At 38.7% G+C, this 72,089-nt stretch overlaps 4 protein-coding genes across 4 annotated transcripts; 3 read left to right on the top strand and 1 right to left on the bottom strand.

Moving 5' to 3' along the window:
* The first annotated feature begins 21,612 nt into the window (after positions 1-21,612).
* LOC107772253 (uncharacterized) lies at positions 21,613-24,883 on the top strand. Its single transcript, XM_016591751.2, has 5 exons — positions 21,613-22,149; positions 22,245-22,335; positions 23,102-23,228; positions 23,315-23,385; positions 24,225-24,883. Exons 1-5 carry the CDS (start codon positions 21,738-21,740, stop codon positions 24,670-24,672), a joined length of 1,149 nt encoding a protein of 382 aa, XP_016447237.1. The 5' UTR covers positions 21,613-21,737; the 3' UTR covers positions 24,673-24,883.
* A 130-nt stretch (positions 24,884-25,013) lies between these two features.
* LOC107772263 (uncharacterized) lies at positions 25,014-26,372 on the bottom strand. The gene has a single exon (XM_016591761.2). It carries the CDS (start codon positions 26,241-26,243, stop codon positions 25,191-25,193), a length of 1,053 nt encoding a protein of 350 aa, XP_016447247.1. The 5' UTR covers positions 26,244-26,372; the 3' UTR covers positions 25,014-25,190.
* Positions 26,373-29,706: 3,334 nt separating this feature from the next.
* Positions 29,707-33,251, top strand: LOC107772245 (single-stranded DNA-binding protein, mitochondrial). Its single transcript, XM_016591741.2, has 6 exons — positions 29,707-29,867; positions 30,045-30,232; positions 31,403-31,611; positions 31,691-31,791; positions 32,555-32,614; positions 32,821-33,251. The coding sequence occupies exons 1-6, from the start codon at positions 29,795-29,797 to the stop codon at positions 32,835-32,837; spliced, it is 648 nt and encodes a 215-aa protein (XP_016447227.1). The 5' UTR covers positions 29,707-29,794; the 3' UTR covers positions 32,838-33,251.
* A 2,987-nt stretch (positions 33,252-36,238) lies between these two features.
* Positions 36,239-36,942, top strand: LOC107772239 (wall-associated receptor kinase-like 20). Its single transcript, XM_016591733.2, has one exon. It carries the CDS (start codon positions 36,281-36,283, stop codon positions 36,899-36,901), a length of 621 nt encoding a protein of 206 aa, XP_016447219.2. The 5' UTR covers positions 36,239-36,280; the 3' UTR covers positions 36,902-36,942.
* Positions 36,943-72,089: the final 35,147 nt, after the last annotated feature.

Raw genomic sequence — 72,089 nt, 5'->3', positions numbered from 1 at the left:
GATAGCCGCATCTTTCCTTAACAGCTTGAATATGGGCTCACACGTGCTTGTTAGTTGGGCAATAAATCGACTGATGTAGTTCAACCTGCCCAACAAACTCATCACGTCTTTCTTCGTTCTCGGGGGAGGTAGATCTCTGATAGATTTTATCTTAGTTGGATCTAGTTCGATACCTCTCCTGCTTACGATGAAGCCCAAAAGTTTGCCCGACGGGACTCCGAAAGCACATTTGGCTGGGTTCAACTTCAAGTCGTACTTCCTTAGTCTCTCGAAGAACTTCCTTAAGTCTTGGATGTGATTATCCTGCGTCCTGGACTTGACTATCACGTCATCCACGTACACCTCTATTTCCTGATGTATCATGTCATGAAAAATGGCAGTCATGGCCCTCATGTAAGTAGCCCCGGCATTCTTCAGACCAAACGGCATGACCCGATAACAGTAGGTGCCCTAAGGCGTGGTGAAGGCAGTTTTCTCGGCGTCCTCTTCATCCATCAATACCTGATGATACCCAGCGTAACAATCTACGAAAGACTGTATCTCGTGTTTGGCACAATTATCAATGAGGATGTGGATGTTGAGCAGTGTGAAATTATCTTTGGGACTTGCTCTATTCAGATCTCGGTAATCTACACATACCCGAGTTTTCCCATCATTTTTCGGTACTGGAACCACATTTGCCAACCACGTCGTATACTGGACTACCCGAATTACTCCCGTTTTCAGTTGTTTGGTGATCTCCTCTTTAATCTTGTCACTGACCTCAGTTTTGAACTTTCGTTGCTTTTGTTGAACTGGAGGACAATCAGGATGAATCGACAATTTATGAACCACTAGATCAACACCTAGTCCCGGCATGTCATCGTATGACCAAGCAAACACGTCTTTAAATTCAAAAAGAAGTTGAATTATTGCATCTCGCATTTTCTTGTCCGTGTGAATGCTTATTTTGGTCTCCCGGATTTCTTCAGGAGTTCCTAAATTAACCGGTTCAGTGTCATTCAGATTTGGCTTAGGTTTATTCTCAAAATGTTCCAACTCTCGGTTTATTTCCCTAAAAGCTTCTTCTTCATCATATTCTGGTTCTGGGTTCATTAATTCACAGTTAAATAGCTCGTTGCGATCTGGGCGCGAAGTCCGCAAGCATGTCATATTTAAAGCCGCATTATTATAACTGAAAGAAAGATAAAAGGAAAAATAACAAAAATCAGAATAAAAGAAAGAATGGGAAAGCAATGATGATTTTTTTTTATTTTCTTCGGGAAGTTGGAAGACAACAATGTTTACAACTTAGGAATTCAAAACAACAATTGAAAGGAAGAAACGTTCAAGTTATGTCCTGGAGATAACTTGTGACACAGGAAAGGTGGCAGGACAGGTCTACCCAGACTTCCGTCTAGTCGGGAATGGCGTGGCCTCCCAGTTTCGAAGTTTGACGTTCGGCCCCACGTACAGCATCTCAGCAGTGCTTGTGCCTTCACCTGGTTGAACCATGTGAGTCTCGTAGAGCATTTCTCTCATTGCCCCACATATCTCCTCGATTTCCTCAGCCGTGAAGACCTCGTCGTCCTCTTTTTCGGTGTATCTTGGCCTGATGAAGGTTTCATATAAATCCGGCAATGGTTGAGGTAACTTCCAACCCTCATTTTTCCTTTTCTTTGCCCACTCTTCATCTCCTGGAGTGGGTTTGAAACCTAGTCCAAAAGGTTTCTTGGTGACTGGCAAGGTGATGGGTTCTGTTATTCCCTGAAGGGTTCGTCCAAGCCCTTTCCCTGGCCTAAATCCGTGACGGATCATCTCTTTGGCCACCATAACCGAAGCGTTAGACAAGAAAGGCTGGGGGCAGGGTATCCCCTCTTCGTGCTGCTCTGCCAGTACAATCTCGAAAGCTTGATAGACCGTATGTTCGCTCCCTTCTCTTGGTTCAAGATATGGGATGGATGGGTCCCGATAAATAGCATGTTCATCTTCTCCATGGACCACGATCTCCCGGTCTTCGTACTCAAACTTCACCATCTGGTGAAGAGTTGAAGGCACAGCTCCTGCCGCATGGATCCAAGGTCTGCTGAGGAGGAAATTGTAGGATGTATCCATGTCGAGCACCTAGAAGGTTACTTCAAACTCGACTGGTCCTATGACCAACAACAGGTCTATTTCCCCCATGGTATCTCTTTTGATGCCGTCGAAAGCCCTTACGCAGACATTGTTGGGTCGGATTCTTCCGGTCCCAATTTCCATTCTTTGTAGCGTAGAGAGCGTGCAAATGTCAACACCTGATCCCCCATCCAACATTACCCGCTTGACATAGTAGTCCTCGCATTTAACTATTAGATGCAAGGCCTTGTTGTGTGCCGCTCCTTCCGGGGGTAAATCATTCTTGCTGAAAGAGATTTGGTTGACGGCGAAGAATCTTTCTGTCATCCGCTCTAGTTGTTCAACCGAGGTTTCAACTGGCACGTATGCTTCATTCAGGGTCTTCAGTAAGATCTTTTGATGCTCGGCCGACCTCATCAACAATGATAGCATGGACACTTGCTCGGGGTACTTGCACAGTTGATCTATCACTTCGTAATCCGGCATTTTCATTTGTTGGAAGAACACTTCCGCTTCTTCAACGTTTACAGGCTTCTTTGGTGGGAAGCGCCTTTGTGTGGCGTTGTTCAGCTCTTGGGTATTTGAATACCTTCCAATGAAAGTATTTTCTGGAAGTTCTCCCATGACTTCTTTACCTTTGTACATTACCAAAGTCTTTTGATAATTCCACGTCACTGTGGACGGGTTGGTCATCGGCTTTTGTGGCACGCGTCCGATAACCACTGGCTCATTCAGCCGAGGTGGTTGAATCGTCCCCCGGACCACATAGGCCCATTTTGGCACGTACATAGGTTTTGCCTTTTTGATCCCGAAGTTCTGCGTCTTCTCAGCTCGACCTCGTGGTATGTAAAGAACTCCATCCTTTACCGGTACCACTTTCTTCTCCACCTTCTTTTTAGGTTCACTTTTTATAACATTGGCCTCCTCCCCCTTTTCTGGTTTCTGGTCTGTCTCAGGCCTTTTCCCCGTGTTGACAATGGCGATTATAGCTTTCAAAGCAGGGTCGAACTCTTTGTCTTCGCAAATCATTCCAATCAGCGGCCTATTATTGTGAGCAGGCAATGGATTGTTAGTCACATTTGGGATCTCCTCGTCCCTTAGCACTATTTTCCCTTGCTCTATCAAATTCTCGACCACTCTTTTCAACGACCAGCAGTCATTTGTATCGTGTCCCTCGGCCCCTGAATGATAGGCGCATCTGACTCCAGCCTTGTAAGAAGGTGACGTTGGGTTTTGCCTCGTTTGAGGGATTGGTTGCAAGAAACCCAACTGGACTAGCTTCGGGAACAAAGTAGAGTACGGTTCACCGATGGGCGTAAAAGTCCGCCTTCTAGGTGGCTCCTGAGGGCGGAAGTTATTCTGCGGGGGTTGTGGGTTATAGTGGTTGCGGTAAGGAGGCTGATTTCTAGGAGGTGGAGCTGGGCCTCGGTTGGCTTGTTGCGGCGGATGGGCATAAGGCTGGGCATTCATGACCATATAGGGTTGATGAGCATATGCCAGATTTGAATGGGGGTAGTAGTGTTGTGGGGTTCTTTCCGGAAAACGGGGCCTGGGATGACGATATTCCCTTACTTCCGAGGCTACCATGGTCGTTTCTTCCTTTTTCTTCCCTCTTGCCATTCCCTCGGACCCGCTTTGGACGGCTTGGGAGGTCGCCCTTATGGCTGCTTGACTCAGAATCCTACCTGTTTTCAGACCGTTTTCCACCATCTCTACAGTCTTAATTGCTTCTGCAAACGGCTTTCCCATGGCTGACATCATGTTTTGGAAATAGTCAGACTCTTGGGCCTGGAGAAAAGTAGTGACCATTTCTACCTCATCTATGGGAGGCTTCACCCTTGACGCCTGCTCACGCCACTTAATAGCATATTCTCTGAAGCTTTCTGAAGGTTTCTTCTTCAAATTCGACAGAGAATTTCGATCTGGTGCAATGTCGATGTTATACTGGAATTGTTTCACAAAATCTCTGGCGAGATCATCCCATATATGCCATCGGGACATTTCTTGGTCCATATACCATTCCGAGGCTATCCCTACTAGACCTTCCCCAAAATATGCCATTAGTAGTTCTTCTTTTCCGCCGGCTCCCCGCAATTGGTTGCAATATTTCTTAAGATGTGCAATGGGGTCACCGTGCCCATCGTATTTCTCAAACTTTGGGGTCTTGAAACCCACTGGCAGATGCACGTGAGGGAACATGCATAGGTCGGCGTAAGAGACGCTCTTCTGTCCGCTCAAACCTTGCATATTCTTCAAACTTTGTTCAAGGCTTCTCATTCTTTTGGCCATCTCATTTTGTTCTGCAATTCTGGGGTTCTGATCCTGCCCGGGTGCAAGCTCGCACTGAGACGGTGGAGTATTAGTGTTGGTAGCGAACCTAGTTGGTTCCATTGAGAACGAGGGTGCTTGGAATGTAAAAGAGGATGAGTCAAAGCTTGGCTTGTACGTAGCAGGCTGTGTCGTAATCGGGCAGGGCGGTGCAGTAAAGATGTTCATGCTTGCATCGGTGGCTGACATTCGGGGATGAGGCTCAGAAGGCGATCCAGCAGAGAAGGCTGAGGTGGCTGGGTACCCGAATGGGGTAGCGGGATAATTTATGGGGACATTAGAAGTCCCGCTTGACCTGGAGAATAACTCAGGGAATCCGGGGACGACACTTGGCGGTTCTTTTCCGTTATTCCAGTCGTCCAACATTTCCAACATACGGAGTCGTAGGATTCTATTTTCTTCCGCAGTTGCGGATTCAGGTGTGAGGACGGCTGAGATTGAGCTCTCCTCGGAAACAGGGATTGTTTGCAACGGAATTTCTGAAGACATTTCCACACTTCCTTTTGACCTGGTGAAGTAAGTGTGAGTACTGCTTCCGGTCTTAACAACAGGTAGTTGAACACTTCTCTTTGACCTCGTGAAGTATGAGTGCGAGACCAGACTTTCACCAAACCAACCGTCTTTCCAAAAACCTGGAGGAACTCAACGACACACGAGTGGTTAATTCGAAATAAATAACAGATAGGCAAACTCACGTTGAGCATGATGAACCTATACAGTTAAGTGAATTCTACATGTTTGCGACGAAAGCATGCGTCATTCCGGCATTCTTTTTAGGCTTCCTTTTTATTATCATTTTCTTCTCTTTTTGTTTTTCTTTTATGTTTTTTTTTTGCGGTAAAAAAAATGCGACCGGATCCGATGAGGATTGCCTACGTATCACGACGTCACGTGAATCAGATCATTACGTAGTTCAAAAAACACAAATGAGCGTAAAAGAAGCAACCTTTTTATTGTTGAAATGGTCTATTACAAATTACATTTTGCAAAAGAAAGAGCAAACTTTAAAAATAAACCTAGACTCAAAATAGACTAAAAATCACCCTGATGGGAAAAACAGGCAGAAGATGCTAAGATACAGACTTGACTTATGAGTGCATTATGGTTTTGAAAATTGGTGCCCGCGGGGCATCGTTCGGCCTCGCCGCGGCCCTAGGCGTGAGATCCCCCTCAAGTTGCTCCAGCTCATGCATGGTCTGCTTGACATAACCCATCACTGCCGAGAGGACGGTAACACTGGTCATGTCCTCACATCGTAGGCATCGTCTGGTGATGGCATGGGCAATGGCCTTGATCCTATCTATGGTTTGCTTCTTCTCTATGAGTAGGCGTTTTATCTGATCGCTACATATCTTGAATACCTGAGAATCCTGCATATGCTGATTCTTCAGTCGCCGTACTTCTAACTTCATCTGGGCTAATGAGTCGTACCAGTATCTGCTCTCAATTTTGAAATTCTTGGCCTGATCAGCTGCTTTGATCTCAAGTATAGCCACCTCTTTCTTCATTTTGGCAACAGTTTTCTCGTGGTCGCGTTTCGATTGGTTCAAGTGTCGGCGATGCTTCTCTACTCTTATTCCCCACTGTGCCTTGAGCTTTGCCATAATCTTTCCCGATTCTTCTAAACCATCTCGCCATTCCGCGACTTCTCTTTTTAAACCCTTAATCAACTGTTGGTCTGATCGACTTCTGGGCTGTTCATCAAGAGACAATCTCAATTTTTGGATTTGGGCCTTAAGTTCTTCATTCTCTTGGACCAATTTATTCTTTTCGCTTTGATCCGCTGCGATTTATATGCTTTTATTGAACTTCAGACTGTCAATTTGTAGCTTCAAATCACCGATCTCTGCCCGATACCCCTTTTCTTTTGCTAACCAATTCCATTGCCCTTGGGATGATTCTACAAAGTCTTTGAGATGCGGTCTCTTAGCTGGTCTTTCGCAAGACAGGTCACCTCTGAACCAAGCGTGATACCCTGGGGCAACTTCCCCTTTTGCTATATCCATCACACAAGTGCTTGCCGTCAGATGTTGGCACTCACTCCAGATTTGGCGAACTTCTTCTTCGGGTAAACGACCGTCTGGACTGATCTCAATCACTTGGGTACTCAGATCTTCATCTTTCGGCACCACTTGATATCTCCCAAGTTGCCTCAAAACCCGATATGGTGCGTAGGGTTGGATGCTTTTAAGTCCCATCAACAGAAAGTGGGGCCTGGTTGCTGGCATGTATATGATTTCCTCAACAGGCGACCATCCGAGTGTCCACTGGATTTGGCTAGCAGTGAGAGTTCGGAAAAATGAGGTCCATGATGTGACGCCCTCAGGTAGATTGAATCTTTTGACTCTAGTGTAGAATTCTCCAATACAAGTCTTCTCGGGCGAACCGTAACCCAAGAGCGGAGAGCGGTGGCATAAGTGATCGGTTATCCATATTTGCAACAGTAGGTTATATCCTTCGAAAAAGTCGCCCCTGGCTCGACAAGCAGTGAGAGCCCGGAAAATGTCAGCCATAATCATAGGCGCTAGAGTACTTTTATCTTGGGTGAGCAAAGTACTGACGACCCCAGTTATTTTTAGATCGATGTTGCCGTCCTTCCTTGGGAACACTATAAGACCTAAGAAGGCCGTCATAAAAGCTAACTGCCTGTGTTCGTCCCACTTTTGTCGGTTGCCTTTACTACACAGTTTGAAATCCGGCTTATTGAACCCGCCCTCATGACCGTATCTAGCATACATGAGATGGAGACTGCAGAAACCTTTGGCAAGATCTGGATGGTGAAATGTTCGGGGTATTTTCAGAAAATCCAGAAACCGGTGTACCGTGACGGCCCTAGGTGCAATCAAGTATTTGAATCTTAACGGAGCTTCATCACCCTCAATGTATCCCGCTATTTCCTCCAACGTCGGGGTGAGTTCGAAGTCTGAGAAATGAAATACATTGTGCGCTGAATCCCAATAAGTGACCAATGATCTGATAATATCGCCCAGAGGCTGAATGACTAGTAAATCTGGGAGATTTTTCAGATATTTCCTCACTTTGCCTTGCCCCTCCTTGCCTGAGTCCTTCCACCATAATCGCAACTCAAAAGGGATCTTGGTCATTATTGAAAATGGTTCGTTTTGTATCGTGCTCATCCTGCACATTTATTTAGGGCGATAAACTTTTATTAGACTCAAAGTTAAAATTATCTAGATATTTTTTAGAGACTTCTTTTTTTTTTTGCAAAATCGGGAGGTTGGACCCGATGAGGGTTGCCTACGTATCTCACCCTGTGCGAGAATCAAACCGGCGTAGTTCGGTCCGATCAAAATAGGGGAAACAAAAATAAAGCCCTTTAAAGAAAAGAAGAATAACTGTTTTTTTTTTTGAAATTTTGATATATTATTTTTTTTCATTTTATTATTTATTTTTGAAAAGAGACCAAGGAAATATTTACACATTTTAAACCTCCTCCTTTTTTGAAATTTCGAAAAGAGGTGCTACAAATGAAACAATAAATTTTTTTGATTTTTTATTTATATATTTTTGGATTTTGAAAGTGATTAAAAGGAATAGTCAAACTGAAAGACAAGCTTTTTTTCGTCATTTTTATATATTTTAGAAAATTCCGATTTAGGTTTGACATTACTCGGACATGGTTTTTTTTTTAAAAGAATAAGCAATTATCTCCCTACCCTGCTATTCTCTTTTTTTTGAAAATTTTTCGGAAACCGGTCAACATGCAGATCTGAAGCAAATAGATGCGCAGAACAAACGGGATGCAGCAGGATGGTCTGTTCATTCCAGGTTGCCTGTCCTAGACGGACCCAACCCCTGTGTTGAGTCCCCTATGTCAAATGCAACATGAAGCAGATAAGCGTTCCTACTAGGGATCCGGCATGAGGTCTCGTTATACTAGGTTTATAACCTGGGTAGATGTTCTAGACTGTGTACCCGAGCGGACAACTCGAGTCGAGAAGGGGCAACTTACGGGGAACCAAAAGGCCGTCCGACTTCGTAACTTATCCGTCCTCTTTCTTATTTCGGGTATCGACACTAACAGAATAGGGAGTCTCGACCAACGAGCTTCTCCCCGGAGGTGAAGAAAGAAGGGTTCGACACAGTTTATATACAGTTCAGATAATATCAAAGCAGTAAAAAACAAACATTGCAGCATGTTATGTCAAAACATGTAATAAATATCATATAATAAAGCCAAATATAACAATTATTCTAAGCTCGAATTCTTGAACCCTGAACCGGAGATTCTGGGTTCGCAATCCCCAGCAGAGTCGCCAGAGCTGTCACACCTCCTTTTTGCGCGCCCGCCCCGAAGGATAAAAGCGCGAGGGAGTTTTTCCAATTTAAGTGACAATATATGGGATTATTTATTTAATTCAGAGTCGCCACTTGGGAAAGGTTTGGTTTTTGGTGTCCCAAGTCACCGGTTTATCTTGAATCCCAAATCGAGGAAATTTTCGACTTTTCCAAATGAAGTCTGCGAACCAGAAATTCTAAGTAAGGAATTCTGTTGACTCGAGGGAAGGTGTTAGGCACCCTCGAATCCCGTGGTTCTAGCACGGTCGCTTAAATTGTTATAATGGCTAAATATCTGATTTAAATACATGTTGTGACTTATGTGCTTTTATCAAGTTTAAACCGCTTTTATTATTATCATTTATTTTTATAGAATTGCAACGTCGTGAAAATGCATCTCGAACCACGTCACAATCAATGCACCCGTAGTTTTTAACACATTTTGACTCCGTTGAGACTTGAATTTTGGTCACATAAATGTGCACCCTGAATTTAAGAACATAATTTAATTAAGCCGCGCCTAAAGAGTCTAACGCATTATTATTTTTAGGGAAGGCCATGAAATTCACTAAACGGCCTGTCCTGAATTCTAAATATTTATTATGGTTAGTTATTGAGGGCCCCACAATTTGCATTTCTATTTAGCGAGGCTCGTCTCCATTTTAGAAAGGATATCTTAAAGCGACTACATTTCTAATGCATTTGTCTCTAAAAATAGAAGAAGAAAGATACATGCTAATTCAAGTATATGCTTTGGCCTAATCCGGATCCTTATCAATTAATTATTTACAAAATGAAGAGACGGCATACCTTATGAAAAATGCTTTAATTGGACAAAGAAGTTACATATGAGATTGACTAAATACGACACTTAATCCGAACAACATCCTTAAGTCGGATTTAAATTAACTTGCTTAAATAGGATCAATAGAATTCCTTGTTAAAGGATGTTACCGATGATGTTCAAAACTCGTCCTATAAACTGCCTAAGGAAGTCGAAACTGGGTGATTCAAAACTGTATTATATTTGGCTAGATTTAACAGTCATTCGCCCTTACCTATTCAAAGCATGCTAGAGGAGTGAGTTTAATTTTAACAATTGTATTAAATAGTTGCACATTCCATGAATTGTATTTACATCCTGTATACTACTAAACGAGTCGAATGTCGCAGTTTCAGATCAGCATAAACTTTAATTAAATACAAACTTACTAATGTATTCTCTATTAGACCAACAGACTAAAACTTACACAGCTTAACAACATTTATAAAAAATTGTAAGTGAAGCAACAGATGATTATAATTCCTTCATATCTTTCGATTCAACTTTCCTTGCGACATTAGTTACATCAGACAGGTTCGAAATGTGTACCTGAGGAGATGCTTACAATGAAGAAAGCAGGGGAGCCAATTGAGTAGTAGTATAAACGAAGCAGCAGCAGTAACAGATAAATAGCAGCAGGACAAATCGAACAAAATCCCAGTGCAAAAGGCAACCAGAGCCGATGAAAAAAAATGGCAGAATGACAGCAATGACCAGTAGTATAGAAACAGAAATCCAGACAATCCAATTCCAAGAGAATCAACCAATGCAAACTAAACTAACACACTTAGCTGATACTTGAAGGAAAAGAGAACTGACTGAACAGGTTGAGCAAACTGAGAATTGAACAAAAGCATGAAGAAAACCAGTTTCCGATTTCTGTATTTTTATCCCTCTCACTATCTCTTTTCTTTTCAAAAATCCAATGTCAATTTTCAGTCTTGAAGTCTATTTGGGATATCAAAAAGAATTCTTTTCCAGTTTTCTGTTTTTCAGAACTCAACTCTCAAGAATGTTCCCTCTCAGTTCCCTCTGTTATTATCCAAAAATCCCCTTTAAACTGATGGAATTTCTGCCTTTTATAAACCTAAAATCAGCCCTTTAACAGCCTGTTAGACAATCAGAACACCCCTCCCATGTGCTATCTTCTTTTCAGTTTCCACTTACTATTTAAATAAAAACACAACCCCATGATATTCCCTGGCAGACTTACCTTTTGAGTAAGGTTTATTATTTCTGAACCTAAAGCAGAATATGGGCAGCAGAATGTAATCTGACAGCATATGCTGTCAAACTATTTTAATTCAAAAAGGGCCTTTATGCACATGTTGTGCACAAGTGCACATGCCATCAATTCAGATTGCAATTACAGACCAAACCTTAGATTTCTGAAATCAAATTAACAACTATAAGTAACTAAACTTAGTTCCTAATTGATTCAGGCAATGCTTAACAGAAGTAGGTCAATTGGTTATTGTTCGGACAACTGAAACTAATTGATGACTTATGTCGACTCGACTATACTAATCATAACATGTATCATCGAAACCATGATCAGACATTTAACAGTATCGAACACATGATTCGAATTGTACTGACTAAGCAAAATTGTACTCGAGGAATCAGTTAATCAGTCAAATTTGAAGTTCAACCAATTGCACAGCACATGCACATCTACACATTATCAATGAATAGAAGAAAAACCCGATCAAACAACAAGGGTTCAGGCAAAGTGGACAGGACACAGTTGGTAAAAATTCAAAACACGAATTAAACAAGACATTTGGCCAACGAACAGACCTTTAATCAGCTCATGGATTAAAATAAAGAAAAAGGAAAACAAAAACTCACCTTAAATCCCGAAAAATCAAAAGTCTTAGATTGGATTCGAACAGACCCTTCTTGGGGTTGAAAGGACTTTAATCGAAGTGTTTCTCATAGGTCCATTAGACCCTAATCACTCGGCTCAAACGGACACGGACCAGGCTTGGGGTTTCTAGGGTTCGTGGATGGTAGATTTGGGACTTGGGCTTCCATGGTTAGATTCGGACCAAACCAAGCATGGTTTGGTCACGAGGGAGGTCCGGGGACTATCTGGTATGAAACTGGAGTGCATCGGTGTGGATCGAGTTTTGCTCGAATCTTCAAATGAAGATTCGAGAACCTAAGGGATGATTCGAACTAAACGGTCAACAGATCCATGTTCAGGGGGGTGAGGCGGTCCTATGGTGTTAAGGTGAAGGCCACTGGCATTCATGCTGCCGGGATTAATGGTGAGGAATAAAGAGGCGGCTAGGGTTCCGGGGTTCTGTGAAGAGGACGACCTAAGGCAGGGGGGTTTGGTTTAGGCGCGGGGTGAAGGGGGAAGGGTTTATATACGGGGTAGATAGTTGGGTCTGGGCCGTTAGATCACTCGAGATCAATGGCCTGGATCTAAAGATTAATCCAAATGGTGCCGTTTGGTTTAGTACCGTGGTCGGGTTGGTCCGGGTGTAATGGGTCGGGTTTATGGGCATGTCCTGAGGCCGTAGGATGAGGAATGGATTAACAGCTGGGATTAGAAGGCCTCATACGGCGTCGTTTAAGTAAAGGATTGGCCAGATCTGGGCCGTTCCTTTGAATCTATCAACGGCTCACAGAGATGGTGCATGTACGGTGTCGTTTGTGCGTCTTGCAGAGGGCCTGGTTGGACTGGGTCGTTTGTATTGGTTTTGGGCCTGATTTCATTTGAAATTATGGCCCAAATCCAATGTTTCCCTTCTTACAACTTAAAAATAAAATTCCTAAAAAAAATAAAATCATACCAATATTAATTAATACTCAAAATAACAATTATCACTTGCATTGACATTTAATTATACTAAACACTTAATGACAAAATACAATGAAGGATGTACACATTTTATTATATTTTTTTTTCTTTTAATAAATGGATTATGGTTCACACGACATATAGACATATATTTTTTTTATTTTTGTTTGAATAAAACAATCATGGGAAAATCACAAATAACTAGCAAAAAATGCCACGTAAAAATCCAACAAATGTACAGCAAGACCAATTGCTATTATTTTGTTTCTTTTGGAGTGATTGTTGCGTAAAACAAAAATCACGTGCTCACACCTACTGACAAAGGAAAATGAGAGACTTCAGGCTCAATTACTTGAAGAACAACTGTCTACAAATGTTAGACTGGACCTGGTTCTCAAAACCATTGTTATCTCTTCCTCCAAGCCTCCTGCCTTTAGTGTCCCCTAGGATCCTCCTAGTATCAAGCCATTTTTGCTCCAACATCCTGTGGCTGCTGTTTTACTTTTGTTTGCTTGTTTTTGTGATGGCATGTTGAACTTAACCATTACTGCTCCTGAATGGCTCAGTCCAATGTAAACATTAATAAAATAGCTCCCTTTTCTTTGCCTATAAAATACTGTGTTCCTCTGGCTTCTCTTTTCTGTCACGTTGTGTGCACATATGTGGCATGAGCTAGCTGTATTAGACTTCTTTATGCTTATTACCTGCTTGTTCTCTTCTTCATACTTGTACTTTTTAATGATGCCAAATGGGGGAAGCGCAGGATTAAGGGGGTAATATGAGGGGGAAATATGTTTGTGTAAAGGTGAAGGAACAATCAAGTCTGAGATTGAAGGGGAACTAAAATCACAGAGAGGGATATCTAAGATTAAGGGGGAATTGACATCTCATCTGGTTATTTCTGCTCTAAACAAATACTATCCATGCCTAAGTTTGTCATCATCAAAAAGGGAAAAATTGATGGATTTTCAATGTCTTAGCCTTATGCTTATTATGTTTTGATGATCTAACAAACTTGTCGTGAAGAACATGATAGAGAACCTGGCCCACAGGATACATTTCATGTGAACTGGTCGAAGTCTGAAAATTAGCAAATGGATGAACGATCATAGTGAAGAACACAACAGGGACCTGGTAACCTGGTCTCTTAGGGTTCTCTAACACAAAAAAGTCAGTGATTGTACGCAATCAATATAAAGAGGAACACAATAGAGACCTGCTCTCTTAGGATTCTCTTACAGAAGTACAAGTCAAGTACATAGTTGGAACGTAGCAGAAGAAAGTGACAATCTGGCAATTGTCACAGAAGAGGAACACAACTAGGACCTGGTCTGTTGGTGTGTCCTGACAGAAGTACAAAGTCCACTATCCAGCTGGAACGCAACTGCCCAGAAGTGGCTTTGCAGACAGTACATCAGTCACTTCTCATTGGGAAGAAGCGTACACCAAGAGTTGACATCACTATCCATTGTGCTATCTTTTGTGATAAAACAACCTGGTGCAAGACACACCATCTCTTGTGCATTCAGTGATATTCTCTCAAGAAGAAAAAATATTCATCCGGTATAAAAGTCACTGGTGTGTCAAGAACAAGAAGACAACTCCACTAAGTATTAGTTTCTAAATGAGTTTATGTATATCCATAGTTGAGTTGTAATCTTGTTATTTGTTCGTCATTGTAATTCCTAGTTTGCTTTCTTAGAAGCTTTGCCTTAGGAACAAATCAAATTCGTAAACTTCTGAGTTTATATTGTGATTAGAGATAGTCATAAGTTTAAATCCTTTGTAACTAGGAGAGTTATAGAGTGACTTGTGGTGGTTGCATCACAAGTTAGTTTGAAGTCTTTGCAATAGGGTGTTTGCAAAGTGGCTTGTAATAGGTAGATTACAAGTTAGTAGAGTTAAAACCCTACAAGAGTAGGTCGTAATTTTTTGATCCCCGTTGTGTGGGATTTTTCCACGTAGAAAATCTCTTACCTTCTTTACATTCAGTCTTTACTGCATTCTACGTATCATCTCATAGAGGACCAGGTACTCTATAGTTTGATGGACACATATAAACTAACAATGTTTGTATTCAATACATATTTGATTTAATTCATATTGTTGTATTTAATACGTCTATTCTTTAGTATATAAATGATTTTTTTTGTTTATATGTGCTCAAAACTTATAGGTCTATGTTTAACTGTAGGTGGTACCATCGATTGAATACTTACATACGGTTACTGATGAAGGGAGGAATTACACCGTCTGCCTGTTAGAGAGAAAATGCGTTTGCGGGAGGTTCCAAGTTGATGAATCACCATGCCCACATGCTTGGGCTGTATTGAAGAGTAAGTTTCTAATGCCAGAAGATTATTGCTCTAACTATTACAAACCAAATTCTATTGTAATAACATACGATGTACATGTGTACCCGCTACCGGACTGAAATGAATGGAATATACCAGCACATGTTGCAGAGGAAGTTGTATTACCACCCAAATGGAAAGACCTCCTGGAAGGCCAAATAAGAAGCACGATAAACCTTTCAGTGAATTGCTGCAGCCAAAAAATCAACATTCATGTAGCATATGTGGGCAGCGGGGACATAATAAGCGAACATGTAGAAATGCTCCATGTAGGATTTAGTTAACACTCTGACATGTATTAGTGCTCCAACGATTTGTTATAGATTCCGATAACATTGTGAAGTAATACATTTTGAACCTTTTTGTGAATAGATTCTAGATATAGTTAGTTGTAGTATTGTGTTGAATACATTTGAATACAACCTGTTTAACACATACGTAGACAATTTATTATAGACACTGTCTGACTTGTATATACATATCCAACCACAATACATCTGAATACAGCTACATTTTCAGCTATAATATAAAAATTTCAATACATACATATACAATCTGCTGAATATATAATTATAGCCAATGTATTATTCAGTCTCTGAATTGGATATACAATGCACACGACTGAATCTGATTACATGCTAATATACAATGTTGAATACATATAAAAATACAAATTGTCTTATACATTGTGTTTGCCTTGACTATACAAATCCAACAAAATAAATACAATTACTTATAGATTTGTATAAGTATGAATATAACCTGCTTAAGTAAAATAACTACATCAGGGTGAGTACATACGTATAAACCTGTAACATACAGTTTCTGACTTTGATATACAAGCCAAGTGACTGAATCTTAATACATACTTATACGCGTTGTTGAATACATATGAATATATCTTGTAAGATACATATGAATAGAAACTGTAGATTAAGCGTGAATACTTATGAACAAAATAATGAAACATAGATTGAAAAGTTGCAATGGTCATATATGAACACTATTGATAAAGTGATTAAAACATGGTTTTTTCTAACTGAATACCATCTTCACCAAAAAAACTATTCAAAAAACAGTATTAACATAAAACAACCTTCCAAAACTACATTCACCTAAAGCTACTCTAACACTATCTTCAACATTGAATCTGACTCCGTGATTTGCCTAGCAATCTTTGAGGGTGTTTCATTCTCGCTTATGGCATCAGCGTCTATCTTTCGCATAGCATAGTCCCAGAGGAGAGCACCACATCTTTGACGAAGTAGATTGAAATCAAATGTTGTTTGTGGAATCTCACTAAGAGTGCTCAGAGACTCTGCGTATGCCGTAACATGCACCCCACAATCCCTGAAAAATGTTGACTGAAACAATTAAAAACAATTCATACTATTAGAGTTTTAAAATGATACAAGCATGATGATTGAATACATACATGCTCCCAGCTTTTTGTTGAGGCAGATTTGATATGAAAATAACTTCAAAGGGATCAGTATGTGACTTGTCAGTGTATGCTGAGTAAGTAGACCAATCTATGCCTTGACTATCTCTGTAAAAGCCACTGATTGATAGATACAGAGGTACAAGCTTAGCAAGCTTATCTATCTCAGAAGCTACATAGGCATCATGGCCTACAGATCTGTATGAGTCATATACTTTGATACATCTTTCATTGAATGAGACAACAACCAATATCCAGTGTAGTTTGTCCTTCAAGTTGACTGGTATCAAGACATTGTCAACAGTATGCTAAGGTACATTAGCTAGCAATCTGTATCCCCTTATGTACTCACATACCACATCCTCTTCTTTGGCTACATTTGCATTACTATCTGCATCGGCATACCTGTCGAAGATTTCTGCGATTTTTATCTTGAATATACAATTAACAATTGTATATTTAAAGTTGGTTGTTTGATTGTACTTTTCCTTCTTTCTCAGATAGTAGAATATGACGTCAATATGCTATATACAAATTTAATTACATAGTGTTAGTACATTGAATGAAGTTAAGGAAAAGAAACTGAATATAATAAGTGAGTATTATCTTATCGGGTGATGAAAACAAATGGAAATAACATAATTCCATACATTAAAGGTTAAAAAATAATGGAATACAACTTGGCATCACCTGTTAAAATACATCTGAATACATATATGTATTTAATGCATAATACAGTTCAATACATTTTGTTCACTAAATAAATATAAAGTACTTGAAATATTCAGAAAGTAATCAAGAGACGTATTCAATACAAATCAGAAACTAATCATGAACTATTTCAATACAAAATGCATATTATACAAATAGTTCAATCTGTTTCTGAAACTGAGACAAATTCAGTTAAATACATCTGTTATTTAAAACTACTGAGTAATGTTAAAATACATCTGAATACAGTTAAATACATTTGTTATTCAAAACTAATGAGTCCATTAAATACATCAGATGTAAAAGATACATCTGAGTACAATTGAATACATAAAAATCATGTAAGACAAATTTGTGTGAGAGCTCAATTTGTGAATTATACAATTAGACAAACCAATCCTAAAATAATGAATTATAGTGGATTTGGAAGGGGTAAAACTTACATTGTCATCCCATAGTTTACCGTCAAACGATAGAAGGTAAAACCAATTTTTGAATTGACTTGATCAACTCCAAAATCCAATGGTATATGAAGTGTTGACTTGTTCTTCTTGTAATGGTCTTCCAAATTACTTCTACAGGGATGATATAAAAAAACATTATATCCATTTTGAAAAATATAAATACATAATAGACATACCGGGAAAAAAACTCACTTCTGTTCATGTCTAACGAGAAGACCATCACGAACCCATTTCTCGTATTCCTGAATGATTAATGTAGGATATGGCCCCATTATTGAATCATCCTAAAAGGGGTGTCTTTTTTCAAATATGGGGGTCAACTTTACTGAGGTACCTGTTGTTCATTGAATTCATGAATAGAGACTTTTAATTATAGATACAATGGAGAAATAGATCATAAGTTTATAAAATACTAACATGCAGAGTCGAAGTTAGACTCGTAAGGCGAAGAATACCATCGACTTGGTTGTCGATTCCTATGAGATGGTAATGGGGTTGATTCAACATTTTTTGCACTATGATGTATCACAATTCTAGTTTCTGAAATTTGACTTGGAAGAAACTTGTCATCCAGCTCAAATTGTGATACATAGAAATCTGTAGATATACCCTCTTGGCCTATAGGTGGTATGTTGTACGGCACCTCCGATGTAGTATTCCCCTCCACTCTTGACTCTACACAAAGAGCATTAACAACTGTATTCTGTTAGACGTATACATCAATATTAGTGTATTATAAATGACCTATATACATAAAGTAACTGATGGTATGAATACATCTAAATACAATACATATTTGATCTTGAATTTGTATTTTATTGAGGCTTTATTCAAATGGAGAATTTAAATACATCAGACTACATGTTAAGAATACATCTAAATACATATAAATACAGTTGTTATTTGAGGCAGTATTTAAATGCATCTAACTGCTGTGTAATAACATTACTATATAGAGGAAGCTTAAATATATACAAGTATCATGTTTTAATATATATGAATACATCTAGATATAACATGCGAATAATATATATGAATATATCTAGATACACCATGCGAAGATCACAATAATTATGTAGAAATAAAGTCAGAAAAATACAAATGCATATATGATTAAGATAATTAAAAATACTGAAGTATTCTGTATATACTTGTATTTCACAATGTTACAAATTGTTTTATATATGATTAATCCGAATAAGAGCAAACACGAGATATAAACATATACTAAAGAGGTTAAAAAAATGTTAAACCTCAACATTATCGCCGACAGCTGTAGCAGTCTGTCTGTGACCTTTTGGATTATATTGCAAGTTGACATCATATAACATTTCAATACCATCATCACGTCTCCCTGTGGTTTCCTTTCTCTGGTGTACACTTTCCTTTTGCTGATTGTCTTGAAGATGTTCAGAAAACATCTTAAAGTTATCATTGATCAATGATCTCAGAGACTTGAACTCGCCCACAACCTTAGCAAGACAAAAATAACTAGAAAAGTGCGCCAAAAATATGCGAATGTTAAGCACTAAACTGTAATGTTTAATATGTGCATAATAAACTCACGTATTCTTTGAATGAATTTAGATCTTTCCTCAAAGAAGATACTTCATCATTTTTAGAATCTGCCGGCTGATTGTGATGCAAAACATTTTGTGCAATTTTAGATACACCAACAGGAGGAATCTTGGATTGAGTCTTTGTATTTGAGGGATGAATAATCTGTTCTTTGCGTTTTTTATGGGCGATGATGAAGATGGACCAACACTTGCAACATGTTTCTTCTTAGACTGAAGATCAGGTGTAGGAGAAAAGTCATTCGAATCCTCTGCCGACTTGTCTGAATGAGTAGGAGTAGCATTGTTCTCAACAACAACGCCTACTCGAGGAATTCGAATAATAGCAAGCTCTATATCGCTTGGCTGGATGTCCTTATAAACAATATGAAAAACGAAATACAATCAAAGTTTTACTACCATGGCTGTATGCAATCTGAAATCAAAATGTAATTTGTATTCAAATGAAGGCTGTATGCAACTGTATGCAACAGTAATGATTAGTAAATTATAAACTAGCCACCTAACAAATAGTAAATTACCATGTTTCCCTTGTCATTGAACATGCCGTTCATCAGATAAGCAAAGTTTAGCTGATTTCTGGTGGATCTCCAATTGAGTATTATGGGTACCATGTTATCAACTCGCAGTGCAATTTTAGGATCAACATTTGAACAACACTCATAAAACCAAACTTGCATGGCTAGAGGCATCCCAACTATCCTGTAATACTTTTTCTGAGCATCCATCTTCTTGCTAATAGATTTTATAAGGCTTTCAAATGCTTTTATACCACATGGATAATCAGAATAGCTCCCACTCTCGACCAAGTCAAAATGTAGCCTTGGGATGGTTGTGCTGTTCTTCTCGGATGAAAATATGAAAGTGTGTATCAAATACAACACAACTATCTTGATGGCATCCCCATCGTTGTCATGGCCCTAATTCTTGTCAGCAAAGCATTTCAACAAATCTTTCTTTTTGACAAGATTGGCTCCGCCAAAGTATGTCTCAACAATCCGGTTAGGAACCTTTTTAGTGAACTGAAAATCAGCAGGGTTACCAACACATTTGAGGCCAGTCACAAGCGCAAACTCCCTTATTGAGAAAGATAATGTAGTACCATTGACGTATATTGAAAATACATCGTCAGGACTTCCTTCTAACTGCAGAACCATGAAGCATATGAATAGTTGATGTTGGACTTCACAACGCTTCATTTCAAGGAAACTTTCAAAACAAGTATTACCTAGTTATTTGTACTGCTTTGGAGTAAGAATTTCTTTGAGGTCGGAGACTATGTCTGTGTTAGTATATACACTGATATGCGGTACAAATATAGGTTATTTTTTCACAAACAGCTTAATTTCTGCATTTAACAAGAATAAATACATATAAATACAACTGAATACAACACATATTTCATAGTATAACTGTTATGAATACATATAAATGCAACTGAATACAAACTGCAAAAATAAACTGGAGTAAGAAGTCAGTGATAGAAATATATGTACAAATATAATACATACACATACAATAAATAAAGACATTGCAATTAGAATAAAACAGTGATGGGAACTTTGAAAATCCTTATAAATACAATTATATGCAATATAAAAAGGTCAGTCTAGTAACGTAAAAAACAGTGAAAGAACAATTTGAATACATCTAAATAAATCTAAATGCATTATGCAACATACAATTCAATAAAAGTCAATTTGTATACATCAGAATACATCTATATATATGTATCATTGATTTCTGTAAGTACAAAAATACATTGAATATACTTTTTGAATAAATCTAAATACATCTACATGTATTTATATACATAAAAAATAGAGAAGTCAACATGTTTATACATATAAATACAAATGAATACATCAACAATATAGATGAATACATTAGAAATTACCTTTTCTTCCAGTGTATCCGAGCTTTTACTTGCTTCAACCTCCTTCCCCTTGACAGATGAAGCTTCAGAAATATGTTTTTTTCCTCTTTTCCGCAATGGGAAGTCTTTGAAATTGTCATGACGAGATTTTGTTCTCTTCTCCAATGCCATATTTTTGGCTAAACTTGCATTCAATTCCCCTTGAGTGATTTGCAAGGAGAAAGAGGGCCCATCGAAAGTGAGAATTTTAGTGGGTATATCTCTGGTAATCAACTTGCGAGGTGTTGAATCAGACATTGTGAGAATACGCTTGGATACTGTTGATTAGAGAAAACTTGGTGAGTAGAGATATTGAGAATAAACAAAAATAGCGAAAATCAAAAAATTTAAATACTTACCACACTAATTATAGAAACAACTGACAATAATCGAAAGGAAATTATGGTTTATATCGAGATTGGGGAAGAAGGAAGCGGTGTGGGTGTGAGGTTTCTCTGGTTTTGAGCATGTTTACGGGGAATGGGAAAGGGAATAGAGTGTCTCAAAATAGAGAGAAAGTACATGTATTGAGAAGTTTTTATGAAATACGGTAATTATGAGAGAGAAAAATCTGAAAAGGGAGAGAGAAAAATAAAAAATAGCATGTTTAGTGACTTAAGTGTAGAAGATAACAAAAATTAGAAATTTTGCTATAACTCATAAAAGGTATCTATATAATATAATTTATTTAAATGGTATTTATTTAAAATAAATAAGGTGTTAATCTTTGCTATAAATTTAAAATTTCCATTTTTTCCTCTATATAGCCGACCGCCTCAAAGGCCCAAGAAGCCACATTATTATATTATATATTATAATATTATATATACTCCGCTCCCTTTCGATTTTCTTTTTTCCCTTATTTTGGGGCTTTCTCCCAAAAACCTCTCCACTCTGATTCGATTAGGGTTTGACAGTCATGGCGAATCGCACCGATCCATTGGCAAAGAGCATTAGGGGAACGAACCCTCAGAATCTGGTGGAGAAAATTCTCAGGTCTAAAATATACCAAAACACCTACTGGAAAGAACAATGTTTCGGGTTGACAGCAGAAACCCTAGTCGACAAGGCCATGGAACTCGACCACCTCGGTGGTACATTCGGCGGCAATCGAAAACCCACACCCTTTATATGCCTTGTCATGAAGATGCTCCAAATCCAGCCTGAAAAAGATATAGTTGTGGAGTTCATAAAAAACGAAGATTACAAGTATGTTCGTGCTCTTGGGGCTTTTTATTTGCGGATTACGGGTACGGATATCGATATTTATCGATACCTTGAGCCTCTCTACAATGATTATCGGAAGCTCAGACGTAAATTAGCTGATGGGCGTAAGTTTTTCTTGCCTTTTTTTTGGTTTTGTCGGGTGATTTAAATAAAATTATGATGATTTGAGTCCTAACCTTTTTTTTTTGGGTTGTGGCAGAGTATGCACTGACACACGTGGATGAGTATATTGACGAGCTTCTGACGACAGATTACTCTTGTGATATTGCTTTGCCTCGCATCAAGAAAAGGTTTGTAAAAAAAGTGGACTAATTTACTTAACTCTTTGTTCACCTAAATGGACGACCAAAAAATTATGCACAACATGATTCATTTATTGAATATCCAATTAGCTTGGGCTGATTAGAAAAAATAAAGACTCTACTTTGTAAATAAGTATGTAATTTTTGCTGGTTTAATTAGCCCCTACTTAAGCTTGCGTAGTGATGGATTATGTTACTCCAAACAAGACTTGTGCTAGGAGGGATGCTGGTTGTTATGTTTTTGTTTGTTTATATTTTGTAATGGATATTGTGCTGTCCTTTTCGCCATTTGCTGCTTCCTGATGACATTAGCAGTGATGCGAAAAAGACTTAAGCCATTGAAGCCTATACGTTGGAAGAATTTTGCTCAGTTCATTGAACACAATTACTAGGAGATCTAAGCCAGCTTGTATCAGTTAAGTTGAAAGCTCAATTTGCTTAAGATGATAACGCAGAGGAAAATTATAATGAGCCCAAAACACAGGTCTAGATCACAAAAATATCAATTGGAAAGAGAGAACTTCCTTGATCGTCCAATATTAAAAAACTCTGTAATTGTCTATTTTGTCAGGTGTTTCTCCTGCTATATTTTTGCAGTGTTCGTGATGTTAGATCTCTCTCTTTGCTGTTAATGCCTCCAATTTTTTTTACAGTGCATGTACCTCTAGTTTTCTATTTTAGTTTTCTCTTTTTTTTTCTCTACTCTTTATGTGTGTGTTCTCTTAGTTTCTCATGTATCATGTGTTGCCACCAGATCGCAATTGGAACATAATGGACAGCTGGAACCTCGGAGAAGTGCATTGGAAGATGACTTTGAAGAGGAAGAGGAAAAGGATGAAGATGAACCACTTGCCACTGGATTAGACGATGATCATGAAAAGGTTAATTTTTACTTGCTTAGTTTTACATGGACATCGTTGTTTAAGGCTTGATCCAGTATTCTGATTATTGATCTGTAACAATGCAGGATTACTATCGTGGGGGAAGTCCAACTAGGGAGAGAGATCGGGATAGAAGACGAGATAGTCACAGATACAGGTAGAGCTCAATCATCTGTTGATCTTTTCTCGTTACTGTAAAATCCTTTTGTATTTTTTGGTATGGTCATCTACTTTGTTAATGTATGCTTTGAGGCTTGGACTCTTCATTTGCCTCGACTGACTTTTGTGAAGTGGAGCACATGGATATGGGGTCCTACAACTGCAAATAACTCCTCCTATTAGATGTGGAGTGTGACTGTTTTGAGTTGATACCATTACCCAGTGTTCATTTCAGAGTGTGTGCATCATTATATATGATTTTAATGGTTTTGAAATCATTCAGAAAAACTGTAGCTTGTCAAGCTCCTGTTTTTGTGGGAGTCGGGTTGGGGGCTCTCTGTCGGGGGTGAAGGTGGTGACCCTGACATAAGCCTGGTTAAGTGAAATTTTGTTCACTACTTCATAGTGTGTTGATTGGAAGCTGATTGTTGAAGTACCCAGAGATACTCTGGAACTGTTACTCAAAGCACACACTTCACATATTACATCCATTATGGCATTTTAGGCCTTTTGGTGATCAGCACAGCTTCCTATATAAAAAAATATTGTGATCTTGCCAGGTTTCTCTGCACTGACAGTGTGCAGTTGAGAAGTATGATAGATCATACATTTCTGCTGTCCAACTGTTTCAATTGGTAATAGGGTAATTAGTTTGGCTACACTTTGTGATTTTAGATTTCTGCAGTTGTAGTGTTATCATATTACTTCTCAGTGGCGAAACTATGATTAGAACATTACCTTTAGCTTTACGATACGAGCCACTATGCCTTTTCCTTTGTTGGGCTTGGTCTCTTTTTGTTTTCTGATTTGAGCTTCTATGCGTCTTTTTTTTTCCAGGGATCGTGACTATGATAGAGATCGAGATTATGATAGAGACTATGAAAGAGATCGTGATTATGACAGGGAACGTGGAAGACGTGACAGGGATAGAGACAGGGACCGGGACCGTCATCGCCTCAGAGACGATAAGGACTATGGTCGAGAGAGGGATCGGGAAAGGGACAGGGAGGCCAGAGAACGTGATAGACGTGACCGTGAGCGCGGTCGACACAGGAGTTATTCTAGGAGCAGAAGTAGAAGCAGAGACCGTAAAGACCGTGATGATGATCGTCGTAAAAGGCATGCTCGCAGCAGTGCTAGTCCTGCTCGTGATGAACCCAAGAAGAAGAAGGAGAAGAAGGAGAAGAAAGAAAAGAAAGATGATGGAACAGATCATCCAGATCCAGAGATAGCAGAAGCCAACAGGCTTAGGGCATCGCTTGGGTTAAAGCCTTTGAAGCTATGACCATGTACATCTGCGGTTGTAGTTCTCAATATGTTTTGCTTATGTGTGGTCTTTTGGCCTTGTAGCACCTTTACTTTTTCTCTTTTGCTCCTTTTTGGTGTACTAATCTACTATTGGAAGCTGCAGCTGCAGCTTTGTCCCGTAGTTCCTCTAGTATTATTAGCTGATGCTACAAAGTCCCAACAAATTAATATCATTTGAGTTCTGTTAATGATCTGAGAACTGCATATTTACGGTTCACTCCTACATTCATGATAACTTGAGGAAGAAGATTTGAATGGTCTGCTTGCCCAGGTCCAAGGATGCCGATTTATGGGTTAACTGCTACAGTCTCAAAAAGCATGCACATGAATATCAAAGAAGCGGGTAGACAATTACAATAAGGTCTTAACTTCACAAATGTACAGTGTACAAAGTTGCTGTTCAGCCGAAATTCTTACTGATAGATGAAAGAGTTTACCCTACCTAAAAATCTAAAATGTGCAGAAATGAGCCTCACAAAATCAACTTTAACATGCTTATAACTCTTGATATGGAAGAACTTCTGGTAACAGAATGCCATTCTGATCGTAATGAAGGCTGCCGGATGCACTGAGCGGTCGACATTTGTCTCCCATGAGTATCCTTTTCTTGCATAATTCCAGTTCAACTTTCTCTTGTTCGTCCCCATCTTCATGTTTGCATTCTCTCCCCTGTTTCATCATTCTTTTGTGTATGGATTTCATGCTTCTAATGATGCAGTAACCAGTAGGCCTCCTGATTGATGCCCAGCTAATGGTTTTCGACATTTTCCCCGTCTCGGCATTTTTAACAGCAACGTAGTCAGCACCTTCAAAGTCTGTTCCAGTATCTGCTTTGTTGGTCTTCCCATTGTTGAAGCGAAATCTAACCCTCGTCCTGAACCTGAACTTGAGCCCTGAAAGATTTCGGAACAAAATCCGCGGTTGCTTTCTTGTGCCAGTTGACGTTTCTGAGGTTGCTTCATCTTTCTTCTTCATTTGCTTTCCCTTTGTATCTATGATTCTCATTATCTTCTTGAATGAACATGATCTACTCAACGTTAATCCCTCTACTGAATCTTCCAACAAAGACTTAAACTTGCTGCCTTTTTTCCTGGAGACAATAAGCGCATCTCGTTCTTCTTCTGTGCAGTCATTCAAAGCGTCAGCATTATCGTTTATGTCATTTTTGGAGTTTTGAAGTGGTTTCTTGTTGCGGGAACCATTACTGAAAATGGAACCAATTTCCTTTGGCAGAAGTTGTGCAGGTTTGGCCCATTTGATCATTTTGTTTTTGCCCTTGGGGCCACCCTTTTCAGTCTTTTGCGTGGGGTTCTTGACATCAAGCAACTTGGGGAATCTCACTCTCACCTTTTGTTGCAGGGACATGGCAAAGCCATTGATTTGTGAATACCTTAGGAGAGAGCTGGAATTTTTCCACGTTCGAATACTATGAAAACTTACCTTCTCCATCTTCATTTTCTTTGAACAAGTTGGTTTTGCTCTTGCCAAACACAATGGTTCAATATTTACAAGAGTTGGGTTGTTTCTTCCTTTTCCTTTCCTTTTCATTATTATTGTTGATCCTTTTTTTCAGAAGACGTGGGTAATGGGTTAGGGGAGTGTCCTATTCATATGCTAATGGTATCACGGATTTTGTTACTTTTTCACAATGATGCCCTCAATACTCTTTTCGAGATTAAGGTTATATTAGTAAAATTACACTATGTAAAAAAAGGATTAAATGATGAAGTTAGTTACATATTTTCTCATCAAACTCATCTAAACATGGAGTGCTTGCTTATCTCACAACATGGAATAACCTCTACTCCCATTTTCTTCCCTAACGGCGGACTCGCTCTTTCTCTCTTCAAGGGGTAGTTAAGCAAACATCATTTGATTTCACACTATTAGCCAAAAAAAAAATAAAATAAAATTAAAATTGCTTTTGTTTTATTCTATTCATACCTTGTGAAACTCAATATGACGAAGATTTAAGACCTAGAACGTAGATCAATGTGCTTTACGAAAATAAACTCGTTTCTCAAGCTCTATCTAAAGTTAACTAAAGAATATATTCAGCTAGTGATGATAAGAGTACATTAATTTATTTTGACAATGCTCGTTTGTAACACTTTAATCTTTTTTTTCCATTTTTCAAAAAAAATAAAAAAATATTGTTATTCATGAACAAGTTAATAAGGAGCATTTATAGAAACTCCAAACTGAAACTATGGCTTAGAACTATGATAATATCATAGAGAAATAAGTCACGATTTTTTTTGCATCAATGGTGTTATGTACGTAATGTTACTTTTGAAATGGTTACAACAACAAAAACATATCCAGTAATATTCCACACTGTGGTGTCCGGGGAGGGTAGTGTATACGTAAACTTTACCCTTACCTTGTGAGGATAGAGATGTTGTTTCCAATAGACCCTCGGCTAAAGAAAGCATAAGCACCATATTAATGAAAATATAGACAAGAAGGAACAGTACCAAAAAACCATATGAAAGCAGAATAAAAACAACAAGACAGTAAGATGATCAATAATGAAAGAAAACAACGGTTAGTCATAAAATACTACCAACAGAAAGCGAGACTGTGTGCCAATATTACTGTTATGCGCATTTTAGACTACCTACTCTACTACCCTAATCCTCGACCTCCATATCTTCCTATCAAGGGTCATGTCCTCGGTCAGCAGAAGTTGCGCCATGTCTTGCCTAATCACTTCTCCCCACCTCTTCTTTGGCCTACCTCAACCTCTCCGTAGGCCTTCCAATGTCAACCTCTCACACCTCCCCACTGCTGCGTCTGTGCTCGTCCTCTTCACATGACCAAACCACTTAAGCGCGCTTCCCGCATCTTGTCCTCAATAGGGGCCACACCCACCTTGTCGCGAATAACCTCATTTATGATCCTATCTAATTTGGTGTTCCTGCATATCTATCTCAACATCCTCACCTCTGCTACTTTCATCTTCTGGACATGAACGATCTTGACTGGCTAACACTCAGCCCCATACAATATCGTTGGTTTGACTACCACTTTGTAGATATTACCCTTAAGTTTCGGTGGCACCTTCTTGTCACACAAAACACCAAAAACGAGTCTCCATTTCATCTATCCCGCCCCAATATGATGTGTGACATCTTCATCAATCTCCCCACCTCCTAAATAATAGACCCAATGTACCTAAAACTCTCTCTCCTAGGGATGACCTGTGAGTCCAGCCTCACCTCCCCTTCCCCTCCTTGAGTCTCGCCACTAAACTTACACTTCAAGTATTCTGTCTTGGTCCTGCTCAACTTGAAACATTTAGATTCTAGGTTTTGCCTCCATACCTCTAATTGCGCATTCACACCGTCTCGCGTCTTGTCAATCAATACAATATCATATGCAAATAGCATGCTCCACAGCACCTTCCCTTGGGTGTGGCGTGCCAGCACGCCCATCACTAGACAAAAAAGGGGCTGAGTGTCGACCCCTGATGCAACCCCATCATAACTGAAAAATGGTCTGAGTCCCCACCCACCGTCCTCACTCGGGTCTTTACTCCATCATACATGTCCTTAATAAACCTAACGTAGGAAATAGATACACCTCTAGCCTCCATACATCTCCACGAAAACTTCCCTCAGAACTTTATCGTACGCCTTTTCTAAGTCGATGAACACCCTATGCAAGTCATTCTTTCTTTCCCTATACTGCTCCATCAATCTCCTAACAAGGTGGATGACTTCTGTAGTCGAACACCCCGGCATAAACCCAAACTATTTCTCGAAAATAGACACACTTCTCCTCACCTTTAGCTCTACCACTCTTTCCCAAACAATCATAGTGTGGCTAAGCAGCTTGATACCCCGATAGTTATATTTTGGATATCACCCTTGTTCTTGTATACAGGAACCATCATGCTCCACCTCCACTCGTCGGGCATCTTCTTCGTTCTAAAAATGATATTAAATAACCTAGTGAACCACTCCAAGTCTGCTTTGCCCGCACTCTTCCAAAACTCCATCTGAATTTCATCCGGCCCGATCGTTTTACCCCGACTTATCTTACGTATAACCCCCTCAACTTCATCAACTCTAATCTGTCTACAATACCTAAAGTTACAACAACTCCCGAAGAATTCTAAATTACCCAGTACAATGCTCCACCTCCCGGAGAGTTATATAATGTTCTTGAAGATGACTATTCCTCTGCCATAATTAATTTATGCTGTTTGGAATAGTTTTTAGGCATGGAGTAGGAGTGGAAAATGGGCGGGTCGGGACAGATATGATTCGGGTCGAAAATGGATAATTGAAAAACGGATCAATTATTCGACCCGACCCATATATAATACGGATAAAAAAGGGTTAACCGACAGATAATATGTGTAACTATATTATCCATGACTTCTTGTATATTATCACTTTTGGGAGAATTCTTAGTCTCCCTAACTTGAGGAATTTGAAGTTTTTTTATGTAAAAGTTAGAACCATTGGTTATTCATTTTCTAAATGGATAATATGGTTCTTATCCATATTCGAACCGTTTTTAAAAAGTTCATTATCCAATCCATTTTTTAATGGGTAATATGAGTGATTAGCTCTATTCTTTTAACCATTTTGCCACCACTAGCATGGAGCTAAGCCAAATTGGGGAGTATAACCGAGACAAATTCGAGTCTGAATTGATGAATTGATAAGGTTTGATTTAAGACTTGTTAATGTTGCAAGTTGCAACCACCCTTAACACGTTAAACATAGGCATTATTGGTCAATAAAAGGTCTTTATTAATTTTCTTACACATTTAGCAAAGAGTAGGAGACGTCTAATTAAACAAGGTATTAAATTATATTATATTAAACAAAATTTATAATATACTTAGCATAGAGTAAAAAAACCAATTAAACAAAATTGATAAGGCGACGACCATTTTAAAAGTCGAACTTGTAAAATTAGGGCAAGACAAACGAGAAGCAAATCGGTGCTTATTACTCGGGTCCATATTACTCTGCCTGGCCCAAGTTACAAACCCGACCCGTATAAAGAGTGTTTTATAGCGGTAAAACGAAAACCCTCCTTGTCCCCTAATTCTCCGTCTCTGAGTTCCGTTCAATTGAAAAATGAATTCAGTGGCTGCTAAAATCGTCAAATTGTTACGCGTCTCTCCTGCCACAAAACCCTGTTCTTCCCTTGGTAAATAATCACACTTTCATTGTATTTATCCGCTTTGTTTATTACTGATTCTTGTAATGTAGTACTGGTCATATTGAAGCCATATGTTCGTAGAAGGGGATTTTGACCGAACAGTTGGCGGGCATTCTGAAAAGGTAGTTTTCCTTATGATAATGGTTGTTTCATTGCATTTTACAGTGATGGGTGTGCAAGGAAGCTCTAGGTTGTGTTATTCAACTGGTACATTTCTTAGTGATGACGATGCGCCTGTAAGTAATAATGAAGCTGTAGAAATTGATGATGATGATTTTCTTCCTGAAAAGCCCGATTTGCAGCTGCAAGGTGTGGATCCTAGAAAGGGCTGGAATTTTCGGGGTGTGCACAAGGTATGTACTCTTGCTGAAATTCCTATAAGCGTATCGAAGTTAAGTCATAACTGCAATGTGTACAAGTAGAAGTCAAAGAATGAATGACAAGAAGGCTAACGTATTGTACAAGTATATTTTAGTTTTTTGAGCTATTTTCTATTTGATTAGATCGTGTTCTTTAAGTGTTAAATCTAATTTTATTCCATTATCTTATTCCACTGACTTTTGTTTTGCTCTTTGATCATTCTGACTTTGCACTAAAAAATTGTTTCAAGTGACACCATATGAGGCTTGGGTGCTTAGGTAGATCCAGAATTAACTTGGTGAGGGGTCGTTTGGTTACCGGGATAAGGATTCTAATCTAGAGATAGAATTTGGAAATGTATTTATCCCATGTTTGGTTATTGGTATTAGCTAATACTGGTATAAATTTTATACCAAAATGATGGTGTTAGCTATCCCATATAGAAGGTGGGATAACTAATCCAATATCCTTGTCTATCCCACAATTGAACCAAAGGTTCTTAGCATTAAACTCATTGTACTTTTAACAGCACTGACTTAGATCTAGTATTTGTTGAAAGTTTAGTGGGTTTTCACATATATATCTATGCTCCGCGTTGGAAATATGATCCTGAAGAGCTGCATCGCACTGCTTGAATAAGTACAACCTTTTGGTAGAATTTAAATGGAACTTGGTTGGGAATGAAGTTATTTTAGTTAAAGATATACTCCCCCGTTTCAATTTATGTGAACCTATTTCCTTTTTAGTCCGTGCCAAAAAGAATGACCCCTTTTCCTATTTGGAAATAATTTACCTTTATGCAATGATTTATAGCCACACAAAATATATGTACTTTATTTTACACCACAAGTTCAAAAATCTTCTCTCTTTTCTTAAACTTCGTGCCCAGTCAAATGGGTTCACATAAATTGAAACGGAAGGAGTATATATTTGACACAAGAATGATGGAAGCTGGAATTGAAATGCGATTTCTGAACGGTGTTTTTGTTTGAGAAATCCAATCGCTCCAAACCATAGCTAAATAAAAGAAATTGTTACATTATCAATTTTGGTTAATCCTAACAAAAAATGTTGATGTGGCATATTTTATCTTTTCAAATTTGTGTTCGTTTTGTTTTTCGGGTGACCGAAAGACCAATTTAAAGTCAGTTTTTTTTTGACAGGCTATTATATGTGGCAGAGTTGGGCAATCTCCTGTGCAGAAAATATTGAGAAACGGCCGAACTGTAACTATCTTCACAGTTGGAACAGGTGGCATGTTCGATCAGAGAATCACGGGAGACAGAAACTTGCCTAAGCCTGGTCAGTGGCATAGGGTCGCGGTGCACAATGATATGCTTGGGCAGTACTCCGTTCAGCAACTTACCAAAAAGTAAGCACCTTTTTTTTTTTTTCTGTCTATATAAAATATTTTGTTTCTCGTTTATTCTCTAATGTATATGTTCTATCAGCTCCTCAGTCTACATTGAGGGTGATATTGAAACCAGAGTCTATAATGATAGTCTCAGCGGTGAAGTTAAAAGCATACCAGAAATTTGTGTGCGCAGAGATGGTACGTCCTTATGTTAATTGTAAGCACACGTGGTTTGTCATATTTGAAGATGTGAGCGTCTAACATTGCATTGAATGGTGCTCCTTGCACCCTATATTATGTGATTATTTCATTGGACACAGATATTTAGAAACACATATTTAGAAATTTTTATCAGACTTGCATGATTTACTTATACTTGTTGAAGGAAAGATTGTTTGAGGAAGAACATCAAATAATGTTTTAGCCATGAATGTATGTTTTTATCTTTAAATTTTGAATGCTATAGGAGTATATTCTAAGGTGTTGTCAAAACTTGTATGGTGTTACAAGATGGAGATACATTACTGAAACTTTTGGATAAAAGGAGTGTTAATTTGTCACGGTGTCCTGTGAATTAGAGCTGCCATTCATTATATCATTTTCCCTGTTCGTAAGTTTTGCGAACCACAGATTAGAATAAGATAGTAGTTATTTGGGAATAAAAGTTGAACCATTACATCAATCTGGAGACTTTGAACTGGTACAAGTAAAATAGAAAGCATAACATTGAAATCGAGTTAGAGGGAGTAAATGTGCTAAACAGCTTTTGAGATGTTGCTCTGCTTTAGATTCTATATCTGATCACCTAATAGTTTCATAAATACGAGAACCGACTTAAAAATGTACTGCAAAATAATAATAACATAGCTGCCACCTGCTGCTGCTGTATTATTGTATGAAAAACTGCATTGTCAGTGAAACGGATGTAAAAAGCATCTGATGCTATACAATTTTTTCACAGGGAGGATTCGGCTTATAAAAGTTGGTGAAAGTGTCAGCAGTATCTCTATTGATGAGCTCCGTAAGTTTTCCTCTGTTATATAAAATTGTTTGTTCCTCCTTCTCAACAGAAAAATAAATTTGTTCTTGAAATTTGTGAGCTTTGGGCTATAGTACCAGATTTATTTCCTAAATCAGATCCCCTTTGTCACGCTTGTTTTTCATGAAATATCGGTTCTTCCTGTCTGTTGCTTTTATTGGAATGGTACTTTTTTCTGTTATTGGCAGGAGAAGGATTGCTGTAGAAGCTCATTGGTAAATTATCCACATATAGTAGGCGGTTGGGAGTGGAAGGTGGAGGAAGCAGCTTAGGAGTAACCTATTGTTTGAAATATATTCTGCAGTGACACAAAAGTTTTTTCTATTTCCATCTGTCACTTGAATAATGTCAGATATTAGTTTGCCTTCAACGACTAGTGTCCCTCTTCTCTCGGTTGTATTTTGTTCGGAAGCAGGAAGAGATGTCCCTTTGGATCCACATTATTTAGTGGGTAGTTGCTTCATTCACCAAAAGCTGTGCAAGATGTTCAAATGAGAAATAACTAGGTTTCAGTTTAACTGTGAAAGAATAGGAGTACTAGTGGAATGAAGTGGTGGCTACTCATTCATAGGTAATCTCTTATCCACTTCTATTCTATGAAATTAATACTATGGTACTATATGGAGTGTTAAAACTTCTGTTTGTAAAATCTGCAGCATCCGGTAGACTTGTTTTTTGCCATTTATGGTAGCATACTCTTTTCAGATAGCAATGATCGACAATGGTGTATATACTAGTGTAAATTTGTTTCTGGTTCGCCCATGGCTCACCTTAAACTTACAGATCTTTCTATCTTCTTCACTTCTATCTCAATCCAGCCTTTCCACGGCCAGCTACAACGAAAAGCTTCTTCCTTTCCGGAGAAGGCCTTGCTCCAGTTTCTCTTTTGTGACAGCAATAGAAACTTAGTTTTCCTGATCTATCAATTTCATCTGTTACTTATTTATCATGTTTCATGAAAATAGCATATAGCCTTCACAACACGTAAGAGAAAGGTAGAAGTTAAAACTGGATTTGGATGTTAAAACTATATTTTGAGGTTGCTTATTTCTCATTCTCCTGAAATATGTAGGGCCATATCTCAGTTAAGCTTTTCTACATATAGTATATAGTTGACTAGGGAATAATTCGAAGGGCCGTTACTGAATCTGTATTATTATTTTTTGTTGCCCATAATTTCTGATTTTCATAGCTGCTATTGCGAGGATCCGCTTGAACAAATAGAAAAACAAATAAGTGAATCTGTTTGCAGTAAATAAACATAGATCACATTCTCTGCTTTAGAAAATTACGCTGTGCTTACTTCTGTGTGCGTTTTTCTTTTCAATTACCTTTATGTCTCTGAATCTGATTGCCTGTTACAAAAGTTGTAGGTTTTTATTGATAGGTTGTGTTAGAAGCAGTATGATCGCTAACGGAACATATTGAGGTTGATATTTTCCTTTTTATATGGTATGAATTCAATTGATTTACAGTAATTTTAATAAGGTGCTTATTTCAATAAGTATTATATTTTGACCCCATAATTTAAAAGTGCAAACGGGGTTCAATGACTAAAACATAAAAATTAAACCCATCAAATTATAATTTAGTATTGTCTTTGCATGTTTATCGCCATTTCCCCCTCACTTTCCTATGAAGTTCAATACATGTTTAACCATATCGGTCACTTTGGCACATGTATAGAAATGTCTCCCAAATAATGAAGTGTGGAGGGTATAAACCATGAAATGTAAAAGACAAATGTATACGCAAAATTTATTCTTGTATCCACAAAAATTTAGCTATATATATGTTAAATTACGAAGGTGTATATTTAGTTCAGTTTCTAAGTTAGCTTTTTTCCTTTTTTTTTGTTTTAATACCAAATAAATGATATTACAAATATTTTCAATTTCACACAGAATCTTATATTACTCTAAAACCCTGCCACGCCTTGGCCTAAGAAAAGGATTTGATTCTACGAAAAAGGAATCTCCTGTCTCTATGAAACCAAACGGTTGTGAATACTTCCACTTTTAACATTTCTATCCAGTTCTGGATTTTTTTGGTTTTCCTTCGCTACTTGTTAGGGTTCGACTAATCCGAATTCTTGTTGGAAAGACCAATTTCAAAGCCGGTAAAGTGCTTCATATCAAAAGTATTTTTATTTTCAGGATTCGAACCCGTCATTTCTTGTTAAAAATGAAGGATAATATCCACATAACCTTTGGTGATCTGTCCTGTTCTGTCTGCTACTTTATTTAATCCAACACAAAATTTGTATTATATAGTTTCGCATATACAAAGTATGCGCCATGACGTGATTTTCCGATTTTCCTTAAACTTGATCCTTAAATCAAGCTCTGAACAGGTAAGATGGAATTGATGTGGTGACTTAGTATTTTATATTAGTCCAACCTTGCCACGCGGTGGCCAAGGAAAACATTTGATTTCTACGAAAAAAGCATCTCCTGTCTGTATGAGACCAGCAGTAGTGAATATACGACTCATGGACCACTTCATTTGAGCACTTTCATTAACTTAGGATATTGCTGCTCTTTCACTTATTAAATTTTTGGTCTGATCTCTTTGCTTCATCTTATATTTGTTTTATATATTTAAAGTATTCTGCTTTTAGGCTGTGCTTATATGTAGCTGAATGATTGGCCGCTTTCCTTGTTTTGGATATTGGCAATTGTTCATATATCATTGCCTACAAATTGCCAATACCTTTACAGGGGAAAGGAGCGAATCAACAAACGAGTCCCAACACTCACTTTTTTGTGCAAACTAATTTCATACATTAAAAGAGATTGAATGAAAACGTCTATTTCATACTTCCTCCGGTCCAAAATAAGTGATTTTTTTTTTATGGTCCAAAATAAGTAATTTTTTCAGATTTCAAGAATGAATTAATTATTTTTTTTCCTACATTACCCTTGGAGTAAATAGTGTTGGAGTATGTGTTAAGAGTATTTATGTGAGATAGTAAAGGTTAATATGGTCAATTTCATTGCTAATTAATATTAAAAAGTGAATTTCTTAATCTGTGTGAAAATATCCAAAAAATCACTTATTTTGGACCGGAGGGAGTACCTTTTCCATCTTAAGACTCAAGTATATTCATTTTTAGTTGTGAAAAGTTTCCTTACGAAATAAGTAAGTACTAAAAGTGCAAGTTGCTCTAAATACTATGCGAGTTTTTGGTTATAATTGAAAATCAAAATAGTAGAGAATGTCTAGAAAAATGTTGATTATATAGGTGGCGAATTAAGTAATTAACGTATTGATTTATCAAAGTTTGTCAGATAAAGAAGTGAAACAAATTGCGGTGGCTGATGTTAGCTGCCTTAGTAATTGGAATACGGAACCAATGAGCTTTCATTTTTGTGACGATCTAAGTTTAGCCAATAAAATCTCCTTTACATACTACGTTAACGACACTTGGATACCATTGCATCTTGCTCATTAGATAATAGCAGACTCAAATATTGGCACTACGATTTTATTTTTCCTAAATAAATTAGAGGAAATTAATTTTTGCGTAACTAATGACATGCTTAGAGCTTTAAAACTATGTATAAATAGATGCAGAACTCCAGCTATTCTTGCTTCATCAAAAAGCTTGTTCCTTAGAAGAGTACTTACTATACTTGTTAATTAACCATGATTGCTTTGGTCTTTCTTTTTCTCTTTCCATTTGCTTCAGTCTTAGCATCTCCTAATATTAACTGTCCAAAATGTGGCACAATGGATGTGCCATACCCTCTTAGTACTAGTGAAAATTGTGGTAACCCTAACTATAAGGTTTACTGCAACAGTTACAACTTAGAGTTCTTGTCCTCTGTGGGATTCTACTACAAAATCCTCAGTATCAATCCATCTACATCTAGACTTGTTATTAGCCCTCCTTTCATACAAAAAGACTCTTGTCAATCTTCTGATCTATCCTTAGGTGGCCTAAAGATTGACGAAAACTCTCCTTTCAACATATCTTCGCAAAACACGGTTATGCTATTTAATTGTTCTGAGAATATCCTTGAGTCCCCATTGAACTGTTCTTCAACTAGCCCTTGTAGGAAGTTTGAGGAGTCGAGTCGTGAAGGAAGGAACTGTAAGAACACATTGTGTTGCAGTTACTTGAAAGATGCATCTATGACTTCTCATAGAATTAGGGTTAGGGTTACAGGGTGCACTGCCTATACTTCTTTTGTTGATTTTAAGGCTGAAGCCTCCATTAGTGCATGGCGCTATGGCATTGAGCTACAGTGGATACCTCCTAATTAACTGAGAATGCATGGTTACGGCATGCATGACCTTTCAACATTATTTTCTCATAACAGCTTCATGTACATCGATCTTCGTGTGTGCATGAAAATATAGTACTCTAATAATTTGAGAGTGATGTCACGTACGATGTAATTTCTAGTCTATGGTTGTCGACTTGTCGTGTCTTTAATTTGTGCATATCTGTATGGTGTTGAACTATATAAATCCATGTACTCATTTGCTAAGAGTTCAGCAAAGAAAAGAGACTTCTTCTCTGGTAAGTTATGTCACACCTTCTTTTTTACCTACACCTCCGTAAAAGTATAAGGGGGGAGTTTTTCCAATTTAAAATGACAATCGAAACGAGATTATTTATTTATTAAACTTAGAGTCGCCACTAGGGATAATTTGTGGTGTCCCAAGTCACCGGTTCAAATCCCGAATCGAGGAAAAGATTGACTCTGTATTACAGTCTGCGAATACAGAAATCCGGGTAAGGAATTCTGTTAACCCGGGAGAAGATGTTAGGCATTCCCTAGTTCCGTGGTTCTAGCATGGTCACTCAACTGTTAGAATTGGCCTATTATCTGATTTTAATACATGTTTTAGCATATGGTGCCATTTTAACTTTAAACCGCTTTGAATTATTTTAAGGAAGATTTAAACGTCAGCCAAAACACGTCTTTTGACCGCGCCACATGAAATGCACCCGCAGTCTGAGACATGTTATATTTGACGTTGTTAAGATTTGGATTTGGGTCACATGAAATGCACACCCGAGTTTAGGAAATTAATTATTAAAATAACGCGCCTAAGCACCTACATATTTGCAAATTTGCGAGGGCCATGGAAAATTCGCTAAATGACACGCATCGATGTCTAAGGATAAAAATATCAATTAAGCGAGGGCCGTGCATTTTAGATTTTGTTTGGCACGGCACACCTCGATTCCAATTTTGAAAAAACGGATTCAAAACTAAGCTTTTGAGGGCCATAAACTACGTCTTGTCAAATATGGCACGCCCCAAATCTATTCAACTAAATAAACTATGGATATTCATATTAAACTAGTTTGAAATTAGGTGTCACTACTACGCCACGGGAACCATACCCGTAATCGTGAGGTTCCAAGTATGCTTAAGGCGAATTACTCAATTCCAACAGCTGATTGCTTCCAACAATCGTTCACAATACAAAACGCACCCTTTAATTGATTAAAAATAAAATCAGAGAAAACAATACAATAGGATTTTAACATCCTTTGGCCAAGATTGCAATCGGAAACAAACATGTACATGAGATATTACCCCCACCAAGAACGCATACCAAGACACAGTATTGAATTCTGTTCCATCCCCACCTTTATGCAATTTAATACTTCTACTTTTGCCTAAAATGCACATTGGTTAGAAGAAAGGACACCCATAGAATGAAATGTTACTATCAAACAAGACATAATATAGTAAACCTTTTTCGATTTTCCTTACACGCATGTTTCACTTTCCTCTTGTTGACTACAAAACTTCAATTGTCATTTACTAAACCCTTACACAATAAAGATCCTATGTGCAGTACTTTTAGCTTTTGGAGATATTTTCAGTAACGAAACAAAATCAAGCCCAAGAGACATGTAAAATTCAGTTAAGTACTTTCAAACCCCATAAGCTAATATTTATCAAATTACTTTACTAAACTAAACGATTTATACATTAATCATAACCAGAATCATGGTATTAGTTACGGATGAGAATTAATTTGATTCAAAGAAGTAGAAGAATGCAAAAGCTAGATCTAGAAACAGAGATTTTAACATGAGCATAGTTTATTCCAAATCCTTATCAAGATGCAGCTTACATACCTATTAGAAGGTGAATAAAAATAAAAATCTGAAAAATGATAGATGAGAGTTCAGCAACCAATATAGCAGCAAGAATAATCCCCCTCCATGCTTCCTCAAGACCAGAATCAGTAGAAAGAGACCAGAAAATCTTTAAGAAAATCAGGAATAAACTAAGAAAAGCTTGAGATGAGTTTTTGTGCCAAATCTAATTCTGCCGTGCCTTTTTTTTCTTATTTCTTTTTCTAAACTAAGCTGTGTATTTATAATACCTTTGCTAGGGCAACAAATCAGATTTTTCAAATTCAAAACCCACCCTTCACCAATTCTGTTTTGGCACAGTTTCTACCCCAATTTTTGTACTACTTGTTCCTTCAACCCACCCCTCACTTTCCTAGAACCTTCCTAGGCAGTTATCAGATTATTCCTTGCACCCAAATGTTCTAAATACCCCTTGCAATACTGATATTTAACTCCCCAAAAATTAAACTCCCTCACCCTTAAAACAAATTGGCCCACAAGCCCAACAAATTCAACCAAAACTCAACACTCTTGGACTATGGTCTGGATAAAGAAATGTAGAAGAAAACGAGTGATTAACATGACCTCAATCAAAACAAAGGGTAAAAAAAAACACACAAACATACTGCCGAAAACAAATGACGAGAATGACCAAAACAACAAACAAAAATACAATATAACCTCTTTTTCTTTTTTTTAGTTGGCAGTGATGCCTAAGAATTACACAAAGAAAAATTAAAACCCCTTGCATGCATGACTTTGCTCAAATCTTCTTTGTTGACTCAAAAATGCACCCACGCTAGTTCTTGGCCAACCATGAAAATAATGGTACAAGTATTATCCAAAACAAGATCCTAGTGGCTAATACTTTGTGTCACCATTTCCATTTTTGCCAAAAAAAAGAAAAAAAAAGAAAAGGGGTCTTCTAGATCCGGAATTGGAGAGAAATGATTTTTTACTTGAACAAAACAAAGATGGATTAGGGGTGAGAGATTGTTGAGGATTATAGTGTAGAGATTTGAGTGGGTTTGGATGGGTTTTGAGGGGGCGCCGCCGGATAAGCTTGATGGAAGATTTGGGCGGCTAGGGTTTGGGCTATAGAAAAATAGGGAAGAGTGGGGGATGGTCTCTAGGTTTGGGGGGGGGGGTCTCTTAGGACAGTTATATGGGAATTGGGGGGTTAGTTCCGGTCCATTGGATCAAAGATGGATGAAGGGTTTAGATTAAACGAGCCAAAACGATGTCGTTGGCGTTTAAGTGGGATTTGGACCGAAATGGGGAGTGGGCTGGGGGCGGGTCTTGTCTGGTTTGGGGGAGAATCCATTTGGGATTAAAGGAAGGTTATAAGACTTGGCCCAAAGCCAATTCCTTCAACTCTTTTTCTTTTTTTTTTTTTCAAATTAACTCTTTTTAATTTCTTTTAAATTAAAACTAAAAATAAACCTAAATTAATTCCTAATCAAATTATCTTAGCAAATTAATTACCACAAATAAGACTTACTACAATTAATTAAAAACCAAATTTAAAGGAAAAACTATCAAAGTTCAAGAATTAAAATTAAAAGTGCAAAAATAACTATTTTTGTGATTTTTCAATTCTTTAAAAAAAATAAAATAATTTACTACTTAATTCAAAAATGCAAAGTTAAATCCTAAATGTGAATGCAACATCTTTTTTATTTTTTATTTTATATTTTTCATGAATTAAATAAAATAAAATGCACAGAAAAATGTCAACACTTGACAGAAAATGTCGCGAAAATCCACAAAATTGCAACACTTGAAGAGTTTTCGTGCAAAGATAACATGAGCGGATACGAGCGATTTTTGCCCGTTTGTGTCAGACCTCCTTTTTTACATTACACCCCCGAAAAAGGGTATAGTATAAGGGAGTTTTTCCAATTAAAGGACAATCGAAACGGAATTTATTGTTAAAAGATTCAAAGTCGCCACTTGGGAGATTTATGGTGTCCCAAGTCACCGGTTGAATCCCGAATCGAGGAAAATATGACTCTGTTTAACAGTCCGCGAACCAGAAATCTGGGTAAGGAATTCTGTTAAACCGGGAGAAGGTGTTAGGCATTCCCGAGTTCCGTGGTTCTAGCACAGTCGCTCAACTGTTATAATCGACTGAATTATCTGATTTTAATCAATTATGAACCTATATGCTGATTTTAATTTTTTAACCACTTTTAATCATTTTAAGGAAGATTGAACGTCGTTTAAAACATGTCTTTGGATCGCGCCACATGAAATGCACTCGCAATCCGGAACACATTTTATTCGGCGTTTTAGGATTTGGATTTGGGTCACATGAAATGCGCACCCGAGTTTAAGAAGGTACAATTATTAAATAATGTGCCTAAAAGCAACTAACGCGTTATTAGCTTTGTGATGGCCATGAAAATTCGCTAAAGACACGCCTCGATTTCTAAAGAGTCGAAGTTAATTATCCGAGGGCCATGGATTATAGATTTGGTTGTAGAAGAAGTAAGCTAGCAAACAATCCCAAACCCTATGATTCATCTCAACAATTATACCTACTACTGTATCAACAACACTAATTCTGCTATTTCTTCTTAATTAGTTTACTATCAGATTGGTTTTTAATCATACTAGGAAATTTCGTTGCAAATCAGATACAAACAGTTAAGTATCATACATGCCAAAAATAGAGAAGAATATTTCAAACACTTAACAAATGACATGAACAAATGGAAGCAAATATTTCAAACATTCTGCTATGAAATGAACAACAACAACCTCTAATATCCAAATGCAATCAAATACTGAATTGACTCAAAAACATGTATATGAAAGAATTGAAACTCGAACCTCAAACCGGAAATAAAGAACAATGATCTCAAATCGAACCTCGCCGGAAACTTGAACCGGAATCAACCTCGACTTAACTCCATTCCCACACTCGAAAGCCAAAAATCAGAACCAAATGAAGAACAGAAACGTTCTCGTCGGTAGACTCGAACTTCAAATGCAAATCTGGATCAAATAATTCAAACCGACTCCATCTTTGAAATCGAAATCAATAGAAGAGACCAAAGTGTTTTTGGATCTTTGATTAAGAAATCTAATCAAACTGATTTTTATATCTAAACTAGGATACTAAATCGGCAATGACAAGTTAGAATCGAACAACAAAACCACCGCTTTTCTTCAATTAATTTTCTGCCCAGATTTTCTCTTTTTTTCGTCTGTTCTTGTATGTGTGTGTGCTGTTGTTTTCGGCGTGAGGGAGAAGGAGTGAGGTTCGGTGGCTGTTGTTGTTGAAGCAAGCGAATCGATGGGGTAAGGGTCGTTTGTGTTGTTGTCTCAGGCGACGGAAAAAGGGGGAAATCAGCGAAGGTCGTTGATTGTGTCTGTACCCTTGTAGGTTGGGGTGCTATTATGGAGGAGTTCTAGGTGTGTTTTCTGGTGTTACAGCGGCGAATTTTGCTGTGTTTGGAGAAGACGAAGGTCGGAAGGGGTGGATGGAGTGATTCGACGGAGATCAAAAATCAAGGAGGCTGGTCTTGGGTCTATTCTTGCTTGCTTCAAAATCAGCCATGAAAAAGGCTTTTGAATGAAGAGAAAGAAAACAAGGGGGCGGTCTTGTGAAGAAGACGAGGTGGGGGGGGGGAATCCGTTGGTGCGCAGCCTTTTCAGCTGCTGTTTTCAGCTTTTGTTCCTTCTTTTTCCGTTCCTTTTTTCATTTTTTTCGCTTTTTTTTGTTCGTTCTCTTCATGCGCAGCTTTTTTGCTGCTTTTCGTTCTTCTTCTTTTCCTTTGGTCTTAAACATTCTTTTATAGTGTAGAGTCTAGGTTGTAGGGTTTTAGGTTAAGGGGTATGGACTTAGGAATTATGGGCTTGACAATTGTGGGCTAGGTCCAAAATTAGGCCTAATATGGGTTGCTCGAGCGCAAGTTCTATTCTTTCCCTGCAAACGAGACTAAAAATACGGCCCTATTTATTAATTAATCCTACTATTCAAATAATTATTAAAATAAAACCAACCATTAAAATAAATCTATTTTTGGTATTTTCAAATATCATATTAAAATAAAAATACGATACTACTATTATATATATATTTTTTTAAGATTTGTTTTAGATTAAAATGACTACAAAACATTAATGAACCCATTTTTGTGATTTTTTGTTTTCTTGTAATAAAATTAAAGTAAAAGAATCAAAATTACTTAAAATATCTATATTATGCCTCAATTAAATATTTACGCGCTAAAATATGAAAATTCTTGGTGAAGATCAAAAATCACATGTCTACAGCTGCCCCTCTTTGACTGGAAACGTACAAAATTTTCAGACAAAGACTGACTAGACAGGTTTTTGACCCGACCCTTATTTGGAGAGACTAAAACTAAGAGAAAAAGGTAATGTGACCGAGCCCTGGTATCTGGGCTGCCTACATATCCTTGGCTATAAAGGAATCAGGCCACATGTAGTTCAGAAATGAGTGAGATGACGGAGTATACCGAGGTGGAGAGCCGATCAAGGTGCCGTTTCGTCGAGGTTCCGGTCCGCAGTCCTGCTATTACATCAAAATCAAAACATGAAAAAGACTAGCTAAGCCTATCAACTACGAGTTACAAGATTCCTATCTATAAGTCTTCTGAAGCTTGATCTTGAGTCTTGAATGGTTCTTCATGCAAACTTTAGATTTGAACCTTGGCGCTTGTTAACTGCAGGTGCTAGCTCATTCTTCTACAGATTTTGGGTCAGGACTGGACATGTAGTGCTTGTGACTCCCACCACATCTTAAGCAGTTCACATCTTTCATCAACTTCTGCATTTGGATTCACTTCTTGCCTTTCTCTCTTTTCTTTATTGTGACTAACTTCTGTTGATCACCTCAGACTGTTGCCTCGCATTCTTGCGGCGAGATTCTTTGGTTACTGACTTGAATTGCAATCTGAGATGCTTTTCCTTTTATTCAGGTGGACGCCTGACTGTTGAACTCGAACCGTCTTCTCTTGTTACTTGACACTATTTTCCTTTGCACCTTGAACCATTTTCCCCTGAAACTTGAACTGTCTTCCTTCGAAACTACTTTCCCTTGAAAATCGAGTTGTCTTCCTTCGACACTGCTTTCCCTAGAAACTTGAGTTGTTTCCCCTTGTTCTCCAGGTGGGCGTCTGATTACAACAAAGTAGACAAAACAAAGAAATTTTCTGCCCCAGTTTACACTAGGAAGATTTATGGGTTGTTAGCAAAATTGTAAACCACTTGTACTATTGATGCAGTGATGAAATTAAACTAAAGAATAAACTAGGAAAACTATAAACTAAGCTTGACTAAAGTAAAAACTGACCCTATTCTCCAAGCGGGGCTCCCTAACTGCTAACTTGAAATGTATTCCCTGCTCTCCAGGCGGGCTCCTGACTGCTGACGTGAAATATATTCCCTGCTCTTCAGGCGGGCTCTTGACTGCTGACTTGAAATGTATTCCCTGCTCTCCAGGCGGGCTCTTGACTTCAAGATACACAAAACAAAGAATTTGAAAGCTAAAATATAAATTGTACTCCCTTGTTCTCCAGGCAGGCTCTTGACTGGTACGCTTGAAAGTATTCCCTGCTCTCCAGGACGGCTCCTGACTTCAACTTGAAATGTATTCCCTGCTCTTCAGGCGGGCTCCTGACTTCAAATAGACAAAACAAAGAATTTGAAAGCTAAAACTTAAATTGTACTCCCTTGTTCTCCAGGCGGGCTCCTGACTGCTACGCTTGAATGTATTCCTTGCTCTCCAGGCGGGCTCCTGACTTCAACTTAAACTGTATTCCCTGCTCTCTAGGCGGGCTCCTGACTTCAACAAAACAGACAAAAACAAAGAAAATTTTCTACCCCAGTTTGGTGGCTGGGCCCAGATGTAAGTGTAAAATGGATCACATTACCAAATATCGATAAGAACTTGAAAGCTAAAACTTGAATTGTACTTCCTTGTTCTCCAGGCGGGGTCCTGATTGCTGACTTAAAAGTATTCCCTGCTTTCCAGGTGGGCTCCTGACTTCATCTTGAAATGTATTCCCTGCTCTTCAGGCGGGCTCCTGACTTCAAAAATAGACAAAACAAAGAGTTTGAATGCTAAACTTAAATTGTACTCCCTTGTTCTCCAGGCGGGCTCCTGACTGCTACGTTTAAAAGTATTCCCTGCTCTCCAGGCGGGCTCCTGACTTCAACTTGAAATGTATTCCCTGCTCTCCAGGCGGGCTCCTGACTTCAAAATAGACAAAACAAAGAATTTGAAAGATAAAACTTAAATTGTACTCCCTTGTTCTCCAGGCGGGCTCCTGACTGCTGTGCTTGAAAGTATTCCCTGCTCTCCAGGCGGGCTTTTGACTTCGACTTGAAATATATTCCCTGCTCTCCAGGCGGGCTCCTGACTTCAAAATAGACAAAACAAATAATTTGAAAGCTAAAATTTAAATTGTACTCCCTTGTTCTCCAGGCGGGCTCCTGACTGCTACGCTTGAAAGTATTCCCAGCTCTTCAAGCGGGCTCCTGACTGCTGACTTGAAATGTATTCCCTGCTCTCCAGGCGGGCTCCTGACTTCAACATAGACAAAACAAAGAATTTTAAAGCTAAAACTTAAATTGTACTCCCTTGTTCTCCAGGCGGGCTCCTGACTGCTGTGCTTGAAAGTATTCCCTGCTCTTCAGGCGGGCTCCTGACTTCAACTTGAAATGTATTCCCTGATCTCCAGGCGGGTTCCTGACTTCAAAATAAACAAAGCAAAGAATTTGAAAACTAAAACTTTAAATTGTACTCCCTTGTTCTCCAGGCGGGCACCTGACTGCTGCGCTTGAAAGTATTCCCTACTCTCCAGGCGGGCTCCTGACTTCGACTTGAAATATATTCCCTGCTCTCCAGGCGGGCTCCTGACTTCAAAATAGTCAAAACAAAGAATTTGAAAGCTAAAATTTAAATTGTACTCCCTTGTTCTCCAGGCGGTCTCCTGACTGCTACGCTTGAATGTATTCCCTACTCTCCAGGCGGGCTCCTGACTTCAACTTGAAATGTATTCCCTGCTCTCCAGGCGAGCTCCTGACTTCAACAAAATAGACAAAAACAAAGAAAATTTTCTACCCTAGTTTGGTGGCTGGGGACAGATGTGATTGTAAAACTAAATCATATTACCAAGTATTACTAAGGATTTGAAAGCTAGGTCCCATTATTCAGGGGGTCCTGACAACTCTTAAAATCTAAGTTATATCTTTTACAGGTGTGACTTCTGCTAAATCTGGCTATCTAAGAGGATCTTTAAACTACTCCCCATTATCCAGGAGGGTCCTAAAAGTCAAAAGTCCAATTTTATCTTAAGAGTGACAACTTTTATGGCTGAATTATACTACCCTACAACAGACTTTACACTAAATGTTGTTATCTAATTGAAATCTTAAAGCGAAGTCCCATTATTCAGGAGGGTCCTGAAAACTCCTAATTGAATCCTATCTCGAACATGCAAACTTCTAAGCTAACCTATATTCTTTTTGGGATACATTTATGCTAGATTATGCTATTTCTAAACTTTAAACTAGGTCCCATTTTCTAGGAGGGTCCTGAAAATCAAAAATCAAACCTGTTTGGTGACTGCCTTTCTCCACGGAGGGTTTCTCCGAAACAACCGAAATCTCCTGCCCCTGTTTTAATCAAAGAAAAATTTAGTCAGTTTAAAATGTAGTGGTTGGTTTGTGGCCTTGACTTTTGAGGGCGATTGCTCCTTCACTTCCCTTGATAACTGATTTCCACTCGAGGACCTTGCTTGCTTATGGACTAACCACTTTCTCTGTCATCCTTATCACAGAAAATACCCCTTCTCCGTTCAGACCCAATTCCCTTTATCTATTGTATTGCTCATGAACTAACATTTACCAACCTTTGTGTTTCACCGAAAATACCTTTGATCCGTCCACCTAACACCTTCCATCTTTTGCATCGTGCTCTTATGTTGACATGAATTCCAAAGCACATTAATTGCCATCCACTTAGTGCGCATGTTGTTCCTTCCTGACTTAAATCACTGGCCTTGGCCTTGAAGTCTATTGTTCCCTCACTTGTCACGATAACTTTGATTTCTGCTTGGAATACCTTGCTTGTCACTGGTTAAACACTTTCTTTGTTAATCTCATCATAGAGAATACCTTTGACCCGTCACCCAACATCCTCTATCTGTTGCACTGTTCACGAATTGAAATATACCAAACCTTTGTATTTCTCATGGACTCCAAAGCATGTTGATTGCTACCAACTCAGTGCGCTTGTTGTTCTTTCCTAACTTATGCCACTTTGATGTGCTGGTCAGACCCCGTTTTGTGCAATTGGAAAGCTGGTGGTAAATTTTGAAGTCATTTCTCACTTATCTTGACCAAACGGACTCAGGAAGAAGAAGTAAACAAGACAAAAGGAACAGAGTAAAGGACAAAGGAAAGAGATGATTCCTAACAAGAAAACTATAAAGTAGAAACCTATCAGATGCGGATACCAACTCTAATGACCATGACATACACATGTTGATTAAGTGGCCTAATCTATCAAACAAGTCTGATGTTCAACTCTTGTTATACCCCCTTAAACCGTGAAACTAGGCTTCAATGCTCCGATTATCCAATCTGATTCACAATCCTTATTCGACTTGTAGTGCCCGAAGGGTTTTCACCATCAAGCCTCTCTCATTTTGTTCTTTCTCTCAACTTACTATCGCCTTACGGTGCCCGCGAGGGTTTTTACCAATAAGACTCTCTCATTTTTGATTTCTCTCAGCTCCCGTCGCCTTACGGTGCCCGTGAAGGTTTTCACCAATAAGACTCTCTCATTTTTGATTTTTCTGCTTGAATCAGAGTGATGCCCCTGACATGAATTACTTTTACCTGCTTGACTTGGCATTTCTCGAAGACTGATCAGAAGGTCTTTCTTTGGACCGCAATGTGAGTTTTTGGATGGGGTTAAAAAGAAAGGGTATAAAAGGCTCAAAACAATTCAAATGGGTTAAAATTACAACTTTCGGAATCAGATTTCTCACAACAACCACAACTTCTGCCCCAGTTTCTTGCTTGGGGATTTATGGATTTTATTTTGATGGGACCGAACCGTGAGGCTGCCTACGTATCCTTAAAAGGAATCAGATCGAACGTAGTTCATGACATAGGAATTGCTCTGTTATTGTGATTTTTCTTTTCTCTTTCTCTTTTCTTTTATTTTCTTTCTTCCTTTTTCTCTTTTTCTTTTTATTGTTTTTCTTCTTCTTTTCTCTTTTCTTTTTTTTTTCTTTTTTTCTCTTTCCTTTTGTTTCTCTTTTTCTTTCTTCCTTTTCTTATCTTTCATGCTTGTGTTTCTGATATTCACTACTGATTTCGAAAGAGGGGTATGAATGAAAATAAATAAGGCTCAAAAGGGGTGACGAGGGATAAAGTGTTTAGATAGCAGAACAAAATGCCTTCGTCATTCCAACCTTCAAAACATGCCAAGTACAAACAACATAATAAACAAACCAAGTAAAAATTCGTAACATCTTTTGGTTGCGCCAGACTTGATGACCGTACCCAAACATTCGCCTTCTACATTTGTTATATACAAAACATCATTGGAAAACACTCTCACTCTCTTTACCACGAACGACCCCCTACAAATTTGGTTCAAACTTGCTTTTATCTTCAAATTGATGTGGCAGGATGCATTTTAATAGGGGTTCTTTATGTTCTATCTGCCCTAGTTTCACACAATTCAAGCTTGAAGTGATCTCAGAATGCCTTTACTTATTTCCCTCAAATGTCCCTACATCTTCAACATTGTTTCATTGCTTCGTAATTAAACTGACTTTTAAAACTAGGCTGAGAATTACGCGTGCATGTCACATCACTAGAGTCAACAGGAAAAGGACTATAAAAGAAAAGAGAACTAAACAAAAATGACTAGGAATAACAGAAAACAGAAACTTGCATTAGACAGATGGTGAAAGGGTTTGGACAACAAAGCAGACAAACTAGATTGGGTTACAAACCTAGAAAACACTAAGTGAAATAATACGACTAAAGGAACTAGACAAAATAAAGGATAGAAGGATTTGAGTCACAAGATGATGTCCGGATTACAACCCTGCAATAACCCGGACAACCAAAATGACAACAAACTAAACCACCAAAAGCTCCTCTCTGACTGACCAAGAACTAGAGCGTCTTTCTAATTACCAAGCATGGTATCTTAACCACTGAATTCTGCATCAGTAATACTAGGACCTCCACAAGTCTTCATCACTTTATTCTTAACAAATTGCTTTTGGGTTCCTTTTGCCGGCTCGTTCTTAAGATCAACCCCTGATAGCGCTGAAAGCTTAGTAGCACGTGGACCTCCAAGGCTCCTAGAAGAATTATCACATTCCTTTTCAGAATAAACCATACCCACCATATGCGTCTCATTATGCACAGGCGATGGACTTTGGCTAGTGTTTGCTGCATCTGGATTTTGTATGACAATGTCGCCTACATCAATAAGCTTCTGAATTGCGTTCTTTAGATTCCAACACTTCTCTATGTCATGCCCCAAGGCATCTGAGCAATATGCGCACCTTTGAGAAAAATCAAACTTCTTTGACAGAGGGTTTGACATTTTTATATGAATCGGCTTCAACATGTCCAATTGCTTCAACTTTTGGAATAAACTGGCATATGATTCTCCAATAGGGGTTAAAGCCTTTTCTTTTTTCAGCAACCTCTCATTCTTAAATGCTTGATTGGGCCGGAAACCTGATCCAGGGGGTTTTTGGCAGGCTCGTGGGGGCGGGTAAGACATTTGGGGAAGTGGTGTGGGCCATCGCGGGCCTTGTGGGTGTGGAGCATATGGTGGTGCATTGTGGACAGGGTACTGGGAAAGTGATGTATGACTTTGGGAATTCTGTGGGGAGAAGTAGCATTGGGGAGGATTACAAGCATATCCACGAGGTCGACATTGAGGCTGAAAGCATTTAGCAAGAACGACCACTGGACCCTGTCGTCAGCAGGGCTCACCAACATCTTTTCTATCAATGGGAGGACTATCCCGAGCAATTTGTTCGTTCCATCTGAGCCAAAAATCCCTAAAACTTTTCTTGGGTTTCTTTTCCATTTGAGATAGAGAGGAGCGGTCTGGGGTAACACCTGATCTGTATTGAAAGTATCGAACAAAATCTTGGGCCATGTCACCCAATATAGGCCACTTACCAACATCTTGACGATTATGCCATTCCAAAGCTATCCCAGTCAGGCTCTCACTGAAGTACGCCATCAACAAATTATATTTCTCGCCAACACTTCTCATTTCACTGTATTAATCCCTCAAATGGGATACCGGATCCCCACACCCATCATACAAGTTAAACTTTGGCACTTTAAACCCCGCAGGCAGACGAACGTCGGGGGACATAGACAATTCTTTGTGATACATGCTACCTTGGTCTCCCATTCCTTGCTTGTTCTTTAAGGATTGTTCTATGCCTTTCAACCTCCTGGGTATCCCATATCGCCCCTTTCTTCTTGTGAACTTTTCATTTTCAACATGAGGCTCATCCCGGGGGCCCTGCTTGTATGAGTTAGGAACCTTGTGGGCAACCTCTGAGGGGTAATATTGAGCATCGTGAGCTTTGAGTGGATATTCATTGTTGGGAATAGTGGATAAGACAGGAGGGCAATTTTTGGGAAAGGTAATTGGAAGATGAGTGACGGAGCTACTAGGGTAGTTAGGAAAGCCATGATAAGCGGGTGGATCTGGAGAGTATAGGGGATCATCTGGCACTATGACCGGTGTTTGGGTAAGGGTAGCATTTAGGAAGCTAGGTGGTGGCGGGGGTGGCGCCTTCCCAGTCATCCAAGCCTGATACATGTCAGCCACGTGTTATTTTAACATCTTTACCTCTTCAACCAACCCATTGTCCTGTTCAACCAATGACTTTCGAGCGCCGGTATCAACTAATTCAGTTCTGTTGTTGTCTGCCATTACCTCTGACTTTATGTTGTAGAGAAGAGTTACTACTTCGAGAACCACAAACCAACCACCTTTCTGCTATGAAGATATCAAAAGGAACAAAATGGGGTCATCCCGTTAGCGTTAGGGCATTAACAACTAAAATATCACATTACGTGCAATGCACCTAGTCACAGTTATCGGTTCTAGAATGACTTCGAGGGTCATAAGGTCATTTGACATCATCCCAATTTGTCCATTTGAATCTTCTTTTTTCTTTTCTTTCCTCGCACTTCTTAGCTCGCTCATTTTCCTTCATTTCTTTTTTTTTTTCATCATCACTCTTTTCTTTCTCTTATATCTTACATCCCACAATTTCACCCTTTTTTTCCTTTTTTTTCTCTTTTTTTTTAATAATAAAAAAAATAATTCGATCAAACCCTATGTAAGTTGCCTACGTATCATGACGCCGCATGAATCAGATCTTTACGTAGTTCGGGAAGATCGGAAATAAAGGAAACAAACTGACGTTCTCTGTTTCTACCTTAATGACTCTGACGAAAAAAGGGAAATAAACGAAACAAATCTCTTTTTTGTTTTTAAAAATTCTAGACTTAATATTCTATAACCTATTCTAAACTCAAGCCTAACGAGCATATATTTGCTTTTTTTTTTTTTTGCTTTTTTTTTTGAAACAAACACTCCATGGGAAATTATTAAGGAAAACCCTTAGAAGAGAAAACAAATATTTTTTTAAGGAGGAAATCTAAACAATAAACCACAGAAACATATTTTGAATTTTTCATTTGATATCCTGACACGATATTCCGAAACGAGCAATGAAAAAAGATAAAACAAAATGCTTTTGTATTTCAATTTTGATTACCTAAAAAAATTCTAATGATAAACAAAAGATAAAGTATTTTTCCTATGTACAATATCCTAAAGTTCTAATGAAAATAAAAGAAATTTTTTTCTCATTTTTCACTAATTTCCCGAAGAGACACCTTAAAAGAAAATCTTTTTGGATTTTGGAATCAACATCCTAAAGAAAGCTTTTAAAGAAGTACTAAAAGAAAATTCTTTTTTTTTTTGAATTTGGTTCTAATATACTAAAGGAAACTTAAAAACAATTCATTTTAAGTCCTAGATATTAATTGCCTAAAGGTAAAACAACCTCAAAATTTTCTCATTTCTAGAATTAGCATTCTAAAAAATTTATAACGAAATATAAAATGCAACATCTCTTTTTTGGATTTTGAGTTACAACACATTTTTTCAAATATAAAACAGAAAATAACAATAATAAAAGAGACTTGACATTACTGTACAAAAGTAGAAAGTAAAGACGACATAAAATGAGGAATAGACTCAGAACATAAAAATAAAATAAATCTCCTTAAGCAACTCCTGAATGCGGTGGTCCTGGGGTATCTATCATGCTAAAACTCCGGTAAGTGGATCCACGCCTGTATGAGAAAACTTAAACCAATACTATGTGAGACAATAACATTCCCTACTAGACACATGCAAGACATGATTGAGGCTATTTTTGCAAAATAACTTATTTGGCCAAAAGGTGGCTAGAAGTGCAAAATTTGGCTATGATCCCGCAAAGCCAAGAACCTAAGATTTACTAGGAAGACCGGACCTTATGTGGGTTGCCTACGTATCCCGCCCCAAGAGACGAGAATCAGGTATGCGTAGTTCGGCAGATTGGATACGGGCGAGAACAATAAATAAAAAAAAACAACTAACATATAGAAAGCACATTTTTTTCTTTCTTTTTTCGAAAAATGATGAAACATATAAAATCTTTTTGGATTTTCTTTTTTTTTCGATTTTTGATTTTTTTGAAAAATGATAAAAAGTGCAAAATCTTTTTGAAGTTTCCATGTTTTTTTTTTCTTAATAAAATGTAACAAAAATATAATTGGGCCATACTCGCTTCATCCTCACACTTCAGCCTCTCTTTTTTTCTCTTTTTTTTCTCTTTTTTTTTCATTCGCCCTCAATTATCATTGGTCCGCCAAACGACCCTTTTACCCTTGAAGAAATGCAACATATAGCACATAGGATACATCAAGATGGTCTGTTATTTTGGGTATACCTGTCCTAGACGGACCCAACCCCTGTGTTGAGTCCCCTAAGTCAAATGTACATGATGCAAACAAGCGTTCCTACTAGGGATCCGACATGAAGCTGTGTTTTTCTAGGTTTAAATACTGGGGTTTATTGTTCTAGACCTAGCTTACCCGAGCGGACAGCTCGAGCCGAGGGGGGGCAGCGTACCGGGAATAAAGAAGCTTCACCGGCTTTGCAACTTGTCCGAACCTCGTTCTAAATTTGGAATATGACTCTAATAGAAAAGAAGTCACACGAAGTGCACACTTCTTCATGATTTAGAAGACTCAGAGAGAAGAGGGATTTCACAACTGTTTATATACAGTTCACGGAATATCAAAGCGTTAAAAGCAATCAATTAGCACATTAGGCCCAAATCATATAACAAAATCAAATAATGGATAAAGCTAACTATAACAATTATTCTAAGCTCGAATTCTTGAACCCTGAACCAAAGATTCTGGGTTCAGTCCCCAGCAGAGTCGCCAGAGCCATCACACCTCATTTTTTACACTACACCCCCGAAAAAGGGTATAATATAAGGGAGTTTTTCCAATTAAAGGACAATCGAAACGGAATTTATTGTTAAAAGATTCAGAGTTGCCACTTGGGAGATTTATGGTGTCCCAAGTCTCCGGTTGAATCCCGAATCGAGGAAAATATGACTCTGTTTAACAGTCCGCGAACTAGAAATTCGGGTAAGAAATTCTGTTAACCCGGGAGAAGGTGTTAGGCATTCCTGAGTTCCGTGGTTCTAGCACGGTCACTTAACTGTTATAATCGGCTGAATTATCTGATTTTAATCAATTATGAACCTATATGCTGATTTTAATTTTTTAACCGCTTTTAATCATTTTAAGGAAGATTGAGCGTTGTTTAAAACATGTCTTTGGATCGCGCCACATGAAATGCACCCGCAATCCGGAACACATTTTATTCGACGTTTTAGGATTTGGATTTGGGTCACATGAAATGTGCACCCGAGTTTAAGAAGGTACAATTATTAAATAATGTGCCTAAAAGCAACTAACGCATTGTTAGCTTTGCGAGGGCTATGAAAATTCGCTAATGGCACGCCTCGATTTCTAAAGAGTCGAAGTTAATTATCCGAGGGCCATGGATTATAGATTTGGTTGTAGAAGAAGTAAGCTAGCAAACAATCCCAAACCCTACGATTCATCTCAACAATTATACCTACTACTGTATCAACAACACTAATTTTGCTATTTCTTCTTAATTAGTTTACTATCAGATTGGTTTTTAATCACACTAGGAAATTTCGTTGCAAATCAGATACAAACAGTTAAGTACCATACACACCAAAAATAGAGAAGAATATTTCAAACACTTAACAAATGAAATGAACAAATGGAAGCAAATATTTCAAACATTGCTGTGACATGAACAACAACAACCTCTAATATCCAAATGCAATCAAACACTGAATTGACTCAAAAACATGTATATGAAAGAATTGAAACTCGAACCTCAAACCGGAAACAAAGAACAACGATCTCAAATCGAGCCTCGCCGGAAACTTGAACCGGAATAAACCTCGACTTAACTCCATTCCCACACTCAAAAGCCAAAAATCAGAACCAAATGAAGAACAAAAACGTTCTCGTCGGCAGACTCGAACTTCAAATGCAAATCTGGATAAAATAATTCAAACCGACTCCATCTTTGAAATCGAAATCAACAGAAGAGACCAAAGTGTTTTTGGATCTTTAATTAAGAAATCTAATAGAACTGATTTTTATATCTAAACTAGGATACTAAATCGGCAATGACAAATCAGAATCGAACAACAAAACCACCACTTTTCTTCAATCAATTTTCTACCCAGATTTTCTCTTTTTTCGTCTGTTCTTGTATGTGTGTGTGCTGTTGTTTCCGACATGAGGGAGATGGAGTGAGGTCCGGTGGCTATTGTTGTTGAAGCAAGCGAATCGATGGGGTAAGGGTCGTTTGTGTTGTTGTCTCAGGCGACGGAAAAAGGGGGAAATCAGCGAAGGTCATTGATTGTGTCTGTACCGTTGTAGGTTGGGTGCTGTTATCGAGGAGTTCTAGGTGTGTTTTCTGGTGTTATAGCGGCGAATTTTGCTGTGTTTGGAGAAGACGAAGGTCGAAAGGGGTGGAGTGATTCGACGGAGATCAAAAATCAAGGGGGCTGGTCTTGGGTCTGTTCTTGCTTGCTTCAAAATCAGCCATGAAAATGGCTTTTGAATGAAGAGAAAGAAAACAAGGGGGAGGTCTTGTGAAGAAGACGAGGTGGGGGGGGGGGATCTGTTGGTGTGCAGCTTTTTCAGTTGCTGCTTTCAGCTTTTGTTCCTTCTTTTTCCGTTCCTTTTTTCATTTTTTTTGCTTTTTTTTGTTCGTTCTCTTCATGCGCAGTTTTTTGCTACTTTTCGTTCTTCTTCTTTTCCTTTGGTCTTAAACATTCTTTTATAGTGTAGAGTCTAGGTTGTAGGGTTTTAGGTTAAGGGGTATGAGCCTAGGAATTATGGGCTTGACAATTGTGGGCTAGGTCCAAAATTAGGCCTAAAAATGGGTTGCTCGAGCCCAAGTTCTATTCTTTCCCTGCAAACGAGATTAAAAATACGGCCCTATTTATTAATTAATCCTACTATTCAAATAATTATTAAAATAAAACCAACCATTAAAACAAATCTATTTTTGATATATTCAAATATCATATTAAAATAAAAATACGATACTACTGTTGTATATTTTTTTTTAAGATTTATTTTTAGATTAAAAATGACTACAAAACATTAATGAACCTATTTTTGAGATTTTTTGTTTTCTTGTAATAAAATTAAAGTAAAAGAGTCAAAATTACTTAAAATATCTATATTATGCCTAAATTAAATATTTATGCGCTAAAATATGAAAAATCTTGGGGAGGGTCAAAAATCACATGTCTACAGTTTGAATACTCCGTGGGAAGAATTTTTGAAAGATTTGACCGCACCCTGCTTCCGAGGCTGCCTACATATCCTTGGCTATAAAAGAATCAGGTCAGTGTAGTTCAGGAAGTTTTGGTAGCTGGGGCTACCATGAAGCTGTGATTTTACTGTTTTTGCTGCTGCTGCTACTGCTTATTGAACTCCTTATTACACCATGACAAAATAAAAAGAAGCTAAACTAAACTATGATCTATGCATTACAAAAATCCTATATATATATATTCAAACTTGATCTTGTGGTTCCTGTTGCCTTGTTGACTTGTGTTCTCCTAATGACGTTCCTTTGTTGCCGGCTTGAATTATGATTTGAGATATTTTCCCTTTCCTTTAGGTGAGCGTCTGATTGCTGAACTTGAACCGTCTTCCTTCGGACATTGCTGCTTTCCCTTCCTTAAAACTAGTGTTGTTCTCCCTAGCTCTCTGGGTGATCGCCTGATTGCCAAAATTTTATCTATATTCCCCTGCTTTCCAGGTGGGCGCCTGATTGCCAAAACTTTGACTGTATTCCCATGCTCTCCAGGTGGGCACCTGATTGCTGAACTTGAACTGTATTCCCGTGCTCTCCAGGTGGGCGCCTGATTGCTAAACTTGAACTGTATTCCTGTGCTCTCTAGGTGGGCGCCTGATTGCTGAACTTGAACTATATTCTCGTGCTCTCCAGGTGGCCACCTGATTGCTGAACTTGAATTGTATTTCCGTGCTCTCCAGGTGGGCGCCTGATTGCCAAAACTTGAACTGTATTCCTGTGCTCTCAAGGTGTGCGCCTGATTGCCAAAACATTGAACTATATTCCCGTGCTCTCCAGGTGGGCGCCTGATTGCCAAAACTCAACTATATTCCCGTTCTCTCCAGGTGGGCGCCTGATTTCAACAAAAATAGACAAAACAAAGAAAATTTTCTACACCAGTTTGGTAGCTAGGCACATTTGTGAGTGTTAAACTGAATCATGTTACCAAATATTACTAAGAATTTGAAAGCTTGATCCCCTTATCCAGAAGGGTACTGACAACTCCTAGTTAAATGACAGTTTTAAAAGCTGAATTATGTTTTCTAAAGGTATGACTTCCGCTAAATCTAGTTATCTAAGAAGGTCTTAAAACTACATCCCATTATCCAGGAGGGTCCTGAAAATCAAAACTCAAGTCTTATCTTAAGAGTGATAACTTTTACGGCTAAATTATACTATCCTACAGCAGAACTTATGCTAAATCTTGTTATCTAACGAAAATCTTGAGGCTAGGTCCTATTATTCATGAGGGTCCTGACAATTCGAATTGAATCCTCTCCTAAGAATGAAAACTTCAAAGTCAACTTATATTTCTTTGGGGTAAGACTTATGCTAGATCTTGTTACTCATGCATGTTTGAATTTTAAACTAGGTCCCATTTTCTAGGAGGGCCCTAAAAATTTACGGTCAAACTTGTCTGGTGCTTGATTTTCCTTACGGAGGGTTTCTCCGAAACAAACGAAATTTTTTGCCCCTGTTTCAAATCAAAGAACAATCTTTCCAGTTCAAAAATATGGTGGTTGGTTTGTGTCCTTGACTTTGAGGGCGATTGGTCCTTCACTTTCCATGGTAATGATTTCTGCTTGAAGACCTTGTTTGCTTATTGACTAACCACTTTCTCTGTCATCCTTATCACAGAAAATACCTCTTCTCCATTCATACCCAATACCCTCTATCTATTGCATTGCTCATAAACCGACATTTACCAAACCTTTGTGTTTCACATGAACCCCAAAGCATATTGATTGTTACCAACTCAGTGCGCACGTTGTTCATTCCTGATTTAAATCACCGGCCTTGACCTTGAGGTCTATTGCCCTATCGCTTGCCATGATAACTTTGATTTCTGTTTGGAAGATCTTTCTTGTCACTGGTTTGCCACCCCTTTTTGTCAATCTTATCACAGAAAATACCTTTGATCCATTCACACTAATCCTCCATCTGTTGCATTGTTCATGAATTGATATATACCAAACCTTTGTATTTCACATGGATCCCAAAGCATGTCGATTGTTACCAACTCGGTGCGCTTGTTGTTCTTTCCTAACTTATGGCACTTTGATGTGCTAGCCAAATCCCGTTTTGTGCAATTGGAAAGCTGGTGACAAATTTTGAAGTCATTTATCACTTGTTCTGACCAAACAGACTCAGGAAGAGGAAGTAAACAAGACAAAAGGAACAGAGTAAAGGACAATGGAAAGAGATGATTCCTAACAAGAAAACTACAAAGTAGAAACCTATCAGATGTGGATACCAACTCTAATGACCATGACATGCACCTATGGCCTATTCTGTTAAGCAAGCCTGATGTTCAACTCTTGATATTCCCCTAAACAGTGAAACTGGGCTTCAATGCTCCGATTGTATAATCTGATTCGCGATCCTTATTCGACCTGTAGTGCCCGAAGGGTTTTCACCATCAAGCCTCTCTCATTTTGTTCTTTCTCTCAACTCACCGCCGCCTTAAGGTGTCCGTGAAGGTTTTCACCAATAATACTCTCTCATTTTTGATTTCTCTCAGCTTTCATTGCCTTATGGTGCCCGTGAGAGTTTTCATCAATAAGGCTCTCTCTTTTTTTATTTTCCTTGTTTGGACCGGAGTGTTGCCCCTGATATGATTCACCTCTACTTGCTTGCCTTGACATCTCTCGAAGACTGATCAAAAGGTCTTTCTCTGGATCGTAATGCGGGCTTTTGGATGGGGTTAGAAAGAAAGGGTATCAAAAGGCTCAAAACAACTCAATGAGGTTCAAAATTACAACATTTGGAATCAAATTTCTTACAACAACCGCAACTTCAGCCCCAGTTACTTCGCTTGTGGACTTTTGAATTTTTATTTGATGGGACAGAACTGTGAGGCTGCCTACGTATCCTTAAAAGGAATCAGGTCGAACGTAGTTCATGACATAGAAATTACTTTGTTGTTGTAATTTTTCTTTTCCTTTCTTTTCTCTTTTTTTTTTCTCTTTTTGTTGTTTTTTTTTGTTTTTTTTTCTTTTCTTCTATCTTTTTATTCTTCTTTTTTTTCTCTCTTTTCTCTCTTTCCCTTTACTTATATTTTGCGCTTGCGTTTATAAACTTTGCTACTGATTCCAAAAGAGGGGTATGAAAGAAAATAAATAAGGCTCAAAGGGGTAACAAATGATAAAGTGTTTAGATAGCAGAATAAAATGCTTTCGTCATTCCAATCTTCAAAGCGTGCCAGATGCAAACAACACAATTAAACAAACCAAAGAAATCACACATAATATCTTTTGACTGCATCAGAATTGATAATCATATCCACACATTTGCCTTCTACATATGTTAAATATAAAGCACCATTGGACAACACGCTCACTCTCATTACCACGAACAACCCCTGTCAATTTGGGCAAGCTTGCCTTTAGATTCAACCCGATACGACATGATGCATTTCGATAGGGTTTCTTTATGTTCTATATGCCCCAATTTCACACAATTCGGTCTTGAAGTAATCACAAAATGCCTTTACTTATTTCCCTCAAATGTCCCTGTCATCTTAGGGACAAACCCAGACAACACTAAATTCCTTTGTATCGTTTAGTGTTGTCCCTGGAACACTAAACGATATCAAGGGTTTGAACAATAAAACAAGCAAAATAACTGGGGTTACAACCCTGGAACAAACCCAGACAACACTAAACGAGCTACTATGACTAAACAAAGTAGTCACAATAAAAGGATATAAAGGTTTGAGCCACAAGACAATATCCGGCTTACAACCCTGAAATAACCCGGACAACAGAAATGACAACAAAATAAACCACCAAGACTCCTTCCCAGCTAGCCAAGAAAGGAGCGTCTTTCCAATTACCAAGCTAGGCATCTTAGCCACTAAGTTCCGCATCAATATTGCCAAGACCATTACCAACTTCAATATTATCAACTTTAGTCAACACGTTCCCAAGAGGATTCGCATGCTCCCTGTCACTGTCATTGATCACAATTACCCCTTCTTGAATCATCCTTTCTATTTCCCTTTTCAAAGAGCGACAATCTTCAATGTTATGCCCTTGGACATTAGAGCGGTACTTGCATCGTACAACAGGATCAAAGCCTTTGGCATGTGGGTCTAGAGTATAGCCGAGGAGCGGCTCAATCAGGCCAGAATGCTTTAACTTTTCAAACAAGCTTGTGTAGGATTCTCCGATGGGCATGAAATTATCTTTTTGCCTTTGTTTCCCTCCATGCCTCAGTTTTCTAGAATTGTTGGATGCTTGAAAATGCTGTGAAGGCACACGAGAATTTTGGGATGCTGGTGCTCGCCCTAGGGAGTGACTTAGTGGTTGGACAGATGACCGAATGTTGTTCGGCGGATAATATTGGGGTGGATTATGTGGAGTTTGGGGATGTTCACGGGGTCGGTATTGAGGCTGAAAGCGTTTAGCAGTAACGAACACTGGACCCTATCGTCGTCGGGGATCAACAACATCTTTTCTATCAAAGGGAGGACTATCCCGAGAAACTTGTTTGTTCCATCTGAGCTAAAAATCCCTAAAACTTTCCTTGAGTTTCTCCTCTATCTGAGATAGGGAGGAGCGGTCTGGGAGAATGTCTATATTGTACTGAAAGCGCCGCACAAAATTTTGAGCCATGTCGCCTAATATATGCCACTTACCGACATCTTGACGATTATGCCATTCCAAAGCTGCCCCAGTCAAGCTCTTACTGAAATATGCCATCAGCAAATCATCTTTCTCACCAACACTTCTCATTTTACTGCAATAACCCCTCAGATGGGCTACCGGATCTCCACTCCCATCATACAAGTTAAACTTTGGCACTTTAAACCCCGCAGGCAGGCAAACGTCAGGGAACATACAGAACTCTTTGTAAGACATGCTAACCTAGTCTCCCGTCCCTTGAATGTTCTTTAAAGGTTGTTCTATGCTTTTCAGCTTCCCGGATATCTCATCTCGCCCTTCTTTTCCTGTGACCTTTTCATTTTCAGCATGAAGCTCATCCCGAGGGCTCTTCTTGTATGAGTCTGGAACCTTGTGGGCAACTTTTGAGGGGTAATATTGGGCATGATGAGCTTTAAGTGGGTATTCATTGTTGGGAATAGCGGATATGACAGGAGGGCAATTTTGGGGAGAGGTAATTGGAGGAAGAGTGATGTAGATACTAGGGTGGTTGGGAAGTACCAAAGTTTGGGTAAGGGTGGCATCTAAGAAGCCAGGTGGTGGCGGGGGTGGTGCCTTCCCAATCATCCAAGCCTGATACATGTCCGTCATGTGTTGTCTTAACATCCTTGCCTCATCAACCAAACCAATGTCCTGTTCAACCAACTGCTTCCGGGCACCGGTATCAACTAACTCAGTTCTGTTATTGTCTGCCATTGCCTTTTGACTTTATGTTGTAAAGAAGAGTTATCACTTTAAAAACCACAAACCAACCACCCTTCTGCTATGAATATAACAAAATGAAGCCATCACGTTAGCGTTAGGGCATTTGACATAAGATAATCTCACTTTATGTGCAATGCACCTAGCCACAATTAATGATTCTAGAATGACTTCGAGGGTCATAAGGTTATTTGGCATCATTCCAATTTGTCCATTTGAATCTTTTCTTTTCTTTGCTTTTCTAGCACTTGCTTGCTCATTTTCCTTCATCTTTTTCCTTCTAATTATCACTCTTTTCTTTCCTCTCATTTCTCACATCCCATGATTTCATCCTCTTTTTCCTCTTTTTTTTTGCTTTAAAAAAATGATTCGATCGAACCCTATGTAGTTTGCCTATGTATCATGACGCCGCATGCATCAGATCTTTGCGTAGTTCGGAAAGATCGAGAATAAAGTAAACAAACTAACGTTCTCATTTTTCTTTCTTCCTTTTTGTTTATTACCTTAATGACTACTCTTATGAGAAAAAAGAAATAAAAGAAGCAGATCCTTTTTTTGAATTTCCTAGACTGAATGTTCTATAACCTATTCTAACTCAAGCTTAATAGATTTTTTTTCTTTTAAAACCAATAATCTATTAAGGAAAAATCCTAGAAGAGAAAAATATTTTTTGACCCTTTTTTTAGGAAAGAAATCTAAAAAAATAAACCAAAGAAATATATTTCGGATTTTCGTTTGATATCCTGAAAGAAAGATTCCGAACTAAGAAATAAAAAGATAAAAAAATATTTTTTTGGATTTCAGTTTGATTACCTAAGGGAGAAACCCTGAAGCTAAACCAAAGATAAAGTGTATCTTTTTTTTCCCTCTATGTACAATGTCCTAAAGTTCTTGTAAAATAAAAAGAATTGTTTTCATTCATTTTTCATTAATTTCCCAAAGAATAACCTCAAAAGCAAATCTTTTTTGGATTTTTGGAATTAATATCTTAAAGAAAACTTTTAAAGAGGTACTAAAAGGAAATTGTCTTTTTTTTTTTTGAATTTTTAGTCTTAATATACTAAAAGAAATATAAAAACAATTTTTATTTCGATATTAATTGCCTAAAGGAAAAACAATCTCAAAGGATTTTTTTTTTCATTTTTAGAATTAGTATTCTAAAGAAAACTTATAACGGAAATATAAAAACGCGCACTTTTTTTTTGATTTTTGACTTGTTACACATTTCCAAATACAAAATAAGAAATACAATAGCAAAAGACTCGGCAAACTTAACTAAACTATTACAAATTCTAACATCACCTAAAAGACTGAATACTAGTATACAGGACTAGAAAGTAAAACATGAACAACTGACTCAAAAACATAAAATGGCTCCTCGAGCAGCTCCTAAATGCAGTGATCCTAGGGTATCTATCATGCTCAAACTCTGGTAAGTAGATCCACACCTGTATAAGAAAACTTAAACCAACACTATGTGAGACAATAACATTCCCTACTAGACACATAGCAAGACATGGTTGAGGCTATTTTTGCAAAATGACTTATGTGGCCAAAAGGTGGCTAGAAGTGAAAAATTTGGCTAAGACCTCGCAAAGCCAAGAACCTAAGAAGATTTACTAGGAAGACCAGACCCTATGTGGGTTGCCTACGTATCACGCCCCGAAAGACGAGAATCAGATATGCGTAGTTCGAGCAGATTGGATACGGGCGAGAATTAGAAAAACAACTAATTTAGAGAAAACATATTTTTTTGTCTTTTTTGAAAAATGATGAGACATGTAACCTTTTTTTTTGATTTTCTGATTTACGGAGAATGATGAAAAAGTGCAAAATCTTTTTTTTTTAATTTTTTTTTTGAATTTTCAAGCTCTTTTTTCCTTAACAAAATGTGACAGGAAGCATAATTGGGCCCTACTCGCTTTATCTTCACACTTCGCCCTCTTTTTTTTTCATTTTTCATTTGCCCTCAACTATCATTGGTCCGCCAAATGACCCTTTTACCCTTGAATAAATGCAACATGTTGCACATAGGATGCATCAAGATGGTCTGTTATTTTGGGTGCACCTGTTTTAGACAGACCCAACCCCTGTGTTGAGTCTCCAAAGTCAAATGCACGTGATGCAAACAAACGTTCCTACTAGGGATCCATCATGAGGTTTTGTTATACTAGGTTTAAAACCTGGGTTTATTGTTCTAGACCTGGCTTATTTGAGTGGGTTTGGATGGGTTTTGAGGGGGCGCCGCCGGATAAGCTTGATGGAAGATTTGGGCGGCTAGGGTTTGGGCTATAGAAAAATGGGGAAGAGTGGGGGATGGTCTCTAGGTTTGGGGGGGGGGGGTCTCTTAGGACAGTTATATGGGAATTGGGGGGTTAGTTCCGGTCCATTGGATCAAAGATGGATGAAGGGTTTAGATTAAACGAGCCAAAACGACGTCGTTTTGGAGTTTAAGTGGGATTTGGACCGAAATGGGGAGTGGGCTGGGGGAGGGTCTTGTCTGGTTTGGGGAAGAATCCATTTGGGCTTAAAGGAAGGTTATAAGACTTGGCCCAAAGCCAATTCCTTCAACTATTTTTTTTTCTTTTCAAATTAACTCTTTTTAATTTCTTTTAAATTAAAATTAAAAATAAACCTAAATTAATTCCTAATCAAATTATCTTAGCAAATTAATTACCACAAATAATACTTACTACAATTAATTAAAAACCAAATTTAAAGGAAAAAACTATCAAAGTTCAAGTATTAAAATTAAAAGTATAAAAATAACTATTTTTGTAATTTTTCAATTCTTAAAAAAGAAATAACTAATTTACTACTTAATTCAAAAATGCAAAATGCAACATCTTTTTTATTTTTTTTTTAATTTATATTTTTCATGAATTAAATAAAATAAATATGCACAGAAAAATGACAACACTTGACAGAAAATGCCACGAAAATCCACAAAATTGCAAATAATGGAAAAATTATTTTGATTTGAATTTATTGGAGTAATTCATATAGGAAAAAAATTACGTGCTCACAAATTGTACGTATGTTTTTTGTTTATTCAATCATGAGTCGTGGCTGATATAGAACATATACAATGGGTTCAAGTGAGTGTATATATATTATTATAACTGTTTACCCCTAAAATTCGAGTAACAATTAAATTTGTATTGAGGTCTCAAAGATATGTGATTTAGTCCAATACTAACTGATAATCAAGAAATCAAACGTATAAATTGAAGAAGTAAGTTGAATCAAATCAGTGTACAAGCTAGTCTCGACCTCGAGCTAAGGTGACCTCGAGGTAATTCGGCAAGAGCAATAAAGTTAAAGGATAATTCTGATGAGCACTGAGCAAGAAAGTAAGAATGTATATTCTTTTTCCAATGATTGATGATGTTACAAATGAATGGGCTCCCCTTTATGTAATAGGAGAGTCCTTTACAAGTTACATTTCCATTTTTAATTAGTAGGGAATCTTATTGGGACAACTGTCTAACCACCTAGTACATATCCGTACAAACTCGTACAAATCTATTCCGGAATTTTCGCCGTGATCTTGGGGACGTTGCGAGAATCTTGCTCTTTCTATTACAAACCTATAACGGTATCATCTTGGGGTTGGTCATACTCGGCCTCGGTGCTCATCGCGTACTTCGATCTTTGAGCCTTGTACTCCGTCATCGGGCTCGAGCTCGGTCCATCGGGCTCGAGCTTGGTCCATTTTGAACTCGGGTTCGAAATGACTCTTCGAGCCCATAAAATCGGGCATACCTGATTTTGACCGTATACATATAGTCCCCGCGTTTCTTGGAAAAAAGTGATAAGAAACATTTTGATCCTTGATCCTCCAATGCCTCGATCATGATGTTCGCTTTATGACGTCAGTGACATAAGTGATTGAAAGGTCGCGTCTGCATAGTTCCCAAGGTCATTAATTGAAAGCGGCTGATGGTCAGCCATTGGCCTCCCCAAACCATTGAAGCGGTCACTATAAATAGGTCAATTCCACAACTTTTACAATCTTTACTTCTCAAACTTTTCTCAAAACCTCACTAGCTTCTTCATCTTCTCTGAGTCCATCCTTTCTTCAATTTGTTCTTGTTGCAGCATCAGCTTCTTCTCTTCTTTTGAGTTTCTCAACAACAATAGCTAAAACATCTAAGAACTCATCATCGCGGCCGGCCGGTGGTAGAATGACGACCCCACCTTGTATCGAGGAATGCATTCCTGGGCCATACGAGCTATCTTTCGATTTCAAAATCGATAAGCCTCCATCAGTTCTAGGCCAATGTGAGCCCATGTCCCGATACGTCTGCTCGATATCTGAAACTGATCTCAAGTAGGTGAAAGAGGACTGCAATTGGGAGAACACGGAAGTGGTGATTCCTTCCATAGAGGAGGACATCACTACCCATGTGAAAGGATACCTAAGTGTGTATACTTATCCTTTCACATCGGGTCTCATAGGCCCAATGCTGGGTCTTGTTGATCCAGTCATTCTCGATTTCTATCCCCAATATCAGGTGACCCTTGGCCAGATCTACCCTTCTTTCTAGCGCATCGTCAATTTTCTCAGGTACTTCTCGGGCAAGGTCAAGGGAATATCTTTTACGTTCGACCACCTGATCAGGCTATACAGCCCTCGCCTCTATCGAGGTGGTTTGATAAAGCTCCAACGTCGATCCTTGAAGGCGCTATTCTCTAGTATCGATGAGGATAAGGACTGAGGATGGATGAGCTGGTTTGTCCGAATCAAGACCTCCTACTTAATTCCTGCTGAAAGAATGCCATTCCCTAAGGAATGGAACATAAAACGTAAGTACAACCCTATCAATGATGTTTATTACTCTGCATTCCATGTTGACGTTTCTCTGCAAAATACTTACTTTCCCCTTACGCAGGCCTCAAAGACACTGTTATTATGAGGCCGCCTCAGCCCGGTGAAGAGGATATCCCGAAGACAACCATGGAGAAGAAAAGGAAAAAGGACTTCCCCAACAAGTTCCCTGAAGCCCAAGAAAAATAAGGCTTGAAAACCTAGGGCCAATCTTGCAGCCCTATCTGCAGATACGATTCAACACCTTCGGGATGACGAGGAAGAGGGAGAAGATGCCGACTGCCCCTTGGTAGCTCGGAAGAGGGGAAGCACTAAAGCTTCGAAGGCCGCCGAACCGGCGGTGGATGATGCAGTTCAACCTCGAACTGAAGAAGAGGGGAGCTCGAGCAGAGTCCCCGAGCCATTGGGTGGTAAAAGCGCTCCTCGCCTTGGAATACATCTGATGGGCGAGCCCGAAGAGCCTAATTCTGAGGCCTCCAAAGGGAAGAGAATGTCACAAGTGAATCACTTGGGATAATTAACATAGATGAATCCCCGCCTGGCCCTGTATTTTCTGAAGGGAGGTTCCGAGATGCCTAGTCCATGAAGACTCCCGACATGGGACGACCCATGAAAGGACTGATATTTTTCTGGAATGTTTTGCGGGGGTCAAAGATGGCCCCGACCCGGATGCTTTGTTTATTTTCGACGAGGCTTAGCGTCTTCTGAAACAAGTAAGTTTTTGCCTTCATAATTATGTTCGTACTTTATTCTCGTTTTTCTGAATCTGACTTCTTTTCTTTGTGTAAAGGCTGTAACGCTCCATCGACAAGCATTTTCTAAATCTCGAGCCGAGCTTGCCCGATGCGAGGCCAAAATCAAAAAGCTCGTAGAAGAGAGGGACAACCTAAAAATCCTCTACATTCAAAAAGAGATGGAGATCAGGGACTTTCGAGCTGATTTGATGAAGGCTCATCGAGAACAAACTGAGCTCATTGAGCAGGTAATGAAACTTCTTAGAAGTTTGTTATGTGTTCATTTGACTTAGTGACTAACACTTCAACTTTGCAGGCCCAACAGAAGGGCGAATTGGTGGAGCAACTTTGAGAGGAGATCAAGGCAAAAAAGGCCGAGACCCTAGGGTGGAAGCAGCATATGGATCGTCTCGCCTTGGAAAAAGACACACTTCGGGCCCAACTGACTTCGGTCGAATGCCAGCTTCAAAATTCAAAGGGGGAAAGCTTGGCCCGAAGCTGAAAGATTGAGGAGCTTGAAGTTAAATCAGCCGCCAAACTTGCAAAGGCTAAATCTGAGGCGGAGGGGTTTATGGCCTCTTATCGAGCTAACGCCGAGGCTGCCAACAACATTTGGGCTCAAGAGATCTCTATCACTGCTGAATTCAAATTGTCTTGTGCTGTTGATCACGCCAAGTGACAATCCCGGAGAAAAACTCTCGAGGAAGTGCACGCTCGTGGCTTTGACCTCTCATTTGATATTGAAAAGGCAAAAACTTTGGAGGACAAGGCTGCCGCTTTACTCTCCGATGACGAAGACTCCGCTAGTGGCTCCAAGAGTGGAGGAGATGAGGATGAAGGCCCCAAGGAGGATGTTCTCGATGATGTGGCTCCCGAAGATGCGACTCCCAAAGTAGACTAGGCCCTTATGATTTTATTTTTTGTTTTTTGTGCAAGGCTCCTTGTGGGCATTCTAAATACTTTTATATACATAAAGAACTCCTTTTCTTTTCGCTCCATATCCGATTTGTTGTAAAGTCTTCTTTGTTTTCATTTTGTGAAATATTTTGATGTTATAACTTCAATAATCGAGTGAGCACCGGCTCAATCTCAAAGTAAAATAAACCCTTAGGTTTTCTAGTAATCAATAGGCAATCTTTGAACTTATAATAGAGTACCTATTAATGTTTTTTGATGAATCCTCGAGCTATGCTTAACTCGATTTGATGCGAGCTCGGGACGGTGGGACCCTTAGGTCCGAGTTGAGTGAGAACAAGGTCTCAAACTCTAAATGTTTTGACCCTTAGGTTCTATTAGGTTGGGCCGATATGGCCTTTGAAAGATGGCTATTATTTTCCCTTTTCGGCTTAAAAGACTTAGTAAAAATTTCTTTATGCCTTGGCATGCATTTTTTACCCATTGGGTTTTTGAGGGTTTAATGTCGATAAGAACCCATTGTTTTTAGTGCCTTAGCACAAGTTTGTATTTGAATAATTCGATACCTCTTAAGTTTTTTCGATGGCTGATTTTATTGAAGCCCTTTGGTTATTTTGCTGAGGGTGGCCTTTATTTAATCGGTATTCTGAGAATTTGAAGGCCTATTTTTATTGCGGAATTCATACGTCTCTAAGGTTATTTCGACCGTAGCCTTTAATATGGCCATAGCCTTTGAGTGTGTCTCTTGGACTTGTTTCCCGATAACATTTGAACTTGTTTAAAATGTTAGTCCCCGAGTATGATGGCCTTGGCTTTTATGTCGAGGGATGCCTCTTTGAGGTCTTACGAATTCGAGTTTAGACAGCTCGAATGTGTTGACTGCCGATGACGGTCCCCGAGTATTCGAGGTGTGTTTGTATTTTGTCCCTTGAGCCGTTTCTCGTAGAGAATCACAAGTATGGAGCTCGTATAGTAGCAAATTTATTCGAGACACAAAGTGTTCGATATAGAAAGAATACTTATTTGAGAAATTCATACATGCATACATGTTTTGCCATCGGGGCTCGGCTATTCTTTATGGACATGATTCATCTAACCATTTGGCCCATTACAAAGTTATCCTATCGAGGCCCTCTTTAGCGTGAAGTATTTTTCTAAAGCATATAGCCTCCGAGGGTGATTGCCCCAAGTATTCGAGGTTGATTGAAAAGAAGCCTTGGATACTGTTGAATTCTCCTTAGGTAGCACATAGTTATTGCCTCGTTAAAAACCTTGCCGGAAAAACCCATTTGGGATAAAACCCGATCTAAGGGAAAAATAGTACAATGCGTGCTTTAAAACCTAAGGTCTTTGTGTAGAAGGGTGCCTTCGTTGTCTTCGATCGAACATCTGAGATGAGTTAGTCTTAAATACAAATGGAAAAGAGGAGAAAGTCATACCTCAGCAATAGTGTCATTTGAGCAGTGATACATTCCAGTTGTTTGGCAATTGTTTGCCTTCCATCGTGCCAAGCTTATAAGATCCTTTTCCGATGACTCCAATGACTTGATATGGTCCTTCCCAATCTGGCCTAGTTTCCCTTCATTCGGGTCTCGAGTATTGAGGGTGACTTTCCTTAGAACTAAGTCCCCGATTCTGAAGTGTCGAAGGTTGGTTCTTCTATTACAGTATCTTTTGATTCTTTGCCTCTGTGTATCCATCCGAACAAGTGAAGCTTCTCGTTTTTCATCTATTAGCTCGAGGATAGTATTCATAGCCTCGTGATTTGATTCCTCCGATGTATGTCGAAATCTAGTGCTGGGTTCCCCGACCTTAACTAGAATTAAGGCCTCGTAGCCATATACTAAAGAGAACGGGGTTGCCCCCGTGCTGGACTTCGATATCGTTCGATATGCCCAAAGAACTTTGGGTAGAACTTCTCTCCATTTCCTTTTAGCGTCGTTCAACCTTTTCTTCAAGTTTTGAATGATAGTCTTGTTTGTTGACTCGGCTTATCCGTTTCTTCTCGGATGATTCGGTGTTGATAAGATCCTTTTTATTTTGTGTGCTTCGAGGAACTCAGTTACCTTACTGCCGATGAATTGCTTGCCGTTGTCGCATACGATTTTGGCAGGTATCCTGGATCGACATACGATGTGGTCCCAGATGAAGTTAATAACTTCTTTTTCTCTGACCTTCTCGAAGGGATGTGCTTCCACCCACTTAGAAAAGTAGTCAGTCATAAACAAAATGAATTTAGCTTTACCTGGGGCCGTTGGTAGAGGGCTGACGATGTCCATTCCCCATTTCATGAAAGGCCATAGGGACATGACTGAGTGAAGTTGCTCTCCGGGCTGATGAATCATTGGTGTAAATTTGACATTTATCACATTTTCTGACAAACTCCTTAGTGTCTTTTTCCATGCTATCCCAATAATATCCCGCTCTAATAATTTTGTGAATCAAAGATTCGGTCCCGGAGTGGTTTCCACAAGTGCCTTTGTAGATCTCTTATAGAACATAATCGGTGTCCCCCAGCCCTAAACACCACCAACGGTCCATCGAACATCCTTCTGTATAATGTTCCATCTCCATCCAATGTGAACCTAACAGCCTTGGTTCATAGAGCCGTCGACTTTTTATGATCCAATGGGAGCTTTCCATCTTTCAAATATTCGATATACTTATTCCTCCAATCCAAATTCGAACTTGTAGAATTTATCTCGGCATGACCCTCATCGACCACAGATCTCGATAGTTGGACGACAATCCCCGGGATAATATCATCTTCCTCGACTGATGACCCCAAGTTTGCAAGTGCATTTGCCTCACTGTTTTGCTCTCGAGTTACATGGTCTAGAGTTCATTCCTTGAAGCGATGCAAGGTTACCTGTAGCTTGTCCAAATATCTTTGGATCCTATCCTCTCGAACTTCAAAGCTTTTGTTTACTTGGTTTACCACCAACAGAGAATCGCACTTGGCTTCAACTAATTCTGCCCCAAGCTTTTAGCTAGCTCGAGACCTGGAATCATGGCCTCATACTCGGCCTCATTATTAGTCAACCTAGAAGTTTTGATAGATTGTCTAATAGTGCTACATGTAGGTGGCTTCAAAACAATGCCAAGCTCTAACCCTTTCACATTCGAGGTTCCGTCCATGAAGAGGGTCCATACCCCCGATGATGTACCCGATTTTAGTAGAAGTTCCTTCTCCACTTCGGGTACGAGGGTTGGCATAAAATCGGCCACAAAGTCAGCTAAGATTGAGACTTGATAGCCATTCGGGGTTGATATTCGATATCGTACCCCCAAGTTCAATAGCCCATTTGGCCAACCGGCCCGATAACTCGGGCTTGTGCAAAACATTTCGGAGTGGATAAGCGGTAGCACACACATGTGGTGACCTAGAAATATGGCTTTAATTTTCTAAATGCGCTTATTAATGCAAATGGCAACTTCTCTATGTGTGGATACCTAGTTTCAACATCTCTTAAGTTTCGACTTACGTAATAAACAGGAAATTGCATACCTTGCTCTTCTCGAACTAGTACGCCACTTACCGCTATTTCGAACATAGCCAAGTATAAGTATATCTTCTCATCCGCCTTCAGAATGTGGAGCAGAGGTAGGCTTGATAAGTACCGCTTTAATTCCTCCAATGCTTGTTGACATTCCGAGGTCCATGCGAAATCATTTTTCTTTTTCAGTAAGGAAAAGAACCCGCGACTCCGATCTGACGACCTTGAGATAAATCAGCCCAAAGCAGCTATCGGTCCGATTAGCCTTTGTACGAATTTTACACTGTCTACAATGGTGAGTTAAGCTTCATGTTATACTTTCTCAAAATTTTGAATGTTTCCTGCAAATGAGTTAAATAGTCCTCTGCGTGCAGGGACTTAACTAAAATATCGTCAATGTAAACTTCCATTGATTTACCTATCTGTTCCTCGAACATTTTGTTAACTAGGCGTTGGTATGTAGCTCCTACATTTTTTATCCCGAAGGGCATTACATTGTAACAATAAGTTCCATATTTAGTGATAAACGAGGTCTTCTCCTAGTCATCCGGGTTTATCTGAATTTGATTGTACCCGGAATAGGCGTTGAGAAAGGTAAGGATCTCGTGGCCAGCCGTATAGGCAGTGTAAAAGAGTCTTTAGGGCATGCCTTGTTCAAATCCTTGTAATCTACGCACATTCTAAGTTTGTTCCCTTTTTAGGGACTATAACTACATTGGCTAACTATTCAGGGTACTTTACCTCCCGAATGGACCCTATTTTAAGAAGTTTAGTTACATCATCCTTTATGAATGCATGCTTCACCTCGAGCTGGGGTCTTCTTTTTTGCTTCACCGTCTTGAATCTGGGGTCTAGGCTTAGGTGGTGTGTTGTTATTTCTGGTGGGATACCTGTCATGTCTAAGGGGGACCAAGCAAAACAATCCATATTATCGATAAAAAATTGAATGAATTTTTTTCTG

Source organism: Nicotiana tabacum, chromosome 7 (genome assembly GCF_000715075.1).
Source record: "Nicotiana tabacum cultivar K326 chromosome 7, ASM71507v2, whole genome shotgun sequence".
NCBI classification, from domain to species: Eukaryota; Viridiplantae; Streptophyta; class Magnoliopsida; order Solanales; family Solanaceae; genus Nicotiana; species Nicotiana tabacum.
This window is presented reverse-complemented; position numbering and strand designations above follow the sequence as displayed.

What these genes read in the sequence shown, in the direction of transcription:
- LOC107772245 (XM_016591741.2), top strand. Translation starts at nt 29,795, where the DNA reads ATGAATTCAGTGGCTGCTAAAATCGTCAAATTGTTACGCGTCTCTCCT. An exon ending in AAAACCCTGTTCTTCCCTTG is followed by an intron (nt 29,868 to 30,044) that starts GTAAATAATCAC and finishes TGCATTTTACAG; the next exon opens with TGATGGGTGTGCAAGGAAGC. An exon ending in ATTTTCGGGGTGTGCACAAG is followed by an intron (nt 30,233 to 31,402) that starts GTATGTACTCTT and finishes TTTTTTTGACAG; the next exon opens with GCTATTATATGTGGCAGAGT.
- LOC107772263 (XM_016591761.2), bottom strand. Translation starts at nt 26,243, where the DNA reads ATGAAAAGGAAAGGAAAAGGAAGAAACAACCCAACTCTTGTAAATATT.
- LOC107772239 (XM_016591733.2), top strand. Translation starts at nt 36,281, where the DNA reads ATGATTGCTTTGGTCTTTCTTTTTCTCTTTCCATTTGCTTCAGTCTTA.
- LOC107772253 (XM_016591751.2), top strand. Translation starts at nt 21,738, where the DNA reads ATGGCGAATCGCACCGATCCATTGGCAAAGAGCATTAGGGGAACGAAC. An exon ending in ACGTAAATTAGCTGATGGGC is followed by an intron (nt 22,150 to 22,244) that starts GTAAGTTTTTCT and finishes GGGTTGTGGCAG; the next exon opens with AGTATGCACTGACACACGTG. An exon ending in TAGACGATGATCATGAAAAG is followed by an intron (nt 23,229 to 23,314) that starts GTTAATTTTTAC and finishes GTAACAATGCAG; the next exon opens with GATTACTATCGTGGGGGAAG.